Source organism: Mytilus trossulus, chromosome 3 (genome assembly GCF_036588685.1).
Source record: "Mytilus trossulus isolate FHL-02 chromosome 3, PNRI_Mtr1.1.1.hap1, whole genome shotgun sequence".
Classification (NCBI taxonomy): domain Eukaryota; kingdom Metazoa; phylum Mollusca; class Bivalvia; order Mytilida; family Mytilidae; genus Mytilus; species Mytilus trossulus.
This window is the reverse complement of record NC_086375.1, coordinates 7,744,038-7,816,126: the sequence shown is the minus strand read 5'-3', so window position 1 is coordinate 7,816,126 and position 72,089 is coordinate 7,744,038. Positions and strand designations below refer to the sequence as shown.

The 72,089-nt window shown below is 31.6% G+C and overlaps 3 protein-coding genes across 3 annotated transcripts; all 3 read right to left on the bottom strand.

Annotated features, from left to right (window-relative positions):
• Nucleotides 1–3,669: 3,669 nt before the first annotated feature.
• LOC134709932 (uncharacterized) lies at nt 3,670–6,717 on the bottom strand. Its single transcript, XM_063570054.1, has 3 exons — nt 6,668–6,717; nt 5,900–5,965; nt 3,670–5,391 (listed from the first exon to the last, which is right to left on the bottom strand). Exon 3 carries the CDS (start codon nt 5,377–5,379, stop codon nt 3,670–3,672), a length of 1,710 nt encoding a protein of 569 aa, XP_063426124.1. The 5' UTR covers nt 5,380–5,391; nt 5,900–5,965; nt 6,668–6,717.
• A 9,353-nt stretch (nt 6,718–16,070) lies between these two features.
• Nucleotides 16,071–18,447, bottom strand: LOC134709931 (uncharacterized). The gene is made up of 2 exons (XM_063570053.1): nt 18,386–18,447; nt 16,071–17,787 (listed from the first exon to the last, which is right to left on the bottom strand). The coding sequence occupies exon 2, from the start codon at nt 17,772–17,774 to the stop codon at nt 16,071–16,073; it is 1,704 nt and encodes a 567-aa protein (XP_063426123.1). The 5' UTR covers nt 17,775–17,787; nt 18,386–18,447.
• Nucleotides 18,448–27,442: 8,995 nt separating this feature from the next.
• Nucleotides 27,443–35,448, bottom strand: LOC134710083 (uncharacterized). The gene is made up of 2 exons (XM_063570265.1): nt 35,377–35,448; nt 27,443–29,208 (listed from the first exon to the last, which is right to left on the bottom strand). Exon 2 carries the CDS (start codon nt 29,189–29,191, stop codon nt 27,479–27,481), a length of 1,713 nt encoding a protein of 570 aa, XP_063426335.1. The 5' UTR covers nt 29,192–29,208; nt 35,377–35,448; the 3' UTR covers nt 27,443–27,478.
• Between the last annotated feature and the right edge of the window lie 36,641 nt (nt 35,449–72,089).

Genomic DNA, 72,089 nt, shown 5'->3' with positions numbered 1-72,089 from the left:
AATTGGGATGGACAAACAGTACCCTCCAAACTTGATGGGTAAATTGTAATTTCCACAACCTCAGAATGAATGCTTTAGTTACATCCTCAGGCTTCATTACCAGAATGATTCTCATCCTTCACATTCTAAGTTATAGATGAGAGTTCAATATGTCTCTACAACAGGGAATCATTAATTAGCTTATATTGATATTAAAAAAGAAGATGTGGTATGATTGCCAATGAGACGACTCTCCATGAGAGACCAAAATGACACAGAAAGTAATAACTATATAGGTTGCTGTACCACCTTCAGAGGTACCCATACAGCATAGTCAGCTATCAAAGGCCCCTAAAAGACAATGTTAAACAATTCAAACGAGAAAACTTACAACAGCCTTATTGATGTTATGATATATTGCTTCTTTCTCTAACTCTTCATCGATTTATCCCTTTCTGTACCCATTGTATAAAAAAAATTAATCAAAGTATGGTTTGTTTGATCTCAGTACTTCGTTGGTTGAAATCCCATTATGACGTCGAAATTTCATGATTTCCTCTGAATTTCCTGTTGTGACGGCATGAAAAAAGGCGACCATCCCTGGTGACATCACATAGGAAGAACACATCATTTTGCAGATCATTCGAAAAAAAAGAGAAGACGTTTGCCTGCGTATTGATTGAAAATCATGAGAGAAACAGATTTTGCCGTCAAATCTTGTGTAATACGATATTTATCCACTCTCAACAGTTAAATTTTTAATATTTAAATCCCTCGACAAGCCTTGTGTTTTACATTTGAAAATTTAACTGCCTCAAGTGGATAAATATTGTATCACACTCGATGCAGTGGTGAAACCCATTTTTAACAGGTCCTTTGTGATAATATCTGCTTTAATTTTTTTGTTTTTGTTCATTCTATTAGCATGATTAGGTCCAAGATATTTAATGGTGCATTTTTAATATATTTTGATCACAGTTAATTACACAATTGTCACTTATTATCTTTCAGATAGTATAGATCAACTGACCAAACATCGTTCATGCAGGTAATGATGCAATAATCTTATTATAATTGTACAAATGATCCTTACAATCTTTGAATTTGAATTAGAGTAGAATATATTCTACACTTAAGCTTGCCATAGGCAACAGGACACCAAGGGTTTCCCTAGACCATATGTCTTTCCAATTTCTTCAATCTTTCCATTCACATTTCACATTTTTGTTGCAAAACTTTGGGCTGGGGCTATCCCATCCTCAAATACACTCTTTCCCTTTTTGTCCTCATTGAGTTAATTAACAAAAATCTAATTGTTGAAAATAAAATAAGAAACAGTAGCAGTATAATACTTGTGAGTGAGGTAACAGGTATCATTTCTTTCAAGTTACAACCAAAAACCTTCAAGTGTTTAAATAACTTAAATTACTTAAATTATGTCAGTTCAATTGAAAATTTTCATAAGAGCTTGCTTTGAGTGTTGCTACATATAAAAAAATAACGAGTTGATACAGCATCAGTGGAAGTGACTTTATGTTAGTTTTTATACGCCCAGGACGGGACGTATTATGTTATTCCGTTGTCCGTCCGTCCGTCCGTCCGTCCGTCTGTTAGTCCGTCCGTCGTCCACACTTCGGACAATAACTCAAAAACGCTTTCACCAATTTCCATGGAACTTTGGTGAATTGTTTATATCTATTGACGTAAGCTCCCTTTCGTTTTTTTTTAATTTCAGATTTTAAGTTTTGGATTTATGGGGCTTTATTCATAAAAAAGGGGGATTTTTAACACTTCGGACAATATCTCAAAAACGCTTTCACCAATTTCCATGAAACTTTGGTGAATTGTTTATATCTATTGACGTAAGCTCCCTTTCGTTTTTTTTTAATTTCAGATTTTAAGTTTTGGATTTATGGGGCTTTATTCATTAAAAAGGGGGGATTTTCAACACTTTGGTCAATAACTAAAAAATTCGTTCATCAATGTCCATGAAACTTTGGTGAATTGTTTATATCTATTGATGTAAGCTCCCTTTCAATTTTTATAAATTTCAGATTTTAAGTTTTGGATTTATGGGGCTTTATTCATAAAAAAGGGGGATTTTTAACACTTCGGACAATAACTCAAAAAGGCTTTCACCAATGTCCATGAAACTTTGGTGAATTGTTTAAATCTATTGATGTAACAAATAATACTTAATAAAATCTGATGAAAACATAAAATTTGTAAAATCTTTAGTTCAATTTAAAACATTAAATTTCTTGTAGATAACAAAGTCAGTTAAATTTGAGGTCGCCTTAATAGTGCCAATTTTTTTGTGCATTTTTATTTATTATTTTTTTTTTTTGGGGGGGGGGGGTATTAGACAGGGTTCACACAATTTCTAGTTGATCATATAAATTCATTAAAAGACAAGTTAAAAGAGCAATGGGCGTATCATGCCCTTAAGCGCAGCCCTTTATTTTGTAGTTCCACCTGATGAGTTGTGGTCTTTACACCTTCTTTATACAATTCATGACAGATTATAACTAAGCTATTCCAGGAATTTGTTAACATGGTGTTTTTATGCTTTAAGAATTAACCATGTTCAAAAACTAAGTTGTTTATTTAGTATAAATAGCTGTAATATAAAGGATTAAAGTCACCTCAATTTAAATTGGAGTTATCTTCCTTTATCTAGAATTGTTGTAAAATCAACTACAACCAATGCATTTAATTTTACTTCAGCTGACAAATTGAAGCAATCTTTACCGTTCAGTGCTTAAAAGCACTTTGATTTTTTCATTGGCTAGAAGTGTAGGGGGAGGGTTGAGATATCAAAAACATGTTCAATTCCACCACATGTTTGCGCTTGTCCGAAGTCAGGAGCCTCTGGCCTTTGTTAGTTTTGTATAAATTTTTATTTTAGTTTCTTTTGTTCATTTCAAAGTTGAGTATGATGTTCATTAACACTGAACTAGTGCACATTTTTGTTAAAGGACCAACTAAAAAAATCCTCCGGGTGTGGGATTTTCTTGCTGTATTGAAGATTCATTTGTGGCCTTTGGCTGTTTTCTGCTCTTTGGTTGTGTTGTTGTCTCTTTGACACATTCACTGTTTCTGTTCTCAATTTTAACTTCTTGCAAATGACAAATTCAATCGAATATTTCTTCTCAATCCTTTTTCCTATGAATTAAGATGTGATTTTCAATTATTTTATGGTATTGCACCTTATAAACCACTATGCTTGTCTTAGTTACCTTGTTTGGGGTGATTTTGTTAGCTCTGGTACAATCCCTCTTTTTTTCCTATCCTAACTCAAAACCATAGTTGTTAATTTAGTAGGAATGGTTATGAAATAAGTGATTGTACATTATAATTAACAGCTGGAAGTATGATAAAACAAAAAATGTTCAATCTCAAATTTTTCACATGTCCTTATAAAGTTCTAGACCAAATTGTTATCTGATTCTTCGTTAGACATTTAATTGTTTAATTCTAATGTATACTTCTTCTTTCTACAGTTAAATAATTGATGTTATGTATAATAAAAAAAAAAGAAAAGAAAAAAGGATCGTATGAAAAACAAACAAATATGATTTATTTTTATAACAAATTGGGACAATAATTAAGGCACTTGATACATTGTATCATTGAACACTATGCACACATATATACTTTTATTTAAATATTTATTAAACAAAAAATGTTTTAGATTTTATAAATACAAGCTGTTCCATAGTATGTTTTACCACCATTTTCACTTATTTTACTTGACACTATCATCGTTCCTGTTTCTCTGTTGATGTCTATTGCCCAAGGACCTTTGATTCCATCCACATCTGTTAGTAATTTCTTACAGGCTTTACCATCTGGTGACACTACCACAATACTGTTGTTTACACTAGAAGCTATATAAACAAAACTGTTCTTGTCTAATGTAAGTCCTACTGGCCAGGCAATGTCTTGGTGCTGAAATGTCCAGACAGGTTCTCCAGTACTTTTATAGCAGCAGACTTTATTTTCTCCGCAATTGGTCCCATAGATATTTCCTTTGTATAATGAAACACGGCCCACTTCTCCCATTCCTTCTAAGATTGTATGAGACATGTCACTCAGATTCACTGTAGTATATTGGCTGCCCCTATCACTGATGATCAAAGTTGTACCATCACTTGCTACTCCATAACAACCATGAGAAAGTTTAATTGTTTGAATAACTTTATTCTTTTCTGTATCCACCAGTACTGCCTTGAAGGTGTTTCCTAATGTGACAGCCACTGTGTTATTTCTGACAAAGCAAGCATCCAATGGATATCCTGTTAATGTTACTACTTTTCTGATGAAGATGCCATCATTACTGAACAGCAGTAGTAGATTTTTGTTATAATCAAGTATCATACATTTACCATCAGGTAATATAAGACAGGCTATTATTTCTAAAGACTTCATATCTTCTGGAAGCGTCAGTTTTGTCAACAAGGATGGCTTTATTTGTTCAATTCCAGAAACTTTTGGAACCAAGTGCTGAGCTTGATCTTTTCTTCCAGCTTTTATTTGTAGAGAAGATGAGGTGGTATTGATATTGATATCACCAAACGATTTCACATCTTTTAAAATTGATTGAAGAGCAGATGAAATATTGACCTCTAGATTCTTTTCACTGAAGTTGTCTCCACTTTCTAAATCTTCTATGTATTTTGATGTTTCTGATGTAGTTTTCTCAATCTCTCTCAGACCAATATACATCTGTAACTCTGTGGCATATTGCGTCATTTTGATAAACTGGTTCTTCATTTGGTCTACCTGACTGGCTCGCTGTTCCATTTGTTGCAGGAGAGTGGCCATGTTTGATTTCAGCTGTGAATGTTTAGACTCTAAATCATCAAGTATGTCTTGCTCTAATTTGTCTAAGTAATCACTGATCGACTTCCTCATATACCTGATTTCCTCAACAGCTTTGGTTTTCTGAGTATTGATGGTACTGATCCTGGTTTTCAGATACTTTACAGCTGTATCTAAGTTTTCCTTCACATCCTTCAAATCTTTTTCAAAAAGTTGCACTGAGGCAGATGATTTGACTTGCTGTATGATATCAGACAAGGGTTTCATTTCTTGACATTTCTTGTGTTTATCAGTGATGCACTGGACACAACAGGGACATGCATGGAATGCACAGTATAGTTCAAACTTCTTCTTGTGTTCTCTGCACTGGCTACTTATTTCTTGCACGAATGTTGGTAACTTTTGATAATCTTCAGCTGACATGGTTTTATGGTTCTTAGACTGTCTGAACTTGCTGTGATGTTTTTCACAATCTTCACAAAAGAAAACCTCACATTCTGTGCACCATGTGACTGCTGAGTTGGAGATTCCATCATCATGGCAAATTGTACAAAGGGGCTTGACTGATGAGGCCATTACTTTTTACCTCTGCAATATATGAGAAAAAACTGTCTAATATGAATATGTTGGGAGTGAATACTAGTATATAATATATAAAAAAATAGTTTGCCCAAGATTATTTAAAAATTAAGTAATCAGTAATATAAATAGATGCTTCATGTCTTGCTATTTTATAACAAATAATAATAACTGTAATATACTAAAGCTATATATTGAGAAACTGTAAAACAGAGGCATCAGCAAGACTAGATCTACAAAAGCTATCCAAAATAATCAGTAAGAACTTGGTCTTTAAATGATGAGTTTTATCATTTTGTTTTGTTTGACCCACTATCTTGAAAACTATTATGAAAAGATAGATTTTTAAATACTGTAGATTCATTTATTTTTGTTGTAACCAATTTTTCGTGGTTTTAGTAAAACTTGCATATATTCATTGATGTTTAATTTTGTGGTTTTGGCAAAGTCTGAACACTTTCCTTCAGAAAATTGGCAATTTGTTGAATATTTGAATTCTTGGTTCCCATGTACTTACAAAATCCACGAAAAGTGGTATCCAACAATGAATCCACAGTAGCAAAACTGATCAGTAACACCATATCTACAAATAAATCAAAGCCAGAAATTGTGAATCCACTCCTTATATGGGTTTATATTGAAAAATGCATAAGATAACACTTTGATTGAACACAAAATCAATATGGTTTAACTTATATATGTTAATTGTTTTGGAGACTGTCACAAAAACTATGCATGCATAAGATAAACTTCAAACAGAGAAAACAGTCATCTTTAAAGAATTTATAAAAACAAAACAATTTGAAATTGATAGTTAACTACTGGTGTTTGTTTTCTCTTAATTGAAATTTGAACAGCAGTGTACTACTGTTACCTTTATTTGATGTCCTTTAATGATGATATTTTACCCACTTTTGCAAAAAACAACTATTATAGAGTGGAAAAAGGATCAAGAAAGATAATATACAAAACAGCTAGTCTATTATGTTGGAGAGTTTCCATTAATGTTAAGATACACATAGATCAGACTAATCCACACATAGTCTTTAGAACATCAAGTTATACTCTAAGAAATATATATTTCGTAAACTTAAAAAGGAAATAAGAGTAGAATTATTTTTACTTTCTTTTTCAAACTTTGACTTTGTCAGAATAATTGATCAAACAAAAAATTCTAAAGTTCCTTAGTGTTTTCATCCAGTTATGGACTATTGTCAGAGTTTTATATATTCTGAATTTTAATTACTGAAATAAATGAGCAATTGAATTATTTGAAAATTCTTACCATAAACATTTTTACAGAAAGGAATTTGAACAGGGAAGTAAATTGTCCAATATCTGGGACACTTACCTATATTATTGATTTAAGTGTCACCTGAGTTAAATGTTTTTGTGTGAATACAAAAATATATACCACTAATTATATATGTTTTTAATTTAAATGCATAAACTTGTCATAGTACATACAAACACTCAACCATCTTTAGAGGATCTCCAATGCGTAAAAGCAAACAGATCCAAAAAATATTTTTATGTTCATTCAACAAAAACAACTTTCAAATTTGTTTATTTTATTAAACATCTTGATTTTTTTTTTACCAAAGTTGAATAAGTTTTAGTATAACTATGTAAAACTTTAATGACAAAACAAATCCAAAAAATATTTTTTGTACATTCAACAAAAACAACTTTCAAGTTTGTTTATTTTATTAAAAAAAATTAACTAAGTTGAATTAGTTTAAGTATAACTATGTAAACTTTAATGAAAAAACATGTGACCCCTCAACATACCCAAGGCCAGGATTTTTTAATTTGTTGGTTTACGGATCCGCCGACCCGATTTTGCCGGTTTCCAAAATAAAAATAAAATCGAATTTTCAGGCTTTTTTTTATTCTCGCCGACCCTTACAAATGCATTATCCCTGAAAAATAATTGAATATCCTTTTTTATGAAATGAAATGCATTAATCACTAACAGAAGTGATGACACTTGCTGTTGTGAAAAATGAAACTTTACGTTTCTAAAAATAGACAAATCAATTATTAATGACCTTGAAATGTCGTTTGCGCAAATAATTTTGCGGAACTGAAACCTGTGTTTTAAACCAATTACACAATAAGTTTGTTTCCCTTGTTTGTCACCAGTCCGTAAGATGCATGTTCTCATATAAATCTGGGAACAGTATATCTAACGTTAATATATATGTTCCTGTATAAATAGACTTGTCCAAATGTGGACAGGTGGAAGTTCAAGACATCAAGTTAAAATACTGAATTTTAACAAATCATTTGATATTTTCTTGTTTTATAGATAATAAAAAAATATCGTCCATTTGGATAAAAAACGGGAATGCATGACAACAGATTATTTAATCTGATATTCTCGTTTTTCCAGTGAACTAGTCTATTACGTTTTTGACACGTGTGTTGAAACTTATTTTCGACGTTTTTACTCTTTTTTTCTTTATCAGTTTTCGTCCTTATTATTTTCACCAAGTTTTGATTAAAAGCTAAGTCAAATAACTGACGTGAATCTGTTTTTCTTGTTTGTGAAATGACGATTGTCAGTGTACCCCCCCTTTTTTTTACGGGAAATTATTAGACAATGACATGCGATGTTTACAGCTGAGCAATAATATTTCATCAAACTAAAATTTAAGAACGATGAAAAAATAGTATGACAAACATATCCCCTATTAGAAAGGTGAAATATATTTTTATTTTGCATATTATTTTTCTGTCTTGAAAGTTCTTTTTTTTCTTTTTTTTTCCGACCGACCGACCCGACTTTTTCATGGAGAAAATTCGTAAACCAACAAATTAAAAAGCCGTGGCCCAAGGCAGATGAAGTATTGATTTAGAAACAAAAAAATAATTAATTAGAAATAATTTTGAATTCTGTAAAATTGTATGATGAAAATAAACAAAATTAAGGAGGTGGATGGTTAGTTAGTTTTTACAGAAATAAAAGCAAAAGTAACTTGAATCTGAGCCGTACATGCAAACAGGGCTTAATCCTTAAAACCAGGGGCTGACTTAGTCAAGGGTGTGGCGGGTTTGCCCCCCCCCCCCCTAGAATTTGCAGACCATGGGTTGTCTTCAATTTATTTGAGTATCAGAAGAGACCAATCCATTTTTTTTTAACATTCTAATTATATAAAACAGTCAGTTTAACCGAATCAACATGATTACTAATCAACTAGCTGACCTACAATTTATTTAAGTTCAATGAATATTATGTATACTTTAAAGAAAGGTGTCAGACACGGAGCTGGGTTTGATGAAAAATAAAATAGGGTTTTATACGACAGCAAAAATTAAAAATATTTTGGTCATAAATTGGTATGACACGTCTTCTGCGTCATCTGCATCATCAGCGTCGTCAAAAGACGGATTGTTTCCGGATGATAACTTTTGAATAAATAAAAAGAAATCATTAAGATTTTAACACAATGTTTACTTATAAACACAAAAGGAAGCTTGGGATTGATTTTTTGGGTTATGGTCCCATAGAATTAGGAGTGAGGGGCCCAAAGGGGCCAAAAACAGCATTTATCTAGTGTCAGGACAAAAAGTTTGTATTAGTATTTCAATTGTTCTGATATTGTACCTCTATGTTTAATACCATAAGTAGAAGGTTTGGATTTAATTTAAGGGGTTATTGGGCAAATAGTCTAGGAATTGAGGGCCAAAAAGGGGCCAAAACATGCATTTTTCTAGTCTCAAGGCAATAACTTGTGTGTAACTGTATATTAATAATTTGGCTCAACTTTTTGGAATTTTGGATCCTCAATGCTCTTCAACTTTGTACTAGTTTGGCTTTTTGAATATTTTGATATGAGCATCACAGTGCCGTCACTGATGAGTCTTATGTAGAGGAAACACCCGTCTGGCGTACTAAATTATAATCCTGGTACTTTTGATAACTATTTACACCACTGGGTCTATGCCACTGCTGGTGGACGTTTCGTCTCCGAGGGTATCACCAGCCCAGTAGTCCACACTTCTGTGTTGTTATGAATATCAATAATGTTATCATTTTTATAAATTCCCTGTTTACAAAACTTCGAATTTTTCGAAACAACTAAGGATTTTTTTTTATTTCAGGCATGATATTGCCTTAACCCTATTTGGCTCAACCTTTTGGAATTTTGGATCCTCAATGCTCTTCAACTTTGAACTTGTTTGACTTTATAATATTTTGATATGAGCGTCACTGATGAGTCCTATGTAGACGAAACGCTCGTCTTGCGTACTTAATTATAATCCTAGTACCTTTGATAACTATTAAAAGCGAAAAAGTAACAGGGTATTATCCGAGTGCTGGAACGGGTACATACGTGCTAATAGAGTTATTTAATATCTAAGAACACATATTACAACCAGAGACATGAACATATTAATTGAAAATCCTTTTCTAAAAGGTGCAACATATAACAAACATATTATAAGCGAATAAGTATTACAGGGAATTTACTGAGCGTAGGAACGGAAACATACGCGCTAATAGAGTTATTTCATCTCTAAGAACACATTGTGACCACCAGAGACATGGACATACCTACATTACAATTAATTGTTCTGAGATAATGTGCCCATACATATTAGGTCAAAAGTAGATCAAAGAAGAAATTATTTGAATCTTGAATAATTTTGAAATCTGAAAATGGTTAGGAAATTTATGCTGAAAACTTACCCAATTCTGGAGGGTTAACCTGATGATGCACAGATATTGCTATTGTTGTTAGTTAATCTTTTCTGAGATATCAGTGATAGTCAAATTTAACATGGCTAACCCACTTTACATAGTTTAAAGTCATATCAGGTACAAATAAAAACCTGATAATAAATTGTTCAAATAAGGCCTTCGAAAATAGTGGAATAAATTACTTTTGGAGTGTCAAGAACTCGTTGGAAGTACTTGATAAATTGCATGCTTATATTGGTGATTTTGAATCTGTTCAAAGTCTTGATTTTTCTACCCTGTATACCACATTGCCTCACATTCTCATTAAGAAAAAATTCACCCACCTAATTAAATGGTCATTCAAAAAATCAGAATGTGAATATATATGTTCAAACTCTTTTAGGTCATTTTTAAGTAGCAATAAACAAAAAAACTATGTTAATTGGACATGCTTTGATACTATATATGCCCTTGGAGTTATACTAGATAACATTTTGTTGGCTTTGGAGATTCCATATATCGTCAGATTATCGTAATTCCAATGGGGACTAACACACAGTGCACCACTTATTGCGGACCTGTTTTTGTATTGTTATGAGTTACAATTTATGACAAAAATAAGCAAAGACCCTTCGAAACAATATCTGATAAACAAATTTAATAATACTTTTAGATATTTGGATGATATTTTGGCTCTCAATAATGACGACTTCAATATGTATATTAATGAAATTTATCCTTTTGAACTTACTTTAAATAAAGCTAATACTAACAATGACCACTGCCCTTTCCTCGATATCTATATCACTAACGGAAAGCTGAATACTAGAATTTATAATAAAAGGGATGATTTTTCATTTCCTATCGTTAATTATCCGTTTTTAGATGGTGACATTCCCTTGTCACCATCTTACTGTGTTTATATATCTCAACTTGTACGATTCGCTCGTGTATGTAACAATGTTTTAGATTTTAACGAGAGAAATTTATGTATAACTGAGAAATTATAACACCAGAGTTTTCGATATCACAAACTAGATGATGATTCAAAATTTCATTTTTGAGTTATTGAGTATTTTGTATCTTAAGATCTGTATACTTTTTGGTGATAATTTTGAAATTTTATTTTTGAGTTATAGAGTAATTAGTAAGAAAGGGGAGGGTTTTTTCACTTATGGTTTTGATTCAAAATTTTATTTTAGTGATATTTAGTTTTTTGTTAAAAAAAGGGTGGGGGTTTCACATGTCCCACCATGTCTCAAAAACAATGTATGGTTATTGCTTCAAACTGTCTCAGAAATTATTAATGGTTATTGCATAAGACTTCCACACAAGACGACGGGCCTATCATGGGCTCATAGTGCAGCTGTTTATTAAGATTGGAGTTGTCATCCTTTGTCAATGCAATGTTTAGTTTTTGTCTTCCCCTGATAAACTAAAGCAGTTTTTATACAACCACAAAAATTGTAAATTTTTAGTTGTATATTGATATGACGTTGACGTTGTCTTTCAAAGACGTTTGGTTTTTTCGCATTATAACTTTAGTATAATGAAATAGAAATCTATGAAATTTAAACACATGGTTTATGACCATAAATTGGAAGGTTGGGATTGATTTTGGGAGTTTTCGTCCCAACTGATAAGAAATTAGGGACCAAAAAAAGGTCCCAAATCAGCATTTTTCTTGTTTTTTGCACAATAACTTTAGTATAATTAAATAGAAATCTATGAAATTTTAACACAAGGTTTATGACCACAAAAGGAATGTTGGGGTTGATTTTGGGAGTTTAAGTCCCAACAGTTAAGGAATTGGGGTCCAAAAGGGTCCAAAATTAAACTTTGTTTGATTTCATCAAAGAATGAATTATTGGGTTCTTTGATGTGGCAAATCTAACCGTGTATTAAGATTCTTAAATTTTGGTCCTGTTTTCAAATTGGTTTACATTAGGGTGCAAAGTTAAACTTTATTTGATTTTAACAAAAAATGAATTCTGGGAGTTTTTTGATATGCTGAATCTAAGCATGTACTTAGATTTTTGATTATGGGCCCGGTTTTCAAGTTGGTGTAAATCAGGGTCCAAAATCAAACTTTGTTTGGTTTCAACAAAAACTGAATGTATGGTGTTCTTCAATATGCTGAATCCAACCATGTATTTAGATTTTTAATATTTCGGCCCGGTAATCAAATTGGTCCACATTGAGGTCTAAAGGGTCTAAAATTGAACATTATTATTCCATAAAACATTGAATTCTTGAGTTTCTATGATATGCTGAATCTAACCTTGTGTTTAGATTTTTAATATTGGACCATTACAGGTAAATGGTCAATTTAAAATTTGAAATTAAAAGTTTTCAAGTTTAAGTTCTTAGACCACATTCATTCTGTGTCAGAAACTTATGTTGTGTCAACTTTTTAATTACAATCCAAATTCAGAGCTGTATCAAGCTTAAATGTTGTGTCCATACTTGCTCCAATATAAGTTATATGGTTCGCTACTGACCCCATACGGATCCATAGAGGGTTAGTAAAATCCATAGGGGGTGAGGCCGGAGGCTGAGTCCCCTATGAATTTTATTCACCCTCTATGGATCCGTAGGGGGTCAGTAGTTAACCGTATAACGAATTTATCAGACGTTGGACTTTTCCTGCGGCGTTTTGTTGAAAAATAAACAATGAAACACAACAACATTAATAGATGACGTCGCCATTAACGCGTCACGAACCCCATATGAAACTTACTAACCCCATACGGTCTCATAGGGGGTGACCACGTGACGGCATTTAACCAATCACAACGTGATAATTCATCTGTGGTCCGATAACTGTTCAGTCCCGGTTTGACCTCTGCGGCCGCAAAAAGCTGCGCCCTGTGGAGCATCTGGTTTATGAACTCTTCATTTTAAAAAATATTATTTGAAAATTTGAGTTATCTTTCCTTGTTCAGAATGTTGAATCTGCTACCACCAATGCTTCATACAATGCAATATATTCAATTTTACTTCCTACTGATAAATTGAAGCATTCTTTACCATTCAGTGCTTACAAGCACTTTGATTACCATTCTAGGGTTATGGCCCTTTACAAATGAAAAAAAATGCTGAATTTTTTGTTTCTGTTCTCTAACTTGAGTTTGTCTCTGATAAGTAAATGAAATGAAATGTATATATAAGGCTCTTTACTTCAAAACTCAGTCTGAGTTTAATTTTTGGAAGGTTCACTTTTACAGTTCTTGAGTAATGTCCCTTCATAGTGCTCTATGCTAGCAGGGGGCATAATCTGTGTCCCTGAGTATGGATACATTCCCCATTTATTGTTCATTCTATTAAGTCTATGATATTAAGTGATGAAATTTTGCTCACAGGAAATTACACAGTTTTCACTAATTATCTTTCAGATTGTGAAGATCAGCTGACAGAAAATCTCTCATGCAGGTAATGATCCAATAATCTTATTCTAATTGTACAAATTTATCTATACAGTTTATAATCCTTGCATTTGAATTAAAGAAGAACTTATACAACAAATGGAAGTTTTTAACGACCTTGACTGGCTATACAGCCCATGCACGGTCGGTACTACAACTCTTGCCAGAGGCGACAGGACATCAAGTGTTTATTCACTTTTTGTCCCCATTGATTTAATTAATTACATTAGATTTTGTTAAAGACATTAGATCTTATTGTAGTATTAGAATAAGAAACATTATCACTATTTTGTGCATTTTTCCTTTGATATTTTTTTGTCATAATTTTTCATATCATGCTACTCGCTTGAGATGGAAAAATTATTGCTAGAAAGTAAGCAGGCATGTGGCGTTGGTAAAGAAATTGATATAAAATTGACAACGTCATCATAGGTAAAATTGCAATAAACAGATTATCATAGGTCATCTCAACTCGATTGCCAATTTATAAATATCAGTAATGCATGTAGTCATGTCTATCATTTCTATCAGGTTACAACCAAAAATCTTAAGTTTTAACTTATCACTTAAAATTAAATTATGTCAGTTCAATTGAAAATTTTCTTAAAAGCTTATTTTGAGTAGGTTGCAACATATAAAAAAAATAAGGAGTTGATACAGCATCAGTGAAAGTGACTTTATGTTAGATTTTTTGTAGTTCCACCTGATGAGTTGTGGTCTTTACACCTTCATTATACAATTCATGACAGAATATAACTTACCTTTTCCAGGAATTTGTTAACATGCTGTTTTTTTTATGCTTTAAGAATTAACCATGTTTAAAAACTAAGTTGTTTATTTAGTATGGAAAGTTGTAATATTTAAAGGGATTGTACAGTATAGAAATGTAGAAAGGAAGTTCTCATGATGTATATTGGATAACAATCAGATCTTATAAGGAGATAGACAGTAAATGATAATACATGTACTACATTTGTTTAAAGAAAACTGTAAAGTTTTCAAATTATATGAGATTGTTTAAGGGATAGTAAAGACTTTTATGTTATGGACAGTGTAAGGTTACAAGAAACTTCAATTCCCTTAGCTTAATGCACCAATTGACATTTGGGACTTTTGATATGAGTTTAAGTTGGCTTGATCTATCATGAAAAAAAACCAAAAGTATAATTTTTCTTATACGTTTATTTTAATCAAAATTTGGTTTTGAGATACATGTATTAAAAGAATAAAGAAACTTATCCTTATGGAAGTCATTTAATATAACTCAATACTTTGTATAGTAACAGAGTTGAATTCCAACATATACAAAGGGAGATAATTCATTTTACTTGAATATTAGCAAAAATACATGCATCAAATTCACATCTTAAGATACCAGAATTAAGTCTATAGCTTTGTTGTTATTGAAGGTGGCCTGATTGGATGGAAAATAATGCATTTGTTATACTTGTTTTTATATCCTTTTAAAATATGATTTTTAGTATGTGACTTGCATGAGTAAAGTTTATTATGTCCTGTACTACAGACATAATTTCACAAAGCGATTCATTTTATATTGCAAGTTAACCAATCAAATGTTCACCCTTTTTCCATTGTTAAGTAACCATGTTCAAGCGTCCAAAATATTTTTTGAAACACCTAAAAAAAAGAATGGTGCTTGAAACACTCAAGATGTATGCATGTTTTTGACATACAAATTATTTTGCAATTAAATGCAGGATTTATGTTCAACCCCACTGCATGTTTGCGGGTGTCCCAAGTCATATGCTTCTGACCTTTTTAATCTTAAATGTATTTTAATATTAGTTTCCTCTGTATATTTCGGAGTTGAGTATGACATCCATTATCACTGAACTAGGGCACATTTCTGTAAAGGGGTCAGCTGACGAAATTCTCAGGGTGTGGGATTGTCTTGAAGACCCATTGGTGGCCTATTAGGCTGTTGTCTGCTCTGTGGTTGGGTTGTTGTCTCTTTGACACATTCACTGTTTCCGTTCTCAATTTTAACTTCTACATAACAACTGACAAATTCAATAGAATATTTCTTCTCAATCCTTTTTCCTATGAATTTAGATGTGACTTTCTATGATTTGATGGTATTGCACCTTAAACCACTATTCTTGTCTTACTTACCTTGTTTGGGGTGATTTTATTAGCTCTGGTACAATCTCTTTTTTTTCTATCCTAACTCAAAACCATAGTTTTTAATTTAGTATGGATGGTTATAAAATAAGCGATTGTACATTATAATAACAGCCGGAAGTATGATAAAAACAAAAAATGTTCAATCTCAAATTTTTCACATGTCATTATAAAGATCATCCCGAAATTGATATGATCTGCTTCTTTGTTAGACATTTAATTGGTTAATTCTAATGTATACTTCTTCTTTCTGCAATTAGATAATTGATGTTATGTATAATAATAATAAAAAAAGGATTGTATGAAAAACAAACAAACATGAACTTTTTTTTATAACAAATTGAGACAATAATTAAGGCCCTTGATACCTTGTATCATTGAACACTATGCACATATATATACTTTTATTTAAATATTAAATAACAAAAAATGATTTAGATTTTATAAATACAAGCTGTTTCATAGTATGTATCACCACCATTTTCACTTATTTCACTTGACACTATCATTAGTCCTGTTTCTCTGTTGATGTCTATTGCACCAGGACTTTTGATTCCATCATTCATTGATAGAATTGTATTACAGGTTTTACCATCTGGTGATACTCCCACGATACTGTTGTTTTCACTAGAAACTATATAAACAAAACCATTCTTGTCTAATGTAATTCCTCGTGGCCAGGCAATGTCTTGATGCTGAAATGTCCAGACAGGTTCCCCTGTAATTTTATAGCAGTAGACTTTTTTTTCACTGTTATTGGTCCCATAGATATTTCCTTTGTATAATGAAACACGGCAAACCTTTCCTTTTATAATTGTATGAGACATGTCACTCAGATTCACTGTAGTATATTGACTGCCACTATCACTGATGACCAAAGTTGTACCATCACTTGCTACTCCATAACAACCATGAGAAAGTTGAATTGTTTGAATAACTTTTTTCTTTTCTGTATCCACCAGTACTGTCTGTTTGGTGTTTCCTAATGTGACAGCCACTGTGTTATTTCTGACAAAGCAAGCATCACATGGATATCCTGTTAATGTAACTACTTCTCTGATGAAGATGCCATCATTACTGAACAGCAGTAGTAGATTTTTGTTATAATCAAGTATCATACATTTACCATCAGGTAATATAAGACAGGCCATTATTTCTAAAGACTTCATATCTTCTGGAAGCGTCAGTTTTGTCAACAAGGATGGCTTTATTTGTTCAATTCCAGAAACTTTTGGAACCAAGTGCTGAGCTTGATCTTTTCTTCCAGCTTTTATTTGTAGAGAAGATGAGGTGGTATTGATATTGATATCACCAAACGATTTGACATCTTTAAAAATTGATTGTAGAGCAGATGAAATGTTGACCTCTAGATTCTTTTCCCCGAAGTTGTCTCCACTTTCTAAATCTTCTATGTATTTTGCCGTTTCTGATGTAGTTTTCTCAATCTCTCGTAGACCAATATACATCTGTAACTCTGTGGCATATTGCGTCATTTTGGTAAACTGGTTCTGCATTTGGTCTACCTGACTGGCTCGCTGTTCCATTTGTTGCAGGAGAGTGGCCAGGTTTGATTTAAGCTTTGAATGTTTAGACTCTAAATCATCAAGTATGTCTTGCTCTAATTTGTCTAAGTAATCACTGATCGACTTCCTCATATACCTGATTTCCTCAACAGCTTTGGTTTTCTGAGTATTGATGGTACTGATCCTGGTTTTCAGATACTTTACGGCTGTATCTAAGTTTTCCTTCACATTTGTCAAATCTTTTTCAAAAAGTTGAACTGAGGCAGATGATTTGACTTGCTGTATGATATCAGACAAGGGTTTCATATCTTGACATTTCTTGTGTTTATCAGTGATGCACTGGACACAGCAGGGACATGCATGGAATGCACAGTATAGTTCAAACTTCTTCTTGTGTTCTCTGCACTGGCTACTTATTTCTTGCATGAATGTTGGTAACTTTTGATAATCTTCAGCTGACATGGTTTTATGGTTCTTAGACTGTCTGAACTTGCTGTGAGGTTTTTCACAATCTTCACAAAAGAAAACTTCGCATTCTGTGCACCATGTGACTGCTGAGTTGGAGAGTCCATCATCATGGCAAGTTGTACAAAGGGGCTTGACTGATGAGGCCATTAACTTTTTACCTCTGCAATATATGAAAAAAAATGTCTAATATGAATATGTTGGGAGTGAATACTAGTATATAATATATAAAAAAATAGTTTGCCCAAGATGTTTTGATCTGAGCGTCACTGATGAGTCTTATGTAGACGAAACGCGCGTCTGGTGTATTCAATTATAATCCTGGTACCTTTGATAACTGTTATTACTAAATTAAGTAATCATTAATACAAGTAGATGCGTCATGTCCTGATATTTTATAACAAATAATAATAACTATAATATACTAAAGCTATATATTGAGAAACTGTAAAACAAAGGCTTCAGCAAGACTAGATCTACAAAAGCTATCCAAAATCATTAGTAAGAACTTGGTCTTTAAATGATGAGTTTTATCATTTTGTTTTGTTTGACCCACTATCTTGAAAACTATTATGAAAAGATAGATTTTTAAATACTGTGGATTCATTTATTTTTGTTGGTATCAATTTTCATGGTTTGAGTAAAACTTGAATATATATTCATTGATATTTAATTTTGTTATCTTGGCATGGTCTGAATACTTTCCTTCAGAAAATTGGCAATTCGTTGAATATTTAGATTCATGGTTCCCATGTACTTACAAAATCCACAAAAAGTGGTATCCAACGATGAATCCACAGTAGTAAAACTGATCAGTAAGACCATATCTACAAATAAATCAAAGGCAGAAATTGTGAATCCACTCCTTATAGGTGTTTATATTGAAAAAAACATAAAATAACACAATGATTGAACACAAAATCAATATGGTTTAACTTATATATGTTAATTCTTTTGGAGACATCACAAAAACTATGCATGCATAAGATAAACTTCAAACAGCGAAAACAGTCATCTTAAAAGAATTTATAAAAACAAAACAATTTGAAATTGATAGTTAACAATGGTTAACTAGGTGTTTGTTTTCTCTGAATTGAAATTTGAACAGCAGTGTTCTACTGTTGCCTTTATTTCATGTCCTTTAATTATGATATTTTACCAACTTTTGCAAAAAATAACTATAATAGAGTGGAAAAAGGAACAATTAAAATGAAATACAAAACAGGTAGTCTATAATGTTGGAGAGTTTCCATTAATGTTAAGATACACATAGATCAGACTAATCCACACATAGTCTTTAGAACATCAAGTTATACTCTAAGAAATATATATTTCGTAAACTTAAAAAGGAAATAAGTGTAGAATTATTTTTACTTTCTTTTTCAAACTTTGACTTTGTCAGAATAATTGATCAAACAAAAAATTCTAAAGTTCCTTAGTGTTTTCATCCAGTTATGGACTATTGTCAGAGTTTTATATATTCTGAATTTTAATTACTGAAATAAATGAGCAATTGAATTATTTGAAAATTCTTACCATAAACATTTTTACAGAAAGGAATTTGAACAGGGAAGTAAATTGTCCAATATCTGGGACACTTACCTATATTATTGATTTAAGTGTCACCTGAGTTAAATGTTTTTGTGTGAATACAAAAATATATACCACTAATTATATATGTTTTTAATTCAAATGCATAAACTTGTCATAGTACATACAAACACTCAACCATCTTTAGAGAATCTCCAATGCGTAAAAGCAAACAGATCCAAAAAATATTTTTATGTTCATTCAACAAAAACAACTTTCAAATTTGTTTATTTTATTAAACATCTTGATTTTTTTTTACCAAAGTTGAATAAGTTTTAGTATAACTATGTAAAACTTTAATGACAAAACAAATCAAAAAAACATTTTTTGTACATTCAACAAAAACAACTTTCAAGTTTGTTTATTTTATTAAAAAAAATTAACTAAGTTGAATTAGTTTAAGTATAACTATGTAAACTTTAATGAAAAAAACATGTGACCCCTCAACATACCCAAGGCAGATGAAGTATTGATTTAGAAACAAAAAAATAATTAATTAGAAATAATTTTGAATTCTGTAAAATTGTATGATGAAAATAAACCAAATTAAGGAGGTGGATGGTTAGTTAGTTTTTACAGAAATAAAAGCAAAAGTAACTTGAATCTGAGCCGTACATGCAAACAGGGCTTAATCCTTAAAACCAGGGGCTGACTTAGTCAAGGGTGTGGCGGGTTTGCCCCCCCCCCCTAGAATTTGCAGACCATGGGTTGTCTTCAATTTATTTGAGTATCAGAAGAGACCAATCCATTTTTTTTTAACATTCTAATTATATAAAACAGTCAGTTTAACCGAATCAACATGATTACTAATCAACTAGCTGACCTACAATTTATTTAAGTTCAATGAATATTATGTATACTTTAAAGAAAGGTGTCAGACACGGAGCTGGGTTTGATGAAAAATAAAATAGGGTTTTATACGACAGCAAAAATTAAAAATATTTTGGTCATAAATTGGTATGACACGTCTTCTGCGTCATCTGCATCATCAGCGTCGTCAAAAGACGGATTGTTTCCGGATGATAACTTTTGAATAAATAAAAAGAAATCATTAAGATTTTAACACAATGTTTACTTATAAACACAAAAGGAAGCTTGGGATTGATTTTTTGGGTTATGGTCCCATAGAATTAGGAGTGAGGGGCCCAAAGGGGCCAAAAACAGCATTTATCTAGTGTCAGGACAAAAAGTTTGTATTAGTATTTCAATTGTTCTAATATTGTACCTCTATGTTTAATACCATAAGTAGAAGGTTTGGATTTAATTTAAGGGGTTATTGGGCAAATAGTCTAGGAATTGAGGGCCAAAAAGGGGCCAAAACATGCATTTTTCTAGTCTCAAGGCAATAACTTGTGTGTAACTGTATATTAATAACTTGGCTCAACTTTTTGGAATTTTGGATCCTCAATGCTCTTCAACTTTGTACTAGTTTGGCTTTTTGAATATTTTGATATGAGCATCACAGTGCCGTCACTGATGAGTCTTATGTAGAGGAAACACCCGTCTGGCGTACTAAATTATAATCCTGGTACTTTTGATTACTATTTACACCACTGGGTCTATATGCCACTGCTGGTGGACGTTTCGTCTCCGAGGGTATCACCAGCCCAGTAGTCCACACTTCTGTGTTGATATGAATATCAATAATGTTATCATTTTTATAAATTCCCTGTTTACAAAACTTCGAATTTTTCGAAACAACTAAGGATTTTTTTTTATTTCAGGCATAGATTGCCTTAACCCTATTTGGCTCAACCTTTTGGAATTTTGGATCCTCAATGCTCTTCAACTTTGAACTTGTTTGACTTTATAATATTTTGATATGAGCGTCACTGATGAGTCCTATGTAGACGAAACGCTCGTCTTGCGTACTTAATTATAATCCTAGTACCTTTGATAACTATTAAAAGCGAAAAAGTAACAGGGTATTATCCGAGTGCTGGAACGGGTACATACGTGCTAATAGAGTTATTTAATATCTAAGAACACATATTACAACCAGAGACATGAACATGTTAATTGAAATTCCTTTTCTAAAAGGTGCAACATATAACAAAAATTTTCTTTGGTTACATCTTCTGACATCAGACTCAGACTTCTCTTGAACTGAATTTTAATGTGCGTATTGTTATGCGTTTACTTTTCTACATTGGTTAGAGGTACAGGGGGAGGGTTGAGATCTCACAAACATGTTTAACCCCGCCGCATTTTTGGGCCTGTCCCAAGTCAGGAGCCTCTGGCCTTTGTTAGTCTTGTTTTATTTTAATTTTAGTTTCTTGTGTACAATTTGGAAATTAGTATGGCGTTCATTATCACTGAACTAGTATATATTTGTTGAGGGGCCAGCTGAAGGATGCCTCCGGGTGCGGGAATTTATCGCTACATTGAAGACCTGTTGGTGACCTTCTGCTGTTTGTTTTTTATTTGGTCGGGTTGTTGTCTCTTTGACACATTCCCCATTTCCATTCTCAATTTTATATTATAAGCGAATAAGTATTACAGGGAATTTACTGAGCATAGGAACAGAAACATACGCGCTAATAGAGTTATTTCATCTCTAAGAACACATTGTGACCACCAGAGACATGGAAATACCTACATTGCAATTAATTGTTCTGAGATAATGTGCCCATACATATTAGGTCAAAAGTAGATCAAAGAAGAAATTATTTGAATCTTGAATAATTTTGAAATCTGAAAATGGTTAGGAAATTTATGCTGAAAACTTACCCAATTCTGGAGGGTTAACCTGATGATGCACAGATATTGCTATTGTTGTTAGTTAATCTTTTCTGAGATATCAGTGATAGTCAAATTTAACATGGCTAACCCACTTTACATAGTTTAAAGTCATATGGTACAAATAAAAACCTGATAATAAATTGTTCAAATAAGGCCTTCGAAAATAGTGGAATAAATTACTTTTGGAGTGTCATAAACTCGTTTGAAGTACTTGATAAATTGCATGCTTATATTGGTGATTTTGAATCTGTTCAAAGTCTTGATTTTTCTACCCTGTATACCACATTGCCTCACATTCTCATTAAGAAAAAATTCACACACCTAATTAAATGGGCATACAAAAAATCAGAATGTGAATATATATGTTCAAACTCTTTTAGGTCATTTTTTAGTAGCAATAAACAAAAAAACTATGTTAATTGGACATGCTTTGATACTATATATGCCCTTGGATTTATACTAGATAACATTTTTGTTGGCTTTGGAGATTCCATATATCGTCAGATTATCGTAATTCCAATGGGGACTAACACACAGTGCACCACTTATTGCGGACCTGTTTTTGTATTGTTATGAGTTACAATTTATGACAAAAATAAGCAAAGACCCTTCGAAACAATATCTGATAAACAAATTTAATAATACTTTTAGATATTTGGATGATATTTTGGCTCTGAATAATGACGACTTCAATATGTATATTAATGAAATTTATCCTGTTGAACTTACTTTAAATAAAGCTAATACTAACAATGACCACTGCCTTTTCCTCAAAATCTATATCACTAACGGAAAGCTGAATACTAAAATTTATAATAAAAGGGATGATTTTTCATACCCTATCATTTTTTCCGTTTTTGGATGGTGACGTTCCCTTGTCACCATTTTACTGTGTTTATATATCTCAACTTGTACGATTCGCTCGTGTATGTGACAATGTTTTAGATTTTAACGAGAGAAATTTATGTATAACTGAGAAATTATAACACCAGGGTTTTCGATATCACAAACTAGATGATGATTCAAAATTTCATTTTTGAGTTATTGAGTATTTTGTATCTTAAGACTTAAGATCTGTATACTTTTTGGTGATTATTTTGAAATTTTATTTTTGAGTTATAGAGTAATTAGTAAGAAAGGGGAGGAAATTCTCACTTATGGTTTTGATTCAAAACTGTCTCAGAAATTATTAATGGTTATTGCATAAAACTTCCACACAAGACGACGGGTGTATCATGGGCTCATAGTGCAGCTGTTTATTAAGATTGGAGTTGTCATCCTTTGTCAATGCAATGTTTAGTTTTTGTCTTCCCCTGATAAACTAAAGCAGTTTTTATACAACCACAAAAATTGTAAATTTTTAGTTGTATATATTGATATGATGTTGAAGTCGTCTTTCAAAGACGTTTGGTTTTTGACATTATAACTTAAGTATAATGAAATAGAAATATATGAAATTTAAACACATGGTTTATGACCATAAATTGGAAGGTTGGGATTGATTTTGGGAGTTTTCGTCCCAACTGATAAGAAATTAGGGACCAAAAAAAGGTCCCAAATCAGCATTTTTCTTGGTTTTTGCACAATAACTTTAGTATAATTAAATAGAAATCTATGAAATTTTAACACAAGGTTTATGACCACAAAAGGAATGTTGGGGTTGATTTTGGGAGTTTTGGTCCCAACAGTTAAGGAATTGGGGTCCAAAAGGGTCCAAAATTAAACTTTGATTGATTTCATCAAAGAATGAATTATTGGGTTCTTTGATGTGGCAAATCTAACAGTGTATTAAGATTCTTAAATTTTGGTCCTGTTTTCAAATTGGTCTACATTAGGGTGCAAAGTTAAACTTTATTTGATTTTAACAAAAATTGAATTCTTGGGGTTTTTTGATATGCTGAATCTAAGCATGTACTTAGATTTTTGATTATGGGCCCGGTTTTCAAGTTGGTGTAAATCAGGGTCCAAAATTAAAATTTGTTTGGTTTCAACAAAAACTGAATATATGGTGTTCTTCAATATGCTGAATCTAACCATGTCTTTTGATTTTTAATATTTCGGCCCGGTAATCAATTGGTCCACATTGAGGTCTAAAGGGTCTTAAATTGAACATTATTTGATTCCATAAAACATTGAATTCTTGAGTTTCTATGATATGCTGAATCTAACCTTGTGTTTAGATTTTTAATATTGGACCATTATAGGTAAATGGTCAATTTAAAATTTGAAATTAAAAGTTTTCAAGTTTAAGTTCTTAGACCACATTCATGCTGTGTCAGAAACTTATCTTGAGTCAACTTTTTAATTACAATCCAAATTCAGAGCTGTATCAAGCTTAAATGTTGTGTCCATACTTGCTCCAACTGTTCAGGGTTTGACCTCTGCGGCCGAAAAAAGCTGCGCCCTGTGGAGCATCTGGTTTATGAACTCTTCATTTTAAAAAATATTATTTGAAAATTTGAGTTATCTTTCCTTGTTCAGAATGTTGAATCTGCTATCACCAATGCTTCATACAATGCAATATATTCAATTTTACTTCCTACTGATAAATTGAAGCATTCTTTACCATTCAGTGCTTACATGCACTTTGATTACCATTCTAGGGTTATGGCCCTTTACAAATGAAAAAAAATGCTGAATTTTTCGTTTCTGTTCTCTAACTTGAGTTTGTTTCTGATAAGTAAATGAAATGAAATGTATATATAAGGCTCTTTACTTCAAAACTCAGTCTGAGTTTAATTTTTGGAAGGTTCACTTTTACAGTTCTTGAGTAATGTCCCTTCATAGTGCTCTATGCTAGCAGGGGCATCATCTGTGTCCCTGAGTATGGATACATTCCCCATTTATTGTTCATTCTATTAGGTCTATGATATTAAGTGATGAAATTTTGATCACAGTAAATTACACAGTTTTCACTAATTATCTTTCAGATTGTGAAGATCAACTGACAGAAAATCATTCATGCAGGTAATGATCCAATAATCTTATTCTAATTGTACAAATTTATCTATACAGTTTATAATCCTTGCATTTGAATTAAAGAAGAACTTATACAACAAATGGAAGTTTTTAACGACCTTGACTGGCTATAGAGCCCATGCACGGTCGGTACTACAACTCTTGCCAGAGGCGACAGGACATTAAGTGTTTTTTTTCACTTTTTGTCCTCATTGAGTTAATTAATTACATTAGATTTTTTTAAAGACATTAGATCTTATTGTAGTATTAGAATAAGAAACATTATCACTATTTTGTGCATTTTTTCCTTTTGATATTTTTTTGTCATCATTTTTCATATCATGCTACTCGCTTGAGATGGAAAATTATTGCTAAAAACTAAGCAGGTATGTGGCGTTGCTAAAGAAATTAACATGAAAATGACAAAATCGTCATAGGTAAAATAGCGATAAATATATTGTCATTGGTCATCTCAACTTGATTGTCAAGATGATAAATATCAGTAATACATGTAAGTCATGTCTATCATTTCTATCAGGTTACAACCAAAAATCTTCAAGTTTCAACTAATTAAATTATGTCAGTTCAATTGAAAATTTTCATAAAAGCGTAACGAGTTGATACAGCATCAGTGGAAGTGACTTTATGTTAGATTTTTTGTAGTTCCACCTATAAATGAGTTGTGGTCTTTACACCTTCATTATACAATTGTTGACAGAAAATAACTTACCTTTTCCAGGAATTTGTTAACATGCTGTTTTTTTATGCTTTAAGAATTAACCATGATCAAAAACTAAGTTGTTATTTAGTATGGAAAGTTGTTGTATTTAAAGGGATTGAACAGTATAGAAATGAAGAAAGGAAGTTCTCATGATGTATATTGGATAACAATCAGATCTTATAAGGAGATAGACAGTAAATGATAATACATGTACTACATTTGTTTAAAGAAAACTGTAGAGTTTTCAAATTATATGAGATTGTTTAAGGGATAGTAAAGACTTTTATGTTATGGACAGTGTAAGGTAACAAGAAACTTCAATTCCCTTAGCTTAATGCACCAATTGACATTTGAGACTTTTGATATGAGTTTAAGTTGGCTTGATCTATCATGAAAAAAAACCAAAAGTATAATTTTTCTTATACGTTTATTTTAATCAAAATTTGGTTTTGAGATACATGTATTAAAAGAATTTAGAAACTTATCCTTATGGAAGTCATTTAATATAACTCAGTACAGACTTTGTATAGTATCAGAGTTGAATTCCAACATATACAAAGGGAGATAATTCATTTCCTTTTTTTTACTTGAATATTAGCATGCATCAAATTCACATCTTAAGATACCAAAATTAAGTCTATTGCTTTGTCGTTATTGAAGGTGGCCTGATTGGATGGAAAATAATGCATTTGTTAATACTTGTTTTTATATCTTTTTAAAATATGATTTTTAGTATGTGACTTGCATGAGTAAAGTTTATTCTGTCCTGTACTACAGACATAATTTCACATAGCGATTCATTTTAAATTGCAAGTTAACCAATCAAATGTTCACCCTTTTTCCATTGTTAAGTAACCATGTTCAATTCAAGCTTCCAAAATATTTTTTTGAAACACCAAAAAGAATGGTGCTTGAAACACTCAAGATGTATCCATGTTTTTGACATACAAATTATTTTGCAATTAAATGCAGGCCTGATTTATGTTCAACCCCACCACGTGTTTGCTCGTGTCCAAAGTCAAGAGCATCTAAACCTTTTTAATCTTGAATGAATTTTAATATTAGTTTCCTCTATATTTCGGAGTTGAGTATGACATCCATTATCACTGAACTAGGGCACATTTCTGTAAAGGGGTCAGCTGACGAAATCCTGAGGGTGTGGGATTTTCTTGCTGTATTGAAGACCCATTAGTGGTCTAAGGCTGTTTTCTGCTTTTTTGGTTGGGTTGTTGTCTCTTTGACACATTCACTGTTTCCGTTCTCAATTTTAACTTCTACATAACAACTGACAAATTCAATAGAATATTTCTTCTCAATCCTTTTTCCTATGAATTTAGATGTGACTTTCTACGATTTGATGGTATTGCACTTTAAACCACTATGCTTGTCTTAGTTACCTTGTTTGGGGTGATTTTATTAGCTCTGGTACAATCTCTTTTTTTTCTATCCTAACTCAAAACCATAGTTTTTAATTTAGTATGGATGGTTATAAAATAAGTGATTGTACATTATAATAACAGCCGGAAGTATGATAAAACAAAAAATGTTCAATCTCAAATTTTTCACATGTCATTATAAAGATCATCCCCAAATTGATATGCTCTGCTTCTTTGTTAGACATTTTAAAATTGGTTAATTCTAATGTATACCTCTTCTTTCTGCAATTAGATAATTGATGTTATGTATAATAATAATAAAAAAAGGATTGTATGAAAAACAAACAAACATGAACTTTTTTTTATAACAAATTGAGACAATAATTAAGGCTTTTGATACATTGTATCATTGAACACTATGCACACATATATACTTTTATTTATATATTTATTAAACAAAAAATGTTTTAGATTTTATAAATACAAGCTGTTTCATAGTATGTATCACCACCATTTTCACTTAATTCACTTGACACTATCATTAGTCCTGTTTCCCTATTGATGTCTATTGCCCAAGGACGTTCGATTCCATCAGACTCTGATAGTATTGTCTGACTGGCTTTACCATCTGGTGATACTACCACAATACTGTTGTTTCCACGAGAAACTATATAAACAAAACCATTCTTGTCTAATGTAATTCCTCTTGGTATGACAATGTCTTGATGCTGAAATGTCGAGAGAAGTTCCCCTGTAATTTTATAGCAGCAGACTTTTTGTTCAACGTGTTTGTTCCCATAGATATTTCCTTGAAATAATGATATATGACCCACTCCTCCAATTCCTTCTATGATTGTATGAGACATGTCATTCAGATTCACTGCAGTACATCGTCTTTCACTATCACTGATTACCAAGGTTGAACCATCACTTGCTACTCCATAACAATGATGAGGAAGTGGAATTGTTTGAATAATTTTATTCTTTTCTGTATCCACCAGTACTGTCTGGTTGGTGTTGTATAATGTGACAGCCACTGTGTTATTTCTGACAAAGCATGCATCACATGGATATCCTGTTAATGTCACTACTTTTCTGATGAAGATGCCATCATTACTGAACAGCAGTAGTTGTTTTTTTCTGTTTATATCAAGTATTATACATTTACCATCAGGTAATATAATACAGGCCCCTATTTTTATAGACTTCATATCTTGTGGAAGTGTCAGTCTTGTCAACAAGGATGGTTTTATTTGTTCAATTCTAGCAACTTTTGGAGCCAAGTGCTGAGCTTGATCTTTTCTTCCAGCTTTTATTTGTAGAGAAGAAGAGGTGGTATTGAAATTGATATCACCAAACGATTTGACATCTTTTAAAATTGATTGAAGAGCAGATGAAATGTTGACCTCTAGATTTTTTTCACCGAAGTTGTCTCCACTTTCTAAATCTTCTATGTATTTTGCCGTTTCGGATGTAGTTTTCTCAATCTCTCTCAGACCAATATACATCTGTAACTCTGTGGCATATTGCATCATTTTGGTAAACTGGTTCTGCATTTGGTCTACCTGACTGGCTCGCTGTTCCATTTGTTGCAGGAGAGTGGCCATGTTTGATTTAAGCTTTGAATGTTTAGACTCTAAATCATCAAGTATGTCTTGCTCTAATTTGTCTAAGTAATCACTGATCGACTTCCTCATATACCTGATTTCTTCAATGGCTTTGGTTTTCTGAGTATTGATGGTACTGATCCTGGTGTTTAGATACTTTACGGCTGTATCTAAGTTTTCCTTCACATCCTTCAAATCTTTTTCAAAAAGTTGAACAGATGCAGATGATTTTACGTGCTGAAGGATATCTGACAAGGGTTTCATTTCTTGACACATCTTATGTTTATCGGTGATGCACTGGACACAACATGGACAGGCATGGGAAGAACAGTATAGTTCAAACTTCTCCTTGTGGTCTCTGCACTGGCTGCTTATTTCTTGCATGAATGTAGGTAACTTTTTGTAATCTTCAGCTGACATGGTTTTATGGTTCTTAGACAGTCTGGACTTGCTGTGAGGTTTTTCACAGTCTCCACAAAAGAAAACCTCACATTCTGTACACAACGTGACTGCTGAGTTGGAGATTCCATCGTCATGGCAAATTGTACAAAGGGGCTTTACTGATGAGGCCATTATTTTTCTTTGTATATCTAAAAAATACAAATATTTTGATTTGAGGTCATTGGTCCACCAAAAAAAATTTGAAGTTAAAATCAAGGGTCAAGTATGAAGCTTTGATTTTGGCTTATTATTTTTTTCTCCGAAGTAACCAAATAAGATGTCAACAAAATATTCAAAATTACCTATATGGTACGTGACACAATAATGCATTATATTTGTTTAACCATATTAGACCTGTTGGTGACCTTCTGCTGTTGTTTTTTTATTTGGTCGAGTTGTTGTCTCTTTGAGACTTATTAAAGAGAGAGGGTTAGCGCTATAGAACCAGGTTTAATCCACCATTTTCTACATTTGAAAATGCCTGTACCAAGTCAGGAATATGACAGTTCTTGTCTATTCATATTGATGGGTTTTGTTATTTGATTTTGCCATGTGATTATGGACTTTCGGTATTGATTTTCCTCTGAGTTCAGTATTTTTGTGATTTTACTTATTTTTGACACACTTTGGCCCGAGAGCACAGTTATTTCGTAGTGCGTGTCTTTTAGACAATAAATTCAAATTAAAAAAATCGCACCTGCTCTTTCTCAAAAAGATTTTAACAGTGTAGTGTACTACCAGTGAGACAAATAATATCAAAATTATAGAAACTTCTACCAGCTCTAACTCAAAATATTGACAATTCTGTGTTAAGGGAGTGTAAAAGTCAGTTTGACAGCTTCAGACGTGATAAAATTTGACCTTTTAGAACTGGACCAATTCACTACTTAACATAAAGATTCAGCACATGTAATAACATCCCCCTACTTAATATTTCATGCATTTAATATCAAGAAATAAATTGGGAAAGTGTATCAAGTAAAACATGCAAGTTATACACTGTTTACACTAGGGACTATATTCGTAGACAACGAAAACCAAAGGACGATAACTGTGTCCTTGGACCTAATAGGACAGAAAAACTTGACCAATCTTTATAAAACTTTGCATTACTTAAGCTCAGGCAATAATAAGATAGTTTGCCAAGTTTCATGGCCATATGTCATATATAAGAGAAACTGAAGTCATTTTAGTAATGACATTTGGATGTTTATTTTTGACGTATAAATTAAATACCTTCAACTGTCAAGATTTTGGCCTAAAAATTTGCTTTTTAAATGCTCTTGAATATTAGATATTAAGTATTTAAAGCATCTGCACATTCATTTTATTTATCAGATGTATTGTAATTATTCCAAAGTCAAATTTATATGAGCCTATGTCTGAAAACAGAGATTTTCCAATTCAGGGAAGCCTTATATAAATATGCATTTTTCTCAGCCAATTTGAAGTTTTTGTAGCTTTTTAAGCTTATATTAATCTTTCATATATATTAAATGTACTTTAAATGTATAGAAAAGTTACAAAAAGAATACCACATGAGTATAAAATTGTCTTGAGCCATGTAGTACTGAGAATTATTTAGAGTCAATTTAGGCGGTAGTCCATATTGACATATGAAATTGCACACAGAAGCTATCAGAAGTGAAAATGTTTTACTTTTTGCTCATTTCTATGCTAAGGTGTTATGATACAAGAAGTCTAATTGCAAAAGGACTCTTGCATTTGAATTTTTTAAAAGACAATATGGTCTGACGGCCAGTTTTTTCACTTTTCAATGGAAAACTTGCATTTAGTTTTAGTCTTAATAGGCATAAATTTGGACCACTTACTTTCTTACAGGAAAAAAAAATAGGTAGCCTATAAAGGAGAAAGGTGTACTGAATATAGTAAAGTGCTTTTTTTTACAAATTTAGTGAAATATTTGTGATGGACTATACAGATTTGATGAACAAAGCGCTTCACATTTTACATACATCAATTAGGCCGTTTAACCAGGGCCATGAATAAAAAATATTCTGCACTTTTTTTCTGTGATAATCTACTTTTCTCTATATTCAGAGTTCACAAATGGTTAATTAAATTTGATTTAAGCATAAAAACACAAATATCAGGAACAAAAAAGCTGTCAGATAGAAAGTCAGCATGCCTCTTAGGCAAAAAAATGTAAACTGCTTTAAAATGCTTACTATAGCCGTAGAATGCCAAAATGGCACTTTTTAACAGAATTTCTGTAAACCAAAGATGTAAATCCTTTACTTTTATTGAGATTGACAAATTGAAACCAGTAAATCATTCAGGAAAGTTCCCAAGTACAGAATCTAGATTTCAGGAATCCATCTCTTAGGCCCCAAGAACACAGTTATTTCGTAGTGCATTTCTTTTAGACAATAAATTCAAATTAAAAAAATCGCACCTGCTCTTTCTCAAAAAGATTTTTGTAGTGTAGTGTACTACCAGTTAGACAAATGATATCAAAATTATAGAATCTTCTACCAGCTCTAACTCAAAATATTGACAATTCTGTGTTAAGGGGGTGTAAAAGTCAGTTTGACAGCTTCAGACGTGATAAAATTTGACCTTTTAGAACTGGACCAATTCACTACTTAACATAAAGATTCAGCACATGTAATAACATCCCCCTACTTAATATATCATGCATTTAATATCAAGAAATAAATTGGGAAAGTGTATCAAGTAAAACATGCAAGCTATACACTGTTAACACTAGGGACGAAAACCAAAGGACGATAACTGTGTAGCTTGGACCACATTCCCCATTTCAATTCTCAATTTTACATCTTTTCATGTACTAGATACTTAGGATCTTTTGATTTAATTACCTTAAAGTTATGTTCAAGTTAAAAGTTATCAGTCTATGGAAGGTGCGATACGATAAAAACTTTTCTTATATCAATGAGCGATATTGTCTTATATCAACGAGTTGCATTGTGGGAAATCTCAGACGAATGTTTACATTTTTATGAAGGAACGAAGATTTCTCGGTATAAAGTAATGATTCTTTTCTTAAAACAGGCTGACATTTAACAAGACATACGTCTGCTGTATAATTTCCATGAATTATTTTAAGTTATACCAAGCAAGGTGTATTTAAACGAGAAAATTGAATTGTTGAATAAATGAGAAATGAATGCACGATTTATAATTTGTAGATGTACAAATTCAATTAATGTCATGTAGCAAATTATGTGGAATGCAATTGAGATGAATTCAATTGTTGGATAAGCCGAAATCGCCTATAAGTCAAAGATACTGCTATATTTTAAAATATCAATGCGATGTTTGTCCTATATCATAGCGATAATTTTTTAATATAAAAAATTTATGAATGCAATATTTTTCTAAGGCAGCAACCATTTGATTTTCGGGGGTGGGGGGGTGGGGGGGGGGGGGCTATTTTTCTGCGGCGAAGAACAATCTATTTTTTTTAGCAACAAACCGAAAACAATTTTTTTCTTTCAATTTTAGCATTACATATAGTGGCAGGTGAGGGTGAAACAAACAATTTTTTTTTTCTCTTGGGTCTAAAACAAATTATTTTTTTCACCAAAACCTGGAAACAAACTTTTTTTTCCAAAAAAAAACATAGCCCCCCCCCCCCCTCCCCCCGAAAATCAAATGGTTGCTGCCTAATATAACTGCTATAGTTTTCTTATATAAAATTAATACGATGACACGTCACAATGCATGTCAAAAGAACCGCAAACATAATTCACAAACTTAGTTCATGACCGGCTTCTTAAGGGCATACCATACAGTTACAGGGAAGGTAATGAAGTTGCTAACTTAATTTGTCATTTTCGCGACGTCAAACTGTGACATATCGGGAAAAGATGCATTTTTCGACTGAATTTTATCATTCAAACTGATTTAATTTGAAAACGAGTTCATGGACCCCTATCAAAACTGTATCGTATGCCCTTAATGTTTGAGGATCAATATCACTAAAATTTCGTATCTGTACCAAAATTATAACGCTTACACGATCTTATCATTTTAAAAATGTTGCTTGACCCTATTGATTGATATTTGAAAGTGTAAACAACCTGTTCAGTCTATTGTTATAAATCACATGGTTTAACCGACTAATTCTGTTTGAAGTGATGATGCAATGGTGGAATTTAAATGCGGTTGTAGATAGACTACCAACTTATTAGATTCTAAGATAGGTCCAGTGGGCGATCAATGCATTTGAACTGGGACATATGGTTGAACTTACCCCCTTATCCTAGATTTGGAACCCCCTTTTAAAAACGGCTGGATCTGTCCTTGAGGTCACACTGCTATAGCCTATCCACATGGGTAATATCGAAACAGACAAAAAAACTAGATATGTCAAAGCAACACGAATAGTCCAATATCTGAAAGCATTTAGAAAAAAAGTCTGTTAATAACTGAGATTTTCAACAATTTATCAAAGTCCATAGCAGGTATTTTCGTCAAATATTAGCCAAGCAGAACAAAACTTAGACTTTATCTGTAACTGATCTAGGTTAACTCTCATAACAAAAATCAGCCCAATATATGATTACCAAATGACGGAATTTCGAAATTACGGAATTTGAGAATGACAGAATTACGAAAATTCAAAATAATGGAATTTTGAAATTACGGAATTTCGGATTTTCGGAATTATGGAATTTCGAACAAGGGTAAAGCTATATGGCACCGGCAACTTCGTTGCGGACCATACATATCATATACTTAAAAAAAAACACATTCTTAAACAGCCCAATCCAATACAGCTCCAAATAACAATAAATATTCAAATGGTAAAATAGATATTCCAAACAAATTAAAATCACAGGGACTCGGTTAGCAGATTAAAATTTTGTAAATTAATGTTTTTAATTTATTTTTCATTATTTACTGTCTATTAAGGTTTTTAAAGCTGCCATCACTAATTCTTTGTTTTCTGGCAATGTGCAGTTTACTATCCATATCCTTATACTGAAAAAACTGCGAACACCAGGCTATATAGGGACCAAAAAATTACTAGTGTTAAACCACTTTAACAGGAAAACCAACAGTCTAATTTGTATAAAAAAAGGAGATTCAAAAATGCACAGGCCAAATTTGGTCGAATCAATCTGAACGAGGTGAGTATGATTCATCTTTATCAAAAGTTAGTTTCATTGTTTTCAATAAAGAATTAAAGTCTTCCATGCATGCGTTGCGAGCATATCTGATATATTATTTCGGTGCGTTCATTATAAATGCTAAATGTTATATATATGTTAACAATGATTTTGATACTTAGCTATTTGATTACGACATTGTTTATTAAACCCCATCAGTACTGGCATTGAAAATGGTGGATTGAACCTGGTTATATTGCGCTAAACCTGTCACGTGTATGACAGTATCATCAAATTCTGTAATATTTACAACGATGCATGAACAAAACAGACATAATAGGTAAAATTGTCAAAATATGGATACAGCAGTCAAATATTAATACTAATAATTACTAATATCGAAAACAATGCTATGATATTTTAAAAGTATCGCATTGATATTTTAATAGTATCGCATTGTTTATTTATGTATATAAGAAAAACACAGCACTTCAAATTTTACACGGACATAAACTTTAGCTTCTAACTAACTTCTGAATGTATATCTAGACTCAATTGTTGTTTATATTTGAACAATAAAGTTTAAAGTTGGTATTTTCTTAATTTTTCGTTGCCGAAAACAACATTTTCCACATGAAATGTCTGCATATTTACAATTGATATTAGACAATATCGCTCATTGATATAAGAAAAGTTTTTATCGATACGCTTCTTCCATAGACTGGTTATCCTATCAAAATATGAGCATTGGATGGGAAGACCTTCAACTGTTGTTGAGGAATTTTTTTTGTTAAATTAATTCAGGGTTGTATAGCAGAGGTTCAAGGAACCCCAAGTGGTTCATTTACAATAACTTTTACTTGTTTAACAAATGATTTTGATACAAAATTATATCAAAGAAAAAAAAACATGCCATGCCTGAGTACATGGAGTAGTAGAACAACAATGAAACATTTTTGTGTTATTTGGATGATGTGTCATTGACATACATACATGTATATATATAACACAGTCTGTATAGCATATCTCCATTTTGATCCCTGTAAAAAAATTCTAACTACACGAAAAATTAATTAATTGGTTTATTTAAAATTAAGAAAAGAATGATTGGACCTGCAGTCACTTTCAACCCCCTAAAAACCCTTCCAGAGATTTGAAACCTTTTGAATTTAAAGTAATAAAAATAAAAATGCAGTTGGATTATTTGAAAACTCTTACCATGAACTCATCAGCATTTTCACAGTAAGTGATGTTCACAGGGAAGAAATTATAAAATGTCCAATATCTGGGACTTTTTCTTAGTATTGTTGTTTAAAACTAAAGTATGTATAAACACAAATTTGATGTGACTTTGAGTATGTACTTGAAGCACTTATAACATGAAAAATCAATAGATAAATGTATTGATAAGCTGAAAGTTTTTTTTGTATACAAATAAAAACAATTTTCACAATTTTCACATATTTCTGTTTTAATTAGATAAAAGCATTAAAGAAAATTCTTAAATTAGAATAAGTTTTCACAATGTATAAACATGTAGAACTATCATGGCAATACATGTACACATGTAGCTGTAAAGACAATTTAAAGTTCAATTAATACATGTGTGTTTAGAATTTGTACATAATTAATATGGCTATCGATCTAAATATTACTATAGCTAGTGAATAATGAAATGAAAATGTTGCTTTTAAGCTAACCTGGCTGAAAGACAAAATGAGCTTCTCCTCACTTGGAGTTCATCATGCATCATTGTCCTTCAACTTTTACAAAAAAATATTTTCCTCTGAAATTATTGGGTCAAATTTAACCAAACTTATATGACCCTGTCTGTTAACTGAGATGGCCCACATGGCTTTAAATAGGTCATTGGGGGTAAAATGCAAGTTTTTTTATTATCATCCAAAGCCTATATGAATAGAGATAATCTTGACAGGACAGAATTGTTTAAAATGTTATTTTTCATGCTGTCCATTTAGTCATACCTGTACATTAAGTGTTAACCTTGACTGTCTGTTTTTTCTGTTCACTGTATACATCCCCCAATTTTTTTTCTCAACTTAATGTTGAAACAAAACTTATAATAGATAGAAATGTAGATAGAAACTTTACACATAAACAAAATATCAACAGGACAAGATCTAGACAGAAGTTCAGCCAGTGATGACTGACATTTTAATTATACTTGTAATTGGAGTTATTTCCCTTTAATGTTGTTTTCATCATGAGTTTTTGCCTCAAGTAATCAATTTGAAAAGTTTAAAAGAAACAAATGAAGATAGAAACTTTGTATATACAAAAATGATCAACTGAAAAAGATCTAAAATATGTCAACTTGACTCAATTGACTGAAACTGTTCTGAGTTATTGCCCTTTCATGATGATTTGTACCAAATAACAGCTGTTGTTGAAGATGGAGGTGAAACAGCTCTTTATAGCCTCTAGTTTGGCTAGGACTCACTTTTATTTCTGAACATAATGATAAAAAATTCAAGAAAAACAATTATTGGCTCATAATTTGGGCTAGCTATGAAAACAGCTCTTTACAGCCCTTATGATTTTTTTGACTATTTGAGGACCATTATGACCATAAGTCCTCAAATATTAAAAAAAAATATCATAAGGACTTGAGAGCCACCTGAGGTCCACAAAAAGTAAAAAAATATCATAAGGACCTAAGAGCTAGGGTTCCATAGCTACATGTATATTGAATGTATAGCTTTCAAATGAGAGATAGTCATCCTTATTATTTATATATAAATACTTTTAGATGATATGATAGAGTTGGATACTCAGATTCAGCTCAATTTAATGTTCTCGTTAGCAGTTTTATAAATTTTATAAAGAGTCATTAGCTATGATATAGCTTATATTGTTACATCTCTTAGAGATGTCCCTTGTGTAATATCAGCTTATTTTTCTGTTTAAGTTAATCACCTTATTAGGTCTATGATATTTTGCTATGAATATTGGATATCTCTTTAATTCTGGTAAATAAGTTGATTTTAACTTATTATTTTCAGATTATAAAGATCAGCTGACAGAAAATCTTTCATGCAGGTAATGATCCAATAATCTGATTCTTCCATGATCTATAACACTCCTATTTTCCTGGCATTTGAACCTAAAGTGGAATTTTTATTTTGTTTTAATTCAGTTAATTAATGACACTTGATTTTTTAATGACAACAGCTATTATTGTAGAAATAGAATGAGAAATGAATTAGCTGTATTGCATTTAGAAATGTGGTATCTGAAATCTATTAGATTATATCCAAATTCTTTCAGTGCATCATTAATTATAGAGTATGACCAAAGATTTTGGAAGGGAAGTTCAGGGACTCCTCATTTTTGCTGCTAACATATGATATGACAGTGAAGGCATTCCCGAGTATTGTTGGCACAGACAAAATCTACCTGCGTGACTTGGTTTCTTGTTTTTTACTGGTTACCCTAAAATTACATGAACATTATCAAGTGCAAAATTACATTCTCGTCGTCGCTTGATATATGTCAATTTCATCAAAAGATCATTTTCAAGAACGCAGAAAATTGATATGAAAATGTTTTGTAATGAGAAATATATATAAATAACAAGTTAAGAAAACCGAAAGATGTGTGTTAACGCATGCAGAAGAATATCTACAGAAGATTTTACAACAAAGGCGGGAAAATATGAATGCCTACTCATATCCCCAATCTATTAGAAAAACAAATTATTACAAAATAGATAGTGTCCACGGTGCACTTGCACTATCATTAGAAGAGTTGAATAGAATGATATATCACTATAATATAATAGTTAATAGAATGAGGTTGAATTCCTTGTCATTTATTCATCATCCACTCAGGAACTTGTCACAGAAAAAAAATAATATAGATCTATGTACCTTTACCTAACTTTCAGGTATAGAGATGTGATATTTTTTTCTGAAACAAATGCTTGTGACCATCCACAAGAACGTGAGTCATCCTATGTTCAGTACTTAAGTACTTTGATTAACTATGGCAAGTCTAACATTGAGAAATGAAATTTTATATTGCTATATGATTTTATTTATTTCAGTGAATAGAATAGAATAGAGCAATGAAATGACATAAAATTTATATCATCTTAATTTTTTTGAGTTATAAAATGTTGATATAAATGCTCTATTTGCTGTGTTCTGCTCTTTGGTCAGACTCAGGTTGTTGTCTCTTTGACACATTCACAATTCTCAATTTTATCAACAGGCACTACTAAACAACCATATTCTTATTTCTTGTTCTTATTGAACCACCTGAATTTTTTGAAAATTAAGAAGCCTCCACTTATGGTGAGCTATAATTATATAATTATACTATTATACTCTTACAATTCAATGAATGAAAATTATGGAAATTTTTAATAACTATTGAAGAAAGATTTTTATAACAAAAGCGTGACAAGACATGGTTCCCGTTATCAATGGAAGAAGAAAGTATGTTGTAATTAATTGCAGATTTTATCCTAAGATATTCCGGGAAAAGGAAATTAATTAAATTCTTTGAAGGTGAAATCTCCTTACTTATAACTAAGAACGTATTATGAGAGATTTTAAAAGTTTCATTGATTAATGTAAAGTAGTCACCTCCATGACTTTGAAGTTTAGACATTTTTTGTCTTTAATGGATGTTCTTTATAAACGAGATAATGTTATAAATATTTCTGTTTGATAAATCAGAGCATAAAGAATCAAAATGTTTAGTCCGATGTAATTATACAAAATCTAAGAAAGTTAATTCAAAACGAAGTTGTGAAGCAACAATTTGCTTTTCCCAATACACAAATGATGGTAGAATTGGTTACCAGTTTGAAGTACTCTAGGAGAATCGTTTTGTCCTATTCTGACAATGCTGCCGAGAATTGAATTTACTACCGACAGCAGGTCCTACTATAACATTTTTCTGTCCCTAATATAATTGATAAATTTTGTAAACCTTCGAAAATAGATTTGTACATTCTAAAGACATTCAGTAGTGATTGGAAAAGCTTTGGCTAAGTGAATTATTGCAATGTTTTTCTTTGGTAATCTATTACATGGTGAATCTATATGTCAGTCGGAAAACGAAAAAATGTCACACAAATGTCTAGAAAGTTCAGCGTTCTTTGTAACCCTAACGGAAATTACTTTTTATAGAATGGTGAAATCTTTCTTTTTTTGCTGTCATTTAGAAAATTTAAAGGATTTTTATTCAAATAAGGATTTAAACTAACATTTCACTTTGACAGTTGATTTTAAGAAATGAAAAATGCTGACTACATTTATGTGGACCAAAGAAGTCCTTATTCTGCTAAAATTTACAGTGTATCTGTGTATCCTTCCATCATTTTATTTTCTTACATTTAACAAAAAAAACCAACACACTTTGACATACTAAAGTGTGTGACTTACATATAAAGATAATATATAAAAGAAGATGTGGTATGATTGCTAATGAGACAACTGTCCACAAGAAACTTGAAAATGACACAGACATTAATAACTATAGGTCACCGTACGGCCTTCAACAATGAGCAAAGCCCATACCGCATAGTCAATCATATAATGAAAACTGAGACCTTTTAGCAAAAATGCAAGGAAAAATTGATATTTTTTTCTTCTTCATTAGATTAATCAGAAATATGTTTATATAAGAAACTTTAAAGCAATTTTTGAGAACAAAGTTAAGTTAATGTCAAATGAGGCAGCATCCTAATATAAATCAGAGTAGACCAGAAGTAGACTGGTCAATATCACAGGCACTCGTCTCAAAAATAAATTCCTATGCAGAATTAAAGTTTTGACCCTAATTTCATGCTCCACTGAACAAAGAAAACGATAGTGTGATTGGGGCATCCATGTACTGTGGACACATTCTTGTTTCTTTGTCTATGGTAGAGCGTGATATAAGCAAGATATACAATTATTTGTGTAATATCAGAAACTGTACATGTAATTTTTGCCTGATGAACCTGTAAGGGTTTACTTATTTTGCAGTAAAGTATGAAGTATCAGTACTGTACTGATACATTCGTACTACATTAATTAATTATTGTAAAACATCACTATTTCTGAATGATAATTTAAGCTGTCGTTTCATAAATGCATTTTATATCTTGAAAGATCATAATGGTTGTTGCTTCATTTGTTGAGAATAGTATTTGGCAGTGTACTGAAATGTTTTTATGTGTAGAAACTCATTTCACTGATCCTTTGTATATTACATATAAACAAAAGATAATTCTTTAGCAAATTACTGTGAACAAGGAAGGAAATAAATTGATAACATCTATTAGAAAATGAGAATTTAACGACAGTTTGATCATATCATGTTTTTACTAGTTAAATCATGTTTTCTAAGTGTTTTATACTTATATTCTTGTTTGCTAATAACTTTTTAAAATAGTTGTTTTATTTGTAAGGTATATAAGCTGTTTTATTACTGACTGATTTGGACCTCATGAAATTCGATGATAGATTATTGCAGTACTGTTTGGCATGTATATAGCTTAATCATGTCATACCAATACCCGAACCCCCCCCCCCCCCCCCACCCCCCATGAAAACAAATAAGCACTGATAAAGTCAATATTCTGTTTGAATTGTGACTGTTAAAGTCGAGTTTGTGAGTCCAACGATTTTCACACTTATATCTTATTTATAGAAATATTTACGTAGTGACAATTTAGTTATTCTCAGTATTCTTCTACTACCTATTTCTTAGAAAGGAGATATCATTAGAATCAATTTTTATTTTTGAACATTACCGGTATATAACCTTATATTTATTTTATTTTGAAATACAACAAGCTTGAATTTCTTACATGTACTTTACATAAAAATTATTTTTTTTGCTTTACTCATACCTTCAAATGTGTTTTATAGAAGCAAGAAAAATAATGCTGATATTTTCCTTTCTTATGAAGAAAATAAATTTATACTAATTAAGGTATAACACCTTTTACTTCATTAGCCCTGGCCCATCACTTTCTATATTGAGTATTGCACCTTGAAAATCATTTATAGATTTGTTGTTAGGTTCAAATAAAGTCATCTCATGTTGAAATTATACCTGACATGATCCAAAGTTCTTGAGATCAGAGGTGAATTTAGTGTGCCCAGGGGGCCTAACCTTTCCTTTTCTAGGAAAAAAATAGTTGATTATATGAGAAACACTGAAGCTTGACCAGAGCGGACCCCCTCAAATGAAAATGACTGATCCGCCACTGGAGTTTTCAATTTTAGTACCAAAATTACCAAAATATTATTCTTTTTTACAAAGTTAGTATAGCTATGCATTGCAAATTTTTTGTTTAAACAAATTGCTAATGTCTTGTATGGTCTTACTTATTTAGCCGATTAAATAGTGGTTCTATATACCTGATAACATTAAAAAATTATAACTGTCTCTTTTTTATGTAAAAATGCTATAACTTACCACTGAATTGAGGGATAGAAAAAAATGACTTAAAAGTTAAAACTCATCAATTAGAATGAATAACTTTAATGAATCAAATTAAACAACCACTTGTTGAGTAGTCACAGATTAAGAGAGGTGTTATTAAGGAATGTAAATAGAAAAGAAGTGGTTAATTGTTCCGTTGAAAATCAGCTGATCAGAAATAGCATCTTAATGACATATTAGCTCCTGATACAAGGCGATAGGAGCCTCTGTCATCAGATAACTTGTCTTTAACATGTGAATCTTGTTTCTGTCGCTTATCATACAACTTCAGATGTGGTAAAAAACAACAGTACCATTAATCATGGCTAATGTAAACATCATATCAGGCAGAGAACAGATGGTTTAGTTAGACATTAAGACAAAGAAGTTTACATCATGGGGCGAGAGACATGGTTTTAGAATTGTTGTCATATAAGAGGGATGAACCAAACATTGATTATGGAACATAATTAGGGTCTTGGGACAGTTCCTCCATTACAGATCTATTTAGCATAGGATGAATAGGGTTTGTGCAATTTACTGGAACTCAGAAAACACAGTACAAACCAGTGGGGGAGGGGGTTTGAAATGATTTTCTTCTTGAAATGAAATAGCATGTTTTATTGCATGCAAAAAACTAATTGTTGATTGTAAGGCGGTTTTTACAGAAAATAGAAACTGCTCTTTGGATTTAGTCCAGTCAAACTACAGATTTAACCTCAAACTAATTGCAACTGAAAATGTTTTAGTTCTGATTAATAGTATTATGCCCTTTATATACACAGAAAAAAGTCCCATAAAATCTAACTTGAGGAAAACTCAAAATCAGCATTTTTAATTTCCTCTGGAAATAACATTGGAAGGGGAGATAACTCATGCAAAAAATGAGTCTTTTTTGGTCAGTTATTGTTTTTTTTCTTGAAATTTATGTAAAGTATGCTACTTTGATGGGGTTATAAAGTGATTGTATTAGACTAAATTATATAATCTTCTGCTCATGAATTTGAAATGTACAAAATTGAAGCGTTGTGGGCAGTTTTATTTTTTTCATGCATTTTTCATTAGCTTTGTCACAATTTTGAAATAATAATGTGAAAATTTGGTAATGTTTATATCTGTATAGGCCTATTATATTTTTCAGCAACTTACTTATTAAAAGAAACTTTAAACCACAAAAAGAAGAATACATCCTGAATTATTTTTGTTAAATTTGAGATTCTTTACCTTGACATGTTGAAAAATTCAATAAATGGTCAACTAATGATTTACGAAATCTAGATTATAGCTTGATAAAATATTTGAAAATGCCTTTTAATTTGTTTGTTATACTTTAAAGACCACTAAAAATCAAGAATCAAAACATTCTGATGAATTATAAGAAGCGGTAAAGTTATAATTTTGTATCAATTTTTATTAATATTTCTGTCTTTTTTGCAAGAGTTATCTTCCTTTTCAATGCAAATCTCCATAGGAATTTTAAATGGTGTTTTTTTTAGTCTTCCTCAAGTTAGATTTTATGGGACTTTTTTCTGTGTATATTTGGGGTATATTGCTAAAGATTAAAACTTAAACATCTTCTGTTGCAATTACTTTCAGGTTATAGAGTCAAATTTATGTTAGATTGACTGAACTAATTGTGTTTAGTTATTTGTATATCCTACATTATTATGAGAAAAACAAAATCATGACTTTTGAATCATAATTCTCCATGTGCCTGTCCCATTAGTCAAGAGCCTGTAGTGGTTTTCATTGGTTCATGTCTGTCATATCTACTAAAGTTTTGTAAATTCTTTTGTAGTAACTAGTAGACTGTCAGGTTTCTCAATTTTAATAAATTGTTTTTTTATTTTTCATGTCAGGGCTTTTTATAGCAAACTATACGGTATGGGTCTATCTCATTGTTGAAGACCATATATACAATTGTCTGTAATTGCTTATATCCACTTCAATTGTACCTCATCTCTTTTATTTTTAAAATGATTTCTTGTATACCCAATACATGATCTCAGTATGAAAATTTTAACAGGAGTTCAACTGGACTCAGGCTGGACTTGAGACGTATTCCAGTCTGACTTTGAAAAGACTGACATGAGCGGTATAATTACACATACTTTTTCTCTAACTTGGGTTATTTGAAGGCTTGTATTTTCTTATCAGTCCCACCCCACTTTTTGTAATGCTGACAAGAAAATAAACACGGCTGGACTTTTGAGGAAAAGTATCTTTTCTGTAGACTGCATGTGATGAGCAGGATTTTTGTCTTAGAAAATTTAACAGAAATAAAAAGCTGAGAAGAATTTGTGATCATATAGCAAATATATTCTTTTCACAATGTCCAGTATGATGAATATAATCCTGAATGGCCCTGAGGTTGTAGGTTTATAAAATTGAAAATTTTAAACTTGTCTATTTGGTTTTCCAATACTATCACAGGTACGTACATCCTTCAACAATCGTGTAACAATAGTACAAATCGCTTGATATTATGATAGGATAATTTTTATTTAATTATTACAAATATAATTGAGTTTACTTTATTGATGATAGTCTATTGGCTGTTACCTATTTATTTCTCAAGAGACCTGACTCAGCCGTTGAAGTGTCTGGAAAATTGCCTGTGTTTCCTCAAATTATTTGCTTAATTAACTTGATAAAATTGTTACACACTAACAGTTCTGTATCCAGAAATTAGGAACAATTTCTAAATTTTTAAGCGTTGTATATTCTATATATATATTGCACCAACTTTGCAATTCCAAACAATTTCTGAATATTTTTTAACATTGGCTATCCCATAATGCACTATCTTTTGTTATTGGCAATCTGTATAATTACATGGATTTGTAAGTCCAAAACATAAAAAAAACTCTACAAATAGTAAATTTTATAATACTAGTAAGATGAACAAAAATCTCCTTTGACCTGTAACTAAGACAATGAACCAAAGATATTGCTTGCTGAACTGAAAAATACATGCAAGTTGTTACAAGTTTTGCTTTAAGGTTCTCCAAGAGGCAGATTCAGGGGGGAAATTTGGTTGATTATATAAGAAATCACTGAGGCATGTCTGGTGTGGGGTCCCATCTTATCAAAATTTCTGGATCTGCCACTGTCTGCTGGCACAGCCACACCGACTCCCTCCATTAAATAGCAATCAGTGCTGAAAGTCATGCATTAAAAACAAATTAATCATACAATTAATCAGATATATCTTAAATGCCTGAAAATCTTTTTAAAATGTATCAAAATAATTCTTTATTATATTGTAATAAGCACTGAGAAATACATTATTAAGTAGTATACAATACTAAACATTAAACAGATTTCTCCTAGTGATATTTCTATTTTATTATTCATCCCCAAAGGCTCCAAATAAAAAGCTAATCAATTGTATTGTTATCTCTAAGCAATAAACTGTGACTGATAATCACAATGGTATTAATAATTAATCAATTAATTAGTACACTTATTCATTCAAATGGAATACCACAGAAAATTCTGGTATTTTTAATGTATTCTTTATTACTGGATGGAATTTCAATGTGTATATAAAAAACACTGCTTTTTCTTAGGTGTGCTGAAAAACTAATAATTTGGGTCCCTTATGTACAAAAGACCAAGTGTTATGACGATTAAACTTTAGACTAGACAAATAGGACCAAGGCAGTTATAACCCCCTTCTTGACTATTAAGAGTTTAATTTGGTGCTTTCTTGTCATGCAATTTTGTTTTGCATAAAATTTGAAATTAAGAAGATAAGGAGGAAAAAAGATTAAATGGTTTATGATTATATATACAGAAGAATTAAATTAATACCTGAATGGGCTGTTGATTATGAATGTTTCAAAATGTGCAAATTAACATGCAGTCTAAAGAAATTTAATAAATGAAAAAACCTATCCATGATTTTAGAGGGGGATAGGAGGGGTCCTGATCACAAAATCCTGGCCTTAAAAACATGCAATCCCGAGATCCTGAATTTTGAAAAAAAAAATTCCTGAAACCCAACAGGGTCAATCCCAAAATCCTGAGCTTAAAATCACCCGATCCCAGAGTTCCGATAAAGGTCCTATCCCTCCTCATATTAAGTATTGGGTACAATTTTTAAAGTAATTTTAGTGGTAAAAGGGTTACCATTGGGTTATAAGATTTAAGACATACAATTTCTACATCAAAAGCAAAGAAACAGCTCTTTTATTTTTGTTCTTCATCTCAAAGTCACAGTGAGGCCTTTAACAGAGATTGAAACCTATCATTTCACTGCAAGTTCCAGAGGACTACTTATAATGGTCTGAGTAATTCTTTGGTGGTTGTTTATTGTGCTACAGTCACTATGCTTGGAACAACACAGCTGAACTGACCTGTGATATCTGTCAAAATACAGAAACAATGCAAACATTTGTTTTAACACAATAAATGTTACCTGATGATTCTCTGAAAAATAACCACTCAGTGTACAGTTGTTATGATCTGTGGTTAAATCAGGTGCCCAAAAGATGTTAATTCAGAAATTTTTGTGTACATTATATACCGTAGTTCTTGCAATTTTTGAAGATCGGATAAAAATGAAAGATTAAGTAATGTGATTTTAGGTAAATATCTGAATATAGATATATGTGTATCATAATTATCAGAATGGGGGTACATGTACTTATAATAGTGATACTCACACACTCAGAGGCTGTGTGATGATTATTGTGGATTCTTTTTTGTCAAGTCTGCATTGTTCAATTTTTGTCGCAGAAAGCTTGACATATGGATAGTGATCTGGTGGACTCTTCTTTACTATTTTAAGTAATAGGATAACTATATTTGGTATGTGCATACCTTGCAGGTCCTCCTGCCTGTCAGACAGTTTTCCCTTGACCTTGACCTCATTTCATGGATCAGTAAACACGTGCACGGTTAAGTTTTGGTGGTCTTGTCCATATCTGAGATACTATAAGCAATAGGTCTTGTATATTGGTGTATGGAAGCAGTAAATTAGAAGACCTTTGAAGACCTGTGTTTTTGTTTTTTTTTGTTTTTTTTTTTCTATGGTCAGGTTGTTGTCTCTTTGACACATTCCCCATTTCCATTCTCAATTTTATGTCCAACTGGCAAGTTTTATCTGACCTTGGCCTCATTTTCATGGTTCAATGGTCATACATATTAGTTAAGTTTTTGAGCTTCAGTCTTTTTTATATCAATGATTAGTAAAGAAGGCAAGACATATCAGTGTGTGCACTCTTGTTTTTGGTAGGTACCATTTTTTGTGGTTTGAGGAAAATTTTGCATATTAGTGGATATTTGATTTCGTGGCTTGGCAAATTCTGCATACATTCTTTTAGAAAACTTGTAAATATATTGATCATTTGAATTTGTGGTTCTCTTGTACCCACGAAATGCACTAAAGTTAGTATCCAACGAATGATATATTTTGCATGAAGCAAGAGTAAGCTGAATACTACAGTACCCCCCCCACCCCTATTTTTTAGAGATTTTTCTTATTTATAATGTAAAAATCAGGGTATATATATGTAAGAATGAAAAACTGTTGGTACATGTATTCCTAAAATCAAATAACGAAGTCAAAGAGCTTGATTGTTGGTAAGCATAGATTTATGTATCCTATTAAAAAAAGAGGCTAAAAGTCATAAAAACTATCACAAAGAATAATAAATAGAAACTAGTATCTCAATTGTTTGTAAAACAATTGAAAGGTCTTTCCTGTAAAAGTGATGTTTTCGTAATGTTCTTTGTACGACCTTTCGTTCGATATACGACAAGCATACCTTCTGTAACTTTTCGCTTTTTACACTTAATGACCTCATCCGCCTACATTTTTTAGATCGGAAGTATGATATATGTAACACAGGGTAGATGAGCTTTCATTTGATATGCGACAACGCCATGTTTTAAAAAGTTTGATTTTTGCACTTAATAACCTCATCCAACCAATTTTTGGAGGTTGGGAATTTGATATTTCAAATGTATACATCATGACCTTTCATTTGATATACAACAACTCTATCGTAAAAGAAAATTTATTTTTTGCACTCAATGACCCCATCCAACCAATTTTTGGGGGACGTCAATTTGAAATTCGAAATGTACGCTTTATGTTCTTTCATTTGATATGCGACAACCTTACCATCTGAGAAATTTGAATGTTTGCACTAAATGACCCCACCCTTCCCCCTGGGATGAAAAGGGGGTTTCAAATTTTTATTTTTTAAGTAGAGTTTATTAAGACCTTCAATTTGATATATCAGATGACCCCATTTGACAAAGTGCAAATAATGATGCAATATCAACTATATAAATAGAAGTTATGAAACTTACAAAGTCAATGCAAAACATGAACATTTCAAATTGATTTTTTGGTGTTTTTTTTCCATGGAATGTTTTTGGTATTTGGTCAAACACATAACTATGTCAACCTCTTCAATTTCTAAAACATTTTTCGTGGTAAGCTCTTGATGATTCAGAAATACATGCCTCCGCTCGCAAAACTTCAAACTGCATTATCTCTAAAACGACAATAGATATCTCAAATCTGTTAAATGATAAATGATCTACAGTTGAAGGACAACATTATAAAAAAAAATGTGGACAATTTCAAAGTTCACCAAGGTCACAATTAATCATCAATTATATGATGCAATACAAAACTTGAGAACCGGAAGTCGTAGAGACATGGGACTATCACCATTCAACTCAGGACCACTTGACCTTTCAAATGTCACAAGGTCAAGGTCATAGTATAATGTGAAGGTCAAGGTGAAATTTCATCATGACCTGACATTGACCTCAAATTGAAGGTCTTGAACTACTGATCATCTTTGCAGTTTATAGTAGGTTAATATCTGTTACCTTTAAAAAGATATACACACAATACTATACTTTTAAGAATCATCCCGTCGTAACTTTTGAACAGACAGTCGGAATCTTTTGAGCTCAGTGTATGAAATGTAGAGCTCGTCGAGAGGAACATTTTATACACTGTAAGTATGCAGCAAACTCTTATCGTTTTCTTAATATGCAAGCTTGAAATTGCAGCGTAATTTTTTTTTGCACTTGGTGACCTTTGACCTTGGGTGCAAATTAAAGGTCACATGAACTTAAGATTATTGGTGTAGGAACCAAGTCTTTACGACTTCCGGTTCTCGAGATACAATTTTTCAAAAATTGTGTATATTTTTTCAAGGGAAATAACTCCTTATAAGGGTTAACAACAAAATGATTGTATATGTTTATTATCATTGCCATTTGGTCTTGTACATGTTGCCGTTTTCAAATCGATTCTATCTTGAATACTTTTTGAGAAAAATGTAAAAGAAAGAAATTGCTTCAAGGGGACGTAACTCTCATAGGGAATGATGAAATCCTTAGCAGCCTCATATGGTAACACATCATGATGAGATCTAACTTTTGTCCAAATAAGGTCATGATATCTTTTAAAACATTTAAGGAGGGCCATGTTGAAAAAAATCAATAAAAGGGAGATAACTTCTAAAGGGGATGATGAAATCCTACAAAAGTTCATCTGGTAAAAGTTCATGATGAGGTCTATCAATGATTCATATTTGGTCTTGATAACTTCAACAGAAAGGGGATGAGGCCTTGTCAAACAAATGTTGGAAGAAAAAAAAGAAAAAGAAAAAAAAACATTAGAAAAACAATAAGGTCTTTCCTCACGTAGGGGAAAGACCTTAAATATTGATTCCTACAGATTTTACATTCCTGATATCCTGATATTATGTTTCCAAAAAACATTTACATGCCGTGTGTATAATTATGTAAAATAAGTCTCACAACTTTCTATAAATTCAGAGTATCATTATCGTAAAACCCATTCAAAAGTACATTTACGAAAGGTGCCATATTTTAATGTCGATTAAATTTTCGGTTTATTGTTCCAATGTTGCACACCAAATAACATTTAAGGGATTAAAAGAGACCTGATTGGATTTTCAGAGTAGAATTTTATTTAGTAGCAACAATAGAACATGTTCAATATCCTGTACATTAATAGATATTTTATTTCTAGTTCGATGACAAGAGAATAACAATGAACTGTCAGTCGATGTAGTGGTGAAGTCCAATACAGATCCTCGTTTACAGGTTTGTCAATTAATTAATTAGTGTCTTTTTCCATTGAAGATGTTCTATGAATTAGTATAAAGATTTGAAATATATATTTAACTCATCAATTAATTAAGTGTATTTTGCCATTGAAGATGTTCTATGAATTAGTATAAGGATTTAAAATGTATATATATATTCATCATATTCTAGGTTTGTTTTTCATTTAGTTAATAAAATACTATTGGGAATTAAAAAAAAATGAATTTATTTATTAGTTTACAAAATGTGTCAATATTTACATTTTTTTGTTTTAATGATATATTTCCTAAATTAGATTTATAAAAAAAAAATATCAGCTGATAATTTAATATTTAATTGGAAAAGATATTACGAAAAATTAAATGCAAAATTTTTAATCCTTTTATTTGCATTCTTATTAAGTGATGAACCATAAAAATAGGTTTTATATTTTGCTCATGATTTAAATATTTGTAGAAATTAATGGTATAAGTTATGTGGTCTTTGATAGTCATGTACCATACAAGCTATATAGGTTTTCATTCTCAATTGGACGCTGTTTTTAAGATAGTGCATGTATACATTTTACATGTTAAAAAATCAAAGCAACAGTTTTCACATGAGAGGAATGAGCTAGTGTAGAGAAAATAAGAGAATCCATGTTTTTTGTAGAGGTAAAAATAAAACAAAATTTGTTAAAAATAATTCCAAGTTCAAATAATAGTCTGCTGAATTGCATTTATTGCTTTTTCAATCTGACCAAGCAAAGGTTTACCCCACCAAATATAGGTACTTGAACAAATACTTTATTTCTCATAAAACTACAATTACACAGACACTTTACCAATAGATCTACATGTTGATTGTTTAAATTGCATTGTTGAGATTTTACATACATGATGCATGTCATTTTTGATGATAGGCATGTTATGATGATACCAATCACTGATGCTTTTATATTTAATTATTATATAATCGTTTTTAGCTCACCTGGCCTAAAAGGCCTTGTGAGCTTTTCTCATCACTTGGCGTCCGTCGTCGTCGTCGTCGTCGTCGTCTGTCGTCATTAACAATTTTTCAAACATCTTCTCCTCTGAAACTACTGAATGGATTTGGTTGAAACTTAGCATGATTGTTCCTTAGATTATCCTGCACAAAGTATGTTCTTTGATTTTTGATCCGTCAAAAAACATGGCCACCGTTACTTAAAATAGAACATAGGGGTCAAATGCAGTTTTTGGCTTATATCTCAAAAACGAAAGCATTTAGAGTGAATCTGACATGGGGTAAAAATGTTCATTAGGTCAATATCTATCAGCCCTGAAATTTTCAGATGAATCAAACAACCCATTGTTGGGTTGCTGCCACTTAATTGGTAATTTAAAGGAAATTTTGCAGTTTTTGGTCATTATCTTGAATATTATTATAGATACAATTAAACTGTTAAAGCAAAAATGTTAAGCAAAGTAAGATCTACAAATAAGTCAATTTGACCAAAATTGTCAATTAACCTCTTAAGGAGTTATTGCCCTTTAAAGACTTTTTTCACAATTTGTTCATCATGTTGACTTACTTTAAAAAATCTTCTCCTTTGAAACTGCTGTATCAATTTCAGCCAAACTTAGGCTGAATGAGATTCAGAGTTTCAGAGTATCTAGTATAAATTTTATATTTCATTTCCTTGTATGTCAAGAAACATAGCTCCTATGGCTAAAATAGAACATAGGAGAAAATGATTTTTTTTTTGCTTTTGAAGAAAATAGGACGATTCAAAGAACATTTAAATAAATTGAAAAGCCAAAATAATCATTGATGAGAGATTAAACCAAAAAAATTCAGGTGAGCGATTCAGGCTCTTGAGAGCCTCTTGTTAAAGGTGGGGTGGTATGCCGATTTATTTGCCTACATATATAAGAATTGATGTAAGGAAAATATGTTAAAAAAAGTAGGGTTTTTTTGCTTATTATTTTAGCATCATTCCGGCTGTTGTTTTTATTTCTAAAATTTTCAATATTACGTACTTCGTATTTCATAGGTTACTAATTACTGTATTGGTTTTGTTCATTGTAGAAGGCTGTACAATGCACTTTAATTGTTTGCAGCCATATCATTAAATGGTACATATATTTTGTGGATAGTTGTCTCACTGACATTGATATTGACATCCCCTTATTTTGAATTTTGTATGACTGACAATTAATTTTTGCCTTTTCTATAACATGATAGGGACATTACATTTACTGGTCTGTGTGTCCATTTATGAGATAACTGTATTGTATATTAAGCTCTGACGGCATCAATTGGGGATTTGATAGTCGCAAATTAAGTTTACTGCATGGTGACTTGTTAGCGGAGACAGTAAACGGGTATTTGCGACCATCAGATCCCAAATTTATGCCATTGGAGCTTCAAATACAATATTGTTATCTCCATTTTATTGAAACTGACAGAAAACAACTTTAAAACATGTATTTAAAATCAGAAATATGCCGTCTGCACTTGCGCATACATCCCATAGCATCAATTGTCAATTGATGGTATGTAAATAAATGACGTTATCCAATCAAAATGAAGTTACAAAAGTTGTTGCATTAGAATTGTTAGAATTGTTATTCTGTTCTGGTAGCAGGCTAACTGTTTTGGTAAAAATAGCTGATATGATGCAATTGAAGTCAGAACAATTTGAAACTTGGTACGATATGTTCATTAGAATAAATTGACCTTAAATTGTCATGATTTTAAATATATTATGACCATTTGCAGATTTTCACAGATTTTATTATTCACTGACTAAGGGAAATGATAATGCTTGCATTATATATAAAGATAAAATATTTTTGAAATCTAAAACCAAAAAAGGGCCAACAAAGAACAGTCCTAATTACTGTAAATTCAGAAATTATTGGGTGCATTTGTTATTGCAATTTTGTCATTTTAGACTTCAATGTGATTTTAATTATTATAATTTTGTGAAAAATTTTGTTTTAATTCATATTAAACATTTCAAAATGTGAGTTTAAATTATCGCATTTATAACTCTGTCACATTTTTGCATGTTTTTTTCAATAAAAAAAACTTCGCCATAATTTCTGATATCACAGTAACTATAAGATCAAAAAGAGACCATGCACATCCAATTTAGAATCCCATCTAACTTTATGCAGCTGTGAAGAAGTACCAACCACTATTATGCAAAATAAAATATACTTATAATTAAACACAACATCAGATCGAGTTATTAAAGTGTCAGATAAACAATTAGACTTGAAAACAACAGAATAAGTGAAAATAAAATTTAGATCATTGTTCTATAACAAATTTAATAATGAATAAGAGATAATCATTAAGAAATTGTATATAATTTCCTCATAAATTAATAATTTATATTCAGCAAACAGAACTTTTAATGGTTAAGCTAATGTATTCTATTTGAAGCTTATTGGAAACAATAATTAAAGCCATTTTGATTTATTCTCTCGATCTCAGATTTATTATTTACAATGTTTAGAAAAAAATGATTTTAAGTTAAGGGGAAAAAAAGGTTAAAGGTGGTACCCAACACTTTCACTAAATTTAATTTGGCTTGTTTAATTTTCATAAAATTTTGTCAAAGTAAATTTACTTAAAAAAAATAAAAAAATTAAAAAAAACTGTTTTGTCAGAAAAATTACACAGGTTCATATAGCAATTTGACAAACACCAATTTTGATCATTGAGAGACTTAATATTCCTTTTACAACACAATGTAATTAAAAACGTTAAGCAGACTTTACAGAGTTTTCTCCCTGTAGTGTTTAAAGTACCACCTTAAACAACTTGGTCTTTGAAGGGGAGAGTGTTTTAAGCTCTTTAGAGTCAGAGATTTAGAAAAGTTGGAGCTTAAGTATACAGATTAAACTGTTTTTTACACAAACATGTATTTTAAAGTGTGGGGACCACAACAAGCAAAATAAAATAGTAAGGAGATGTGATTTAATTGCCAATGATACAACTTTTATATTCATCAGAGCACAAAAGGATGAAGATGTGACAATACAATGTTTACCTGTAAATATACCTGATTAGTTAAAATCAATGGAATAATACATTATCAGAAAAGACACCTTGCTTTGATTTTCTGTGACCAAGCAAATCAGATATATTTTTATAAACTAAAGCAGAATACCAGAAAAAGAATATTGAAGAATTTCTCACAGATCTTCTTGTAAAAAAGCAATGAAAACCAATTCTAGTAAGAACTTGTGAGTTGAACAAAGACAGCTTTATTTCACTTTTTCATAGGTCCATCAGTAAGATAAATTATGGGAAAGTTTTATTTTCTTGACTGTTAAAAAATCCAATTTACTGCACCAGTTAAGCATATAGGTTGAATATAATCGGGAGCTATTCAAATGGTATTGAATAATCTGATTTACCCAAGTCTTACTGTTAAGTTTTCTTGTTTGAATTTGTTTACATTTGTTTACATTTGTCATTTCGGGTCTTTTAAACCTGCCTATGAGGTATGGGTTTTACTCATTGTTGAAGGGCATATGGTGACCTTTACCTGTGAACTTCTATGTCTGTTGGTCTCTGATGGAGATCAGTTGTCTAGTTAAGAAATAATTCATGGGGGCTTGAATATATTGTGATTTTACCACGGATTGGTCCTTTATGACAAATATTTTACCCTGAGCGATAGCCAGGGGTAAAATATCGGCATAAAGGGACAACCCGTGGTAAAATCTAGATATATTCAAGCCCCCATGAATTATTTCGATTCTTATAAGACAAATGAGGCAATTCTTTTGGATCGAAGCGCTCTAGGTCGAGGCAAATATTTGCCGTTCCCGTAAATTTAACGCATTTTTAGATTGGCGGTAAAGAACGGAGCAAACAGAATAAGTGACATGCTCAAATTATTTACAATAACATATTTAGATAAATTTGGATGAATTTTAATGATAATTTACTTATCATCTGCTATGTATATAAAGAAAGGGTTTATACCACATTTTAGCATCTCTTGTGATGATTTTCGGTATCAGAAGCATGTAGTTTCCGTAAAATGCTTAAATTATTACGTCATCATTCTATGATGTCGTGTACTTCATTCATAAACAATCATATGACGTGGGAGAACAATCGCAACAGCCCAACCAATATATTCATATTTTACCATGGGTGTGTACTCAAAGCGTTTGAAGGACGTCATGTTAGAATTAGCAATTATACCACATCTTCTAAATTTCATATTAATTATAAGAGCTCAAATATGCCAGATCTGGATAAAATGAAAATAATGGACCTCTATTCGCCAAGAGTCTTACAACAAAAGTTGATTCTTAGTTATACTGAAATTATCTTGACTAAGTAGGTTTTTTTTCTCATAATATTTTTTTTAAATGAGTCTCTGATCTATTATAGCATGAAAAATGGTAATCACATGTAGGATTGTAGTTGTGAAACATTAGAAAATTGATTGAACTGCATCTTCAAAGTGAATTGTTTTTGTCTCAGTGCACTAGCTGAACATTACATTAAGCTACAGTCATGTATGAACGTAATGTTTCAAGTGGCTCTCCTAGTGACAATATGATTAAACAGCTTGTGAAAAGACAGATGATTAAAAGCTGCAGTATTGAGACTATGTTGACTTAATAGGCAACAGACTAATTACGTTACCTAATAATATTTACCGCCATTCTTTGAAGATTTTTGTAATGTTTATATTTATAAGCTGATACATCAATTATCACATTAGTAAATAATTATTGCAAAATCAAAGTAATTTTTAAGACTTTTCCAAGTTCAAAGAATTTTTTATATTGGAAAGGCTTTATGTTGAAGGCTGGTAAGACAAAGTGTACAATTTGTAAATGTTTGAGCTTTAAAACTGAATGAACCCGGCCCTCAAATGGAAAAGTTTTCATTGTGAACTAAATGTGAATAAAGAAATTATTGTAAGGTTTTACTTAATGCATATACATGTATAATGTGTCTGGGTAAGGATCTCAATGATTTATAACATGCATTCTGATATCTGATACATACGTATTAATCTGTATATGGATATTTTCCTAAAATCATAATCACATAATCTTCCACTTTTGTCCCTTTTCGAAAATTGTAATAAGAATGAATACAATAATTTCTGAATCTACTGTATTTAAAGCTTTAATAAGAAATTAAAAAAAAAAAAGGCAAAAAGCTAAATCTTGTAAAATTTGTGTTCATCTACCCCCACCCCCTCCCCCTCTTGTATGTCTTTGCATTATCTTCCACAGAGAAGGCTGAAATTTTCCTTCCATAGTTTTAAAAAAACACACCATGCAGTTTCTGTTGAGCCTAAATCTTGACTAATGGGAAGTAATGGTTATAATCCAAATTAAACAAAAACACCAAAAGGAAAGAACATATTGAATCATTGATATTGAATCTTCAATGCAAACCTAAAATACAACCATCTGTTGTGTGGTGAATATATCCTGTGCATACAAAAGCATGAGAAAATAATTAAATAACAATAAATAAATAGATGAAAAGTTTAGAAAAAAGGGTCTAATATTTTCTTTATGCAGTTAGTATAAGTAATTCAGTTTGCGATAATGGAACAAACATTCTGTGAAGATGCTTGCCATGTTTATCCCTATAACTGATACATTCATCAACACATTCCTGAATAAACAATTAACGACTATGTATATTAACGAGAAAATGTGGTGTGTTAATTAACATCAGGTAATTGGCAGTAATAGGCTTCCAGTTTATGTAGGAAATCTTATTTTTAATGGTTCACATAAACTAATTAGATCAAGTCAAAAAATAGATAAATGTTAACGGTTAAATATTGGCAGAATTGCTGAGATTCTCAAGTTTGAGAATGTCCATATTTATTACATTTTTGAAATAGTAAGAAAAAGAATAACAATGTTATTACTCTTTTTATAAAAGGTTTTATTTGTGCAATATAGACATTTTATAAATCCCTAAGATGTCATAAAAAAAAATAACACAGACAAGACGTTACATCCACATCATTTGAGAATAAGATCCAGTATTAATGAATGATGACCAATTATTCCCTTATTGCTCCTCTTGACTCAGATTTCACATGGGAATACCATGGAGGGGAAGGGGGGGGGGGTACATTGAGTACCAATCAGTCCTCAAATCCTGTAAAAAGTCCAACCAAAGACTTGGTAAAAAGGAAAACTATTAAGGGAAAGCACTTTAATAATGATAAGTCAGTCATATTTAGTAGGCAGTTGTACATATTTTAGCATTGGCACATCCTAATATGTTAGTAAGTATTTATTTGGCCATGTTCCCTCAAGTCATGTTTCATTGACTTTGAGTATTTTGCATGATATCTTTATTGCTATTTCACTCTCAAACTTCTATACAGGCGAGATATATCTCTGCATCCACACTTTATATAAAAATAGTTAAATAAAATTATTTTGTAATAATTTTGTTGTTGTTCCAAAATAATTGTCAATCAGAGAATAGAACCTGTCTCTTTCTCATTTTCTTATAATGATAATTATACTTGTTGATGTCTTTTAGGTTGAAGTAGAATTTTTTTGACACATGTCCAGCTTCTCCCTTTATTCACACTTATGAAATAAAAATATTGTTAGAACTCATCATATTATATAATTATGTTTAGATGTTGCATGTTTAAGTATTAATGCAGTATATTAGTTGCTAAAAGTCAGTAATGAACCATTTTACAAGGTGATCAGACAAAACTGTTTGATGCTTAATTAAAAACTGTAAGAACTCTTCTGAGCTCATACTGCACAAACCATCATTTGACTCTCTTCTAATATCAGTTTTATGTTCTGATAATAGTTGCTGAAAGTAAGTGATGAACCATTTTACAAGGTTAAAACGGTTAGGTGATTAATTAAAAACTAATTCCATGTGTTCTTCTTGAAAGAAAAGTTCTGAACCTACATTATACAGTGCATTTTGAAGAACCATGAAGTAGCTATAGCTTCTTGATTTTACTGTCTTCTGATGTTACTATTATATGTTCTTTTCATGTTTATGAAATCATTCTGATAATTATTTTCTGTTAATTAGTTATTTGTTTATTAACATGCCAAGGTAATTACATTGCTTAACTGTTTAAGCAGGGAGAATGGAGAAAGAAGAAATACAATATGTTTTCACTATTTTTAAGTAGGCAACCCTTTTGTAACATTTGATGAGTGATGTTTATGTTTATTTTTGTGAATATTTCATCAAAATCAAGTATTTGTGTAACTGTATTTTCCACTAAGTTATACTGGTGCATTCTGAAGGTTTCTAGGTTTATTGAACATGTCAAAAAAGCAAAGTTGGCTGTAAGTGTTGAGTGATACTCATATAATGATTAGAGCAATACACAAACTTTGAAGATAAATTCCCACTTAAACTTTGAATGAATTTTCTTCGGTTTTCTGTCATTACACTGATCTGAGTCTAATCATATATATTTTTTATTAAAGTTTTAATTACTTACTGAAGTAAATTGGTTGAAATAGTTTAACATATTCCACCAAACAGCAGCATGGATATGTAAACTTTGTCTAATTTGCTGAATGTGACCAATTTATACTTGAAATACAAATTTCAGACTGCATTGGATAAGTCATTTTGGTTACTATTTTGTAGTATCTCCCATCTTAGCAGTTTATTCATACTCGTACATCTCACTTATGGTGACTATTTTGTGGTATCTCCTGTCTTAGCAGTTTATCCGTACTCGTACATCTCACTTATGGTGACTATTTTGTGGTATCTCCTGGCTTAGCAGTTTATCCGTACTAGTACATCTCACTTATGGTGACTATTTTGTGGTATCTCCTGTCTTAGCAGTTTATCCGTACTCATACATCTCACTTATGGTGACTATTTTGTGGTATCTCCTGTCTTAGCAGTTTATCTGTACTTGTACATCTCACTTATGGTGACTATTTTGTGGTATCTCCTGTCTTAGCAGTTTATCCGTACTCGTACATCTCACTTATGGTGACTATTTTGTGGTTTCTCCTGTCTTAGCAGTTTATCCGTACTCGTACATCTCACTTATGATGACTATTTTGTGGTATCTCCTGTCTTAGCAGTTTATCCGTACTTGTACATCTCCTGTCTTAGCAGTTTATCCATACTTGTACATCTCACTTATGATGACTATTTTGTGGTATCTCCTGTCTTAGCAGTTTATCTGTACTTGTACATCTCACTTATGGTGACTATTTTGTGGTATCTCCTGTCTTAGCAGTTTATTCGTACTTGTACATCTCACTTATGGTGAATATTTTGTGGTATCTCCTGTCTAAGCAGTTTATCCGTACTTGTACATCTCACTTATGGTGACTGTTTTGTGGTATCTCCTGTCTTAGCAGTTTATCCGTACTTGTACATCTCACTTATGGTGACTATTTTGTGGTATCTCCTGTCTTAGCAGTTTATTCGTACTTGTACATCTCACTTATGGTGAATATTTTGTGGTATCTCCTGTCTTAGCAGTTTATCCATACTTGTACATCTCACTTATGGTGACTATTTTGTGGTATCTCCTGTCTTAGCAGTTTATTCGTACTTGTACATCTCACTTATGGTGACTATTTTGTGGTATCTCCTGGCTTAGCAGTTTATCCGTACTAGTACATCTCACTAATGGTGACTATTTTGTGGTATCTCCTGTCTTAGCAGTTTATCCGTACTTGTACATCTCACTTATGGTGACTATTTTGTGGTATCTCCTGTCTTAGCAGTTTATCCGTCCTCTTTCATCTCACTTATGGTGACTATTTTGTGGTATCTCCTGTCTTAGCAGTTTATCCGTACTCGTACATCTCACTTATGGTGACTATTTTGTGGTATCTCCTGTCTTAGCAGTTTATCTGTACTTGTACATCTCACTTATGGTGACTATTTTGTGGTATCTCCTGTCTTAGCAGTTTATCCATACTTGTACATCTCACTTATGGTGACTATTTTGTGGTATCTCCTGTCTTAGCAGTTTATCCGTCCTCTTTCATCTCACTTATGGTGACTATTTTGTGGTATCTCCTGTCTTAGCAGTTTATCCGTACTCGTACATCTCACTTATGGTGACTATTTTGTGGTATCTCCTGTCTTAGCAGTTTATCCGTACTCGTGCATCTCACTTATGGTGACTATTTTGTGGTATCTCCTGTCTTAGCAGTTTATCTGTACTCGTACATCTCACTTATGGTGACTATTTTGTGGTATCTCCTGTCTTAGCAGTTTATCCGTACTTGTACATCTCACTTATGGTGACTATTTTGTGGTATCTCCTGTCTTAGCAGTTTATCCGTACTCATACATCTTACTTATGGTGACTTTTTTGTGTTATCTCCCCTCTTAGCAGTTTATCCGTACTTGTACATCTCACTTATGGTGACTATTTTGTGGTATCTCCTGTCTTAGCAGTTTATCCGTACTTGTACATCTCACTTATGGTGACTATTTTGTGGTATCTCCTGTCTTAGCAGTTTATCCGTACTTGTACATCTCACTTATGGTGACTATTTTGTGGTATCTCCTGTCTTAGCAGTTTATTCGTACTTGTACATCTCACTTATGGTGACTATTTTGTGGTATCTCCTGTCTTAGCAGTTTATCCGTACTTGTACATCTCACTTATGGTGACTATTTTGTGGTATCTCCTGTCTTAGCAGTTTATTCGTACTTGTACATCTCACTTATGGTGACTATTTTGTGGTATCTCCTGTCTTAGCAGTTTATATGTACTTTTACATCTCACTTATGGTGACTTTTTTGTGTTATCTCCCCTCTTAGCAGTTTATCCGTACTTGTACATCTCACTTATGGTGACTATTTTGTGTTATCTCCCCTCTTAGCATTTGACCTGTACTTGTACATCACATTTATTGTGATTTTTGTGTGTTATCTCCCCTCTTATCATTTTATCCATACTTGAACAATGATTATTCATAAAACAACATGTTAAAACTGTTTCTTGTATTTATTTTAGTATATACTTAGCAATTAAGTTAATAACTGCAAACATTAATGAAATAAAAAAACCTATAGTATCTTATTGAAATTCAGCATTTAACATATATACAGGGAGATAACTCATACAACAAGAAAAAAAACAACTAAAAAAGGGACATTTTTCAATGTTTCAAAAGTTACCCACCTTTTTCTCAAGAGTTGTTTTTCTTCTGTGTTAGTGCCTTCAACAATGAGCAAAGCATTTCTAAGTGATAGAAAGCAAAATTTTTACTTTTGGTTTTATATATTGACTTTTTTCATATTTTTATTGAAGGAGTCTTTTATGGGCGCACTACATTTCCGCGCATTTGGGGATTAAAATGTTTTACGTTTGGGCGCAGCTTTTGATTACAATTGCGCGCATTCATTTTACAGGTAATCTCAGGTAAAAATATATATAAAAACATATTAAATTATAAATGACTATATTTTTTTGGTATTTTTATAATAGAAATGACTATCAATTATTAATTTTGAAAATAGTTTGTTAATTCAAATTATATAATGTTCATATTGAAATCTAAAACCAATTTTTGACCCCTTCATAGCTTAAGGTCAAGTTATAATAAATGGGCTATGTCACAGATTTCTTAAAATTTTGCATACACCTTTGACTTGTTGAAATGTATCTCAAAATAGAAAAAATCAGCGACTTTATCTCCTTTTCCCCTGCCTTAGGAGACTTAGACTAATGGAATGGGTACTGATACTTGTAAATAATTGAACAACTTGATAAATAAATAAGTATTTTACCTGAGTTTACCTGTAAAAAAAAAGCGCGCAAATGTAATCAAAAGCTGCGCGCAAACGTAATGATTTTTGCGCGCAAATGTAATGGTAATGCGCGCAAACGTAATGCACCGTCTTTTATAGCTGACTTATAATACGGCATGTTTTTTTCTGATGGTTGAAGACAGTATCGTTACCTTTTTTTAAATTGCTAACATCCACTTCATTGAAGCTTTCATTGCCGTAATCACATTGACAATTTAAAATTTATTGACCTAAATGTTCATTTTAGATTATTTGAAACAGCAATGTTATTTATCCATTCAATTATTGTGATGTAAGTGTGCAAAACATATATTAATTTAATAAGGGTAAATAACTCTTACAATTTTTTTTGTTTTGAGAAATTGTTGCATGTTGAACCAGATATTTATATGACAAATGTTTGCATTTAACGTGTTCAAGGAAATGGCTCCCATTTATAGAATTTCTGAAAATAAACTTGTTCCTAATCAACGCTAATAACTGTTTTGACAAATTCTTCTACAACAAATCTACTCAAATGGTAATTTTACAGGAAAATAATCGTAAATGAAAATTGCTCTGATGTAATTGTAGAAGAAAATAGCCAAAACCTATGATTACGGAATTGGCCAAATATAATTACAGTTGATTGGGATTTGACAGAATTTGTGTTTATTTAGAAGACAGATTGCTACTACTGTGTCTGCCGAGATTTAATTTGTTGCTTGCTGTTTAGGGGTCGTATTATTATTGACAATTTATCGCAGTTTGATTGGAAGGAGATGTTACAGCGTTGACTCAATAATGATTAAGTCCATGCAATAGCTTGACTTAATTGTGTGAAAAAATACATTACAGCGCCAATACTAAATCATTTATTTCCTTGTGTTGTGAGATAATGATTAAATTTGTATCCATGCTTTAGAAAACATTAAGATTAAGCAAATGTACTTTGCTTTCGTTGTCTTGATGATTGCATATTGTGACTCTTTATACTCTTTATATGATGTGGGGGTTTTTCACACTAATAAGAGAATTTGAAATTTAAACTAAAGGTTACATGTTTCTAAATGATTTAAAGTTTTGGTCTGTCATCAAACTGAAGTCTTTAATTGCATTCTTCTTGATGTTATCTAAAAGTTATATAAGCCACTCACATAGGCAGATCCAAAAGGGGGGCTGGGGGCCAGCCCTTTTTTTCAAAGGAAATATTTGGTTGATTATATAGGGAATCACTGAAGCATGACTGAAGCCCCCCCCTACCCTAAGGTCAGTCAGCAGGCCGCCCTTGGGAAAAGTTCTGATCATCCACCACTGACTCAACGCACCAATATAATAAAAATTGTTGAAACACATCCTTGGCTCACACTAAAAAGCAAGCTATTAAGGCCCTTAAAGAGCGCCCAAAAATGACTAGTATAAAACCGTTCAAACAGGAAAACTAACATGGACACCATTTAGAATAAAATAAAAAAGAAGATGTGGTATGATTGCCAATGAGATAATCACAGATGCTCTACCAGAAACCAATTGAAAGTAAAAGTTAACAACTATATGTCACTTACAGCAGTCAACACTTAGTAAAACCCACAATTGCATGATTAAGCAAGCTATATAAAGGCACAGATATGACAATTTCTGGTTTTATTATTTCAATCGTTCCTTAGCAATGATTTCAGTTCTATGAGTTGAACATACATTTCGATTATAAAAAAAATATATAATAAACTCTTACTTTCTTCCACTGTATCTTTAATCATTGTTTTAAATTGAATCAATATTAGAAATTCTATTAGGTTTTTTTCTAAAACAATCTTTCAAACTAATTTGAAAAAATGATCAACAAATAATTCATTTTCCACTCTTGTTTTTTTCTAATGCATTTTTCTAAAAAGGGATTCCATTAATATTTGAAAAATCTTGGATCAGTTTCAAATGCAGATTTGTTTTAAAATTCATCTGTGAAAAAAAAGAGATAATTGAATTCTGGTGTTGATGTTTTCTTAAGAATCAGGGATTATTTGAACAGAAGACATTATCTATTGTTATGGAAAAAAGATAAAAGAAAGAATGTGAAAATCATTCCTTTATTCAAGTCCTTCCTCTCAATCAATCAAATCAATCTTTAAGATGTACATTTTAATGCTAGCTTAATTGAATTTAATTTCACTTGGTTAAATAAAGGATATCATTTCTGGCAAATACAGGAAGTAGGTGGATTAAGTTGACTCAAGTCTGAAGACGATGAGAGCTTTCTGTCAGAATCAATCCGCGGGTGTCAGGTCCGTATAAACGTACTTCAAGTCAAACCATTGATTTTAACGAGTTTTCGGATATAAGACTTTCAAACTAATGTTGGAAGGGAAATTTAAAGGAATGTTTTATCGCATCTTATTTAATTATATAACAGCTTCATTGATTAAGTTAAAACTACCTTTATTATCTCTGATCATCCCTTTGATGTATTGTAGTATTGACTTACTTAGTACGTGTCTACATGTGTTTTAATCTAATGGTATTAGACCCATTCCTTAGGGCTTTGGTTTTCTAAGTATCCTGATCTACTTCTCAATAGTTCTCTGTACCTATTTAGCTTAAAACTGATTTGAAATAGTGATTAGCTGCAGAGAAGTTCATCTGGATTTAGCAGATTGTTATTTAGTTTGGGTAATATGTTAAATCAGGTGATTAGTCTAATTTAAAACAAGGAACTAGGTTAGTAGTTTTAACTTCTATGAAGACCAGATACAACGCAACACAAACACACCAAAACTCAACACAACCACAACAAAACACAACACAACACAGCACAGTACACAATCACACCACAACACAACCACATCACAATACAACCACACATCAAAACAGCACAAGACGACCACATCACAACACAACCACAGCACAACACAACCACATCACAATACAACCAAATCACAGCACAACACATCACAACAAAAACACTTCACATTACAACACAACACAAACACATCATAACAATAACACTTCACACTACATCACAACAAACCACACTACAAAGCAACACAACACAGCACAACCACACCATACAACACCGCACACCCACACCACAAAACAACACAACACAACCACATGGCAACACAACCACAGCACACCACAAACACATCACAACATAACCACACCACAGCAAAACACAACCACACCACAACATAACCACACGACAAAACATTACAACACAACCATACCACACCATAACACAAACACACCACAAAACAACACAACACATTACACCACAACCATAACACAAACACAACACAAACACATCACACCACAACCACACCACACCACAACATAACCACACCACAAAACATTACAACACAACCATACCACATCATAACACAAACACACCACAAACACATCACACCACAACCACAACACATCACAAACACACCACAGCACAACACAACCACAGCACAACACAACCACACCACAACTACACCACAGCACAACACACCACAGCACAAACTCATCACACCACACCAACAACACATTTTAAACACATCACACCACAACACAAACACAGCACAACCACAACACATCACAACCACAACAAAAACACAGCACAACCACAACACATCACAACCACAACAAAAAAAAAAACACAGCACAACCACAACACATCACAACCACAACACATCACAACCACAGCACAACCACAACACACCACAACACAACCACAACACACCACAACACAACACAAACACAACACAACACAACACAAACACATCACACCTCACAACCATATTACAGCACAACACAACCACTCAAATGTTATATGTGGAATGATTTTTTTGGGTCATTTTTTATAATGAATATCGTATTGGTATCTTTTACATCTTATTGTTCTCTAAAAGAATAAATCTATAATAGTTCATATGGAATTTATACTTCTTTTTTTCTTACACTAAGGGAGGGGATTATTACGGAAGCTCAGACAAACTTGTTTCTAATATGTTAATAAGAAAATATCATGAAAGAATTTCTTCTTAAAAAGTCTGTTAAAAAAATTGAATTTATGACCAGAACATCTATCAAGCAATTTCACCAGAATTCTTCAACATAAAAAGTCCATTTATTTTATAGAAATTCATAAAATTGTTTATTTTTCGGTTGAAAATTTGTTAAAATCTTGTTACATGCCAGACAGAATATTTCATTAAGTGGAAAAGAGACAGGAATATTGTTACTTTACAAATTTTGATACTCTGTCACACAGTAAGATTAGAAGCAAGTACATATTTTATTAAATTCCTTGATTTTATAAAAATAAATCTCAAACAGGTTAAAACTAAAACCAGAAGGGAAATTAATTACAAAATTTATTTCTGTCTGGAATTGTTTACACATTAAAAAGAATCTTAAAATGTGTGTCTTTGAGACACATTACTTTTAATTAAATCGTTTATATTAAAGCAGATGTATAAAAGTAATGTCTTTGGAACATGAACTGCATGAGTTTGTAAATGGCCTTTCCCACAATATTATTTCCTAAGGTTGTATATAGTTTAGACTAAATTCAGACTATCACAAACAAAATGAAAACCTTAATATTAGGTCAACATGGACTGAAAATTCTGAAATTTTGTGATAATTTTATTAAGCAAAGAATTATGAATAGCTGATTTTAATAGAAAAGTTAGCATTTTTCGTCATTGAAAGTATAATTATATAACTTGGCACTAGAATACAGGTGAAAGCAGGTCATTTGATAATAAAAATCCTGGATGAGCTGTTAAATTCATAGTTAACAACTGCAAAATAGGGGTATTATGGAAATTGTGACTAAAAAAATACTGTATAAACTTAAATTTCAATAGCTTTCTTTGTATTTAATATCCAGACTTTTCTTAATTCACTTTTATTAATCTCATATTTTTTGTCTATTGATTAAGAATTGTAAAATAAGTGCATGCTGCAATAATTATTGACTTAAAATTCTAGTATTCTGAGTATTACAGAGATTTTAGTGTATTCAGTTCAACTTTAAAATTATTATGTCATTTACATTTTTCAGATAATGATATTGTAGGATAATGTTTTAGCATATGGCTAATGTTAATGCTTGTCAGAAATGATGTATGAAATTATGAAAGGTTTATTTTATACATATTTGTCAAAATCAAAATGAAAAACACAAGAAACACAATTAAGCTAGAGTACATTAATCATTTTCAAAGCAGAACACTTGGAAGCCTGAACAACTGTCTAAAGTATAGCTTGGGCACTTATGACAGCATTTTATTTGGGGTTGTATGGTTGATGCTGTGTACTGGCCAGCTGTTGACTATATGTTTTGAGATAATATAAATTTTGGTTTTGGATAGAAATTGTGGATTTTAATATCTGAAAGTTAAGATTTAATCTGCTGAATTTATTTGTCAAAAAGCAAAGTAAAAGTCAAATGTGGAAATGACAAATGAAAATAAGATGAAAGAGTTATCATTTTATCCATAATTAGCTTTCTCAGTCAGTTACCGTACTTTTTTTCCTCAGTGTCTTAAATTCATCCTTATTTTAGTATTCCTATGATAATTAATCCAGGTCTAAATTAATTCAGACAGTATTTTAGTATATGCCCTGAACACTGATCCTACACCAAATTAATGTTCCCCAGAAGATAGGTGTAATGCTCTAAAGTCTTTATTGACAACATATATCATAAGTGCTATTATTTGATTGTTACATTCTCCTCTGATGTTACAAGAAGTTCATCCTCAAATTTGAAGTATTACGCTTCTATTAGTAAACACATTTCTTCTTATTACCTTCAAAGATTACAAACATAATAATTTATTTGTGTGTTATATATTTATTGTTTTTGATAGATAAGTGAGAAAGATGAAGTAACCCATATGTGTTGGACTTTTTTGTAGCAAAGCAAAAGTAAACAAAAATTTAATAAGTTGTTAAATCTGTTATTTTTTAAGATGCTTAAAGTATTATAATTATAGTAATTTATAAAAAATTGTCCAATAACTTTTAAATCTTGTGGTACTTTTTATATTCTTTGCTGAATATTTTATTCTAGAAATGATTTTTACAGATAGCCTACATTAATGTCCTTTATATTTGGACTAAAGGAAATTCATTTTGTAGAGGGTATATGTACTTGCATTTGGCCATCTGCATCATACTTTTAAGTCTCTAGGTTTATAGAATAGCCTATCCCAGGAATCAGTTGTCCTTCAAACTGACGATTTATCAGTTATTTATTAGTTATATTTTGTTTTTACTAGCATTAGTACTGGTCCTCATTGCATTCTTCAAATTATATTTTCATTTTATTAGAAACAAACATTAAATAACTAAACATTTAGAACTGGTACTGGCAGACATTTACACATTATCTTAAATTAAACAAGCCCCTCAGTGTTTGGAAACACATATAAAAATAGAATATTAAACTCTGGTACCAGAGGTTTTAAAGAAACATTAGACTCTTAGTGAATGGAATTTATACAAAAATTACTGTACATGAAAAGATAACTATATATTGAACTAGTACCATCTATCACAAGTTGATAAAATACTGTAGCTGTTACAGATCATACAAATTCAGTCCGAACTGAAGATTTTCAGGGTTTAAGCAAAACACTTTAAACCCTAGCCCAGTGAGTAAAAACATATTAAATGAAATCGAACAGAATATATTAAACTGGTACCAGAAGTTTAAACAAAACAAGCCCCTCAGTGAATGGAAACACATATAGAAATGATAAGTAAATATTGAACTGGTACCAAAAGGTAAAACAGAGCAGGTTGTTTTGCTGTGATTACGGTATTAGATTATGATAAGAGTAATTGAAAATCTAGATAAGTAGCTGATCAACAGAACGTTTCTGTGTCAAGTTATTCCAGTATGAATGGTATTAAATCTTGTGTACTATCAGAACTTATTATACAGCAAATTATAAGTCGGCATTAAGTGTTTTGATCAGATGCCAGTTGTTGTAACTGAGGATCAGAGAATGAACCGGGGATGAGAGAGAGAATCGGAAGTATTAATCAGCCTCCTTGGTAATTAACCCTCCCATGTCCCTTATCATGCTCCTCATACAGAAAAGAGGATCAGAGAATGAACCGAGGATGAGAGAGAGAATCGGAAGCATTAATCAGCCTCCTCGGTAATTAACCCTCCCTTATCCCTTATCTTGCTCCTGTATCGTACAGGTGCTTTGAAAAACAATGAACTGTGAATGTATCATCAACAAGATTTATTATGAAACAGTTTTAAATAATATTATGGAATATAATCTTCAACAATCAGTGTAAAAGATGAAACAGCATGGTAATCTGCTTACTGTACTGTACATGTGGAAGTCATTTTATTTTTGTGATTTTAAATATAAATCTTGAAAATGATGATTTTTCCTTTTGTTGTATGCAAGTGTACTTGGAGTAATGATTAAGTGCAATTACATAGAGGGTATAATTCAATAGATTTTGTCCTAGGCTCATAAAATAGACTTAGAGTATACTTGAAAGAGGTATTATGTTGATTTTAGGTACACATGAGTCACTAGATTCATTTTAAAAAGAATAGGTCAAAGGAGTATGTTCGATAAGGTACTAAAATGGCCCCCTTTTTTAGCGTAAGTTTCAAATTTTGATTTATCGCCCAATATCACAATAAATTATAGCTAATACATCGACTAGCTAGGATATAAACCATTTTGTTGAAAATTTTACGTTTCTGCATTTCATTATGACGTCACAAGTGGTACTCATATTGATTTTTTACGAAAAAATCAATGAAAATGGGAAAATTTCCATAGAATATTGGACAGGAAACATAGAGCGCATACGTCGACAACAAAGATCTTTTAAAAAAATGTTTGTGAAGACATTTCACATGTCTTGTTTGAATCTTAAGCTTGTCAACGCCTGTGCTCTATGTTTCCTTGTCCTTTATTTAGTTGAAATCTAGCTGATTTTGTCAGATTTCACCAAAATCCCTTATCTTGACCTTTTTTGGATGTAAAAATCAACGTGTTAGAATTAAACTTTGACAAAAACAGTTCTGTTTAACTTTCTAGCATGCCTTTAAGGCAACATAAGACATTTATTGTCTTGTAACTATGAACTTTATAATTGGGGCCAAATATAGCCCTTACCGAACTTACTCCTTTGGTTGGGTTATATTATATAATATTCCACCGTTACTATTTTAAAGGGCTTTGATCTCTTGAAATTTCTTTTCCAGTCCTAACTTAGCACTCCCTAAGTTAGGATTACTACAACTGGAAGATTATTTATTGTACGTCTAAGTATTTTGCCTTAGCAGCACTTATATTTAATTAATTGTACCTTTATTATTCTTTCTTAATTGTTGAAGGCTAAATTCAAAAAAGTGGTTGGGAGGCACAAAATTTAACAAATGTTTTAAGGTTATATACTCCTGGAAAGCATTTCGATTGCGCCAAATTTATGAATTTTGATATTTCCCTGTTGGTGGCTTTCTGCTGTTGTTTTTTCTATGGTCGGGTTGTTGTCTCTTTGACACAATTTCCCCATTTCCATTCTCAATTTTTGTTGTTGCACCAAATTCTTATATAGTATTGTAAGAGCACACAAAACTTTAAAAAATGCTTTACATGTATATTCGAAGCATCAAATATATGTTCTTTTTATTTGTAATTCTCAGGTCTCATCATGAAACACTCCTATAGTGAGGATATTACTGGATATTGATGTATAAGCTGTTGTAACTTGGCTTTCACCTTTCCTTAAGGCAATACCAGAGTAAACCATTTAATAACAATTGAAGTCTATAGCTTTGTTTTCATTAATTATCTCTGTAATCAAGTTGTGTTGATTGATTGAGGATCAAAGTAGAAAGTAAAGTCTGACTGTAAACAACTTCAGAGAGATCCAATACACAAATAAACAACACAGATGTACTCTAATTAAACGTTTGTTTAATTAATTACTTCAAAGGGAAACTACTGTGTAGATCAGTCAATCAGATGAAATAACTTTCATTCATAAACCACCAAATGATGTGGGCTTAATGATGGTATGATTGGGCTTTAACAACAAGAGTCAAACAAGCTACCTTTTTGCTGCTGTCAGCATACATTGAATAAGCCTAAAATTTTAACTGGGTTTTTAATATCTTTTTTCTCTAGTCTAGGTTGCTGGTGAGTCAACAAAGTTGAGAGTTGTATAGTTAAATAAAGGTGATTCGTGCTTTGTCAGTGACAAAAAGAAAATATCAGTTTGTGATTTGGTCTGTTTAAGTTGGTACCAAACACCTGACTAAAATTAATTTGTGTCGTTTAATTTTCATAAAATTTTGACAAAGTATTGACCTTAAACCGTTGACAAAAATATGACAATAAAAAAAAATTAAACCACTCAGATCACTCAACTTATCATAAAATTTTCATTAAATATTAAGTTCATTTTTGTAGATTGACAAACACGATTCAAATGTGCACCCGATTTTTACAGTTATCTCCCTGTATATATATAGTGGTATGAACCACTAGCTATATAGTTGATCTCAAATAGATTTGAGGCTCAAGGTCATTCATGTGACTGCAATTAATAGACTGAAACACAGACTTATGAATCTTTAAAGATCACACCTCACATTGTGCACCCATGGTGCATCTGTCTTATTCTGCATTTATCAAAAAGTCCAATAGTACTGATTCAGACATGAAGGATTAGGTTTCTAATTAGTAAATCATGATATTTGTAATTAATTTTAAAGAACGCTCATGTTTAGATTTGCATTTTTTTGACAGACTCCACATCAAGAAGCATTATGGTATATTACAAGATAAAAGATTGTTAAATTTATCTTAAACTCCCCCTGGTGATGATTTATTTATGTACAGTTAATTGTTTGCAGGTGATGTTTTATAGTCTGGTCAAGGATTAGTTTCCTCATGCTTAAATCATTTTATGAAATTTTTCATTAAATTTGAAGATAGCAAAATTTACTTTTATTAGTTTCCATTAAATAATATGTTCTATAATTTAGCTTGTCATGCTTAATAAAGATTAATCAGTCTTCTCACTGGTGAATTATCTTTGAAATATTTTTTTTCTGAATTCTTCCTGCATGTTTTTACAGCATAGATTTGAGACATGTTAATCTATTGTCTTGTAATTAGTCATTAGCTTTCAGCTTGAAACTTTAAAGGAGCAATTAATTTGGTTACTGAAGTTGTTTTAAAAAAAAGTAAAATAAGAGATGTCATTTAAATTCATACACTTTTCCGTAATTTTCCTATGTCATTCAAATTCATGCACTTTTCCATAATTTTCCTATGTCATTCAAATTCATGCACTTTTCCGTAATGTTCCTATATGTCATTCAAATTCATGCACTTTTCCGTAATTTTCCTATGTCATTTAAATTCCTGCACTTTTCTATACAATTCAATAATTTATTAAAGTTTCAACATCAATAATACAGTTTACATATTCCACATTATAAAAGTAAACCTTTTTAAAATTATTAATGCCATTCTAAAAGAATTATGAGAGATGGATTCTATAGATTTAATTCCTATGTCATTCAAATTCGTGTACTTTTCTATAGATTTCCTATGTCACAAGGCTTACTTTGTAACATC

Bases quoted from the DNA above. Each gene is read 5' to 3' on its own strand.
- LOC134709932 (XM_063570054.1), bottom strand. From the start codon at position 5,379: ATGGCCTCATCAGTCAAGCCCCTTTGTACAATTTGCCATGATGATGGA.
- LOC134709931 (XM_063570053.1), bottom strand. From the start codon at position 17,774: ATGGCCTCATCAGTCAAGCCCCTTTGTACAACTTGCCATGATGATGGA.
- LOC134710083 (XM_063570265.1), bottom strand. From the start codon at position 29,191: ATGGCCTCATCAGTAAAGCCCCTTTGTACAATTTGCCATGACGATGGA.